Here is a 72,089-nt window from a genome sequence, read left to right on the forward strand (position 1 = left end):
GTTCGAGTAAGTCCTCTGATACACAATGGCCCTGGGTAGGTTGCTTACTCTCTCAGTACCCCCTAACTGTTTTTTAACATTTAAATGTTGCCAATCTATGTTGGCAGTGGCACTTACTTACCAAGTCTGCTTCATATCTTTGAAATCATCATTCTGGACCAACTGTATTTATATAGCCATATTCATAAGCATTTCTTATGTACAGCTATGCAACAGTTTTCAGGGCTCCTAGGTTTGCCCCAGGAGTAGTAAAAATAATAATAACACTTAACATTTATTAAGGTTTGAAAAATGTTTTGCAAATATATCATTTTATCATTTTATTCTCATTTTATGGGGGCTGGGGGGAGGGTTATATGCTATTTACTGTCACCATTTTGCAGATGAGGAAATTGAGAGAACAAGTGATTTTTCCAAGGTCATAGAACTAGAAAGTGTCTGAAGCAAGATTTTAACCCAGGTCTTCCTGACTCCAAGTCCATCCAGATCTCTATCCCCCTATGCCACCAAGGAGCCGGGGTCAGGATTTAAGGAATAAGCAAAGATGCACTGCAACTTGTAACCACTTTCATGGAATGATCCAGAATTGGATTAGCCAAAGTACTCTTTCAGTTACTAAGACCCGTGAAAGGCCTTATCTCAAAAGGCCAATGTCTCTCACTGCATACAGTGCCATCTCCAGCTGTCATGATCTATACCTTGCCACTGGACCCAGATGCCTCCAAAGAAAAGAGTGAGACAAGTGACTTTGCACTGACATTCCTCACTTAAATCCAATTCATCCATGATATCTGTCATGGTCCTCTTCCAGAATGAAGGACAAACAATGGCCAAAGTACAAAGGAGCTCTCAGTCAAGTGGATGAATTCCAAAAGTCTTCTGAAGTACTATAGTACTCTAAGATGGGATCGAAGGAGAAATCCATGGTTAAACCAAGAACCTTTTCTAGAAGGTCTCAGAAACCACAGAACCCTAGAACCTCATATATGGTCCTCCTAAACTAAAAGTTAATATGAATCTAAAAACGTTGTATCATCTCAACAGTGAGTTTCATATCTCCATAATTTGTTCCTAAACCTAATATTTGAACTCAGGGTTCAAAGAGACCCAGAATCGATGTCCAAATCTAAATTGCCAGTGATAAAGAAGGGAGGAGTGGAACTGATGGTCCTATGGGGTGCGGAGGGAATGGACAATTTATTCTTCCACTAAATCTTCCCTTGAATTGCAGTAACTCAAACAACATAAATTCAAATCTATAGAACTAATAAATCTAGCAACAAACTCTAGTTTATTAACTGAAAAAATGCAGATTTGGAGAACTCTTAAAATAACAGAGATTGGGTTCTTTCTGTGATTACTTCATATATGGAGACCAGTGAAATTTTGTGTAAACCAGAATATTGAGCATAAGTTAGAGCTTTGGTTGCTAACAGAAATGCATAATAAAGGCAGATATGTGAACCTGAGGGGTGAAGGGTGATAAACTTATATAAACTTCACCTAACTTTTGTTCTGCCCCCCAGTTTCATTTGCATGTCAATCAAAAAACATTTTATGAGCAAGTATAATCCTAGTGCTTCAGCCCACACATAGCTCCTGTAACATGGGGGGGAGGGGGAGGGCAAAGTTCCCCAAGAAGACCTTTTTTTTTTTTTTTTAGAATGCCGGCTCACAATCAGGGATTTCCCTAGAGATAAAGGAAATTCTCTAAACCACAAATTAGATTGATATCTAGAAACAAGGACTTTAAGTTTTCCCTAAAAGAACAGAAGTCAAAAATAAAGACAAATAATCTTATCTTGAGCATTTCTCCTGGCTATTGTTGGCTTCTTCAAGGCCAGGAATACATCTTCAGCTAGGCACCAAGTTTGTCTGTGGTTAAAGAATTAGCCTCCATACACTCAAAGTCCAGGAGAGTACTTTGATCCAATATAGCTTAGAAATAGGAAGCAGCAGATGAGCTCAAAGAGTTAAGTCTTAGCAGAGAGCTGCCCAGTGACAGGAGACCAGTGCAATTCCCTGACCAGGATAACTCAAAGGAGAGGTGCCCTGCAGAGAGCAGCAGAAAGCAAGCCAGTGTCATGCGCAGAGGACATTGGCATCCTTGAAGCTCTGTGTAAAGATTTGATTATTTTCCTGAATGTGTGCACTCTATACATGTTCTCTAATAACATTCTCTCTGGTGAGTTTTGTTCCTTGATGGTGGTATCATTACCTGTGGGAGAGTGTAACCCATGTGCATCATGTGTGCGTATGTTTAGGTGTATGTGTGTGTGTGTGTGTGTGTGTGTGTGTGTTAAGGGGTGGAGCATAGAAGAATTTTCCTGTCATTTTATTTGCTATGTCATTTTAATAAGTCTCTTTTGTTTTGAACAATTGTGTACTCTGACTGACTAGTAAAAGTAAATACTGTCCCTGGAATCTTGTGTGGCTTTGAGTGGATGCTGATCCATGGAATCCCACAGACTTAGGTTGGCTTTTGTGAGAAGCCCACAGGTATTGGAGCAATGGGTATCATAGTCTTTCCAAATGGATGAATCCAGCTTCTCAACACCATGACTTTGCCTTCAGGAAATTGTTTCCTGCTGATTCTCTACCAAGGTTTACACAGCTGCTTACTTATGCTACCACAGTCCCCAACTATATTAAACCCAGGAAAAACAGCCCAGATTGTCTCTTGCCTTTAGCTGCAGTTAGAGAATGAATACTAGTTAATGTCATCTTGTCCTCCTTTCTGGTGCTTCACTGTGTTCATTCATTTTGTTCACTCCCTTTGGAAAATAGAAATGAGGCACACACAGGAAGAACTCATCCTCATCACTCCAATACTAAAGTGACAAAAGGCCAGGTAAAGTAAGAGTGAGTAGTGGAAATGGTGTTGGTCTGGGAATCAGGAAATGTGAATATGGATTCCAATTTTTCTTTCTGTTCAAATGAACAAGTCATTTTACTCACTTTCGTCAACTGCAAAATGAGAAAAACAGTATTTTCATTTCCTATTTCACAATGTTCTTATGAAGAAAGTGCTATGCAATATGTGAGCTATGATTATTCAACAATTAAGGTGGAAAATCTGGATTTCTGGAAGGGCAACAGAGCCAAGAGAAACTGGGCTGTTTAGAAGAGGGATGGATTTGGGAACAAAGATAATGCATAGCTCCACAGAAGCTAATCTGAGAAACATTCCACACTTCATTAACCACCACTACTTACAAGTCAATTTTAGAGGAAAGTCTTTAGCTCTTTTCTCTTCTCTCTTAATTTTTCCCCTCTAACACTTCTCTCCAGTGTTGCCTTCTAACTCCAATACCTCTGGAAATCACTAATTTGTATCTGTGTTCCTGACCCTGTTCTCTCAGTCCTGCCCCTTTGATCCTGATATTTTCAAGAACCCATGAGAATGAAGTTCAGTGAGAATATGGAATTCTATGAAAGGCATTTTGCTTTATAATAAAGACAACAATTCCATATGGCTGGTTTCCTTTTGTTTTCTTCTTATTTTGATCAGAGCAGGAGCATATGGATTTTTAATTATGTGATTTCAACTTCTAGGTACTATTTCTGACTGCACAAATCATAATCTATCCATGCCTTCTCATCCTATGTGACTTTTTTGGGGTCTGCCTATAAATTTTCCCCAGGGCATCTACCCAATGTGTTATCTGTGTAGCCTCTTATAGATTTAGATGGTTGGGTTGTTTCAAGCTTATCCAGCAATACCTAGATTCCTGTCATATCTATTTTACCTTAAGTTTCAAACTTAGTAAATTTAGAAATGGGGTCTTGGGTCTTTGAAAATTAAAAAGCAAAACTTCTGGTTCATTGACTAAGAAAAACTGACCCCCAATCTGTTTTTTAAATATTAAACTCTTTTTTCTTAGGTAACAACTACAGTAAAACCATGATTAATCAGAGCCCTCAAAGCAATAAATTGAAAACATTTTTGTTTGGTTTTTAGACTGTTCTAACTTGAGTTTTATCAATCTGACAAAACCACTGCAGAGGTGGCCATTTCAGGCTCCCTTACCTGCTTTTTTTTCTGAAGAATTCTGGAATTAATTGAGTAACATGGAAAACACTGGCACAAGACCATCCAGCATTATGTGCTCTTATCAAAGAAGGTATTGTGTTCTAGAAGCAAATCAGAATTGAAGCAGTTCAAAAGAAATGTGAGAAATGCAAATTTAGAGAATCCACCCCAAATGTTCACATGGACTATTTGTGACTGACCTATGGTAGAACATTCTGAACTCATGTTGTTCTGATCAGCCAGAGTCAGACATGTTATAACTTTACTATATCATAGTGATGGCATTTTGGTTCTCTCCTAGAATGAAGGACAACAACTAACCAACCTTGTGAGCAAAGCTTGGCCACAGACACACAGCTGCATAAATTCATGGGAAGTGACCACCAGAAATGGGTGTCCTGCTACTGACCTCCATCTGTGTTCCCTTGTCATCCGCCAGAATGTGAATCAGAAACCAGGTGGTGAAGTCTTCATCTGTACGCAACCCAGTATGGTAACCAGTGCTATAGATAGCCAGAGCAATGCTGCCCCTGAAAAATGTCTCTGTTTGGTATTCAAAGCCTCCTTCACTACAAGGTTCTCCTGGCCTCCATTACCATCAACTTTGATTCATGACCTTCCTGACATTTACTGTTCTCTTATCCCCCTAATCCAATCAAATTAGTACTCTGACCAATTGGTATTTCTCTTGTTTTATGGTGACAGATTACTATCACCTATTTGCCTTTCTTTGGTTTAGAGTCAAAGTCTACTAAGGATTTCCCTACTACCTCTCCCTAAACTCTAGTTCCTTTCCATTCAGTATCTCCCCTCACTTTCCATTGCAATCTCTTAAACCATCTCCTCTCACTCCATAATTAAGGATTCCTCATTACCCCAGATCTTCTCCCCTCTAATTTCTCTTCCCTTTTCCCATGCTCATTAAAAATTGGCTTTCTCAGAGCATCTCATCTCTCCATCCTCTGAAATGCTAGTTGTTCTTTCACTGACAATACTGATAAACTGGGATAGGAGGAAGAGACATATTTTATACCCTAATAATACATCTAGATGTTCTTGCTGCTCTTTCCATTCCACATCTCATCCTCTGAAATTCACTCCACATGTCTATACCATATTGTTGGGATCTTGATTCTTGTCTTCTACCAAACTCTAATTTCTCAAAGAGTTTAATTTTTAAACTTTAATATCTCAAGGAATCATTTTAAGGGGCAATATATTACTCAATAGCTATTGTGTTTCAATAAAATAAATATAATAATGCTACACAGAAAATAAAAGGACAATTAGAATTTTTCCTTATGACCAGACTGTTCATTTTTACCATTTTGGATCAATAATCATACCAGCTTGGTTCTGCTATTGCTGAACCTCATTTTTCATATTCTTGCTTATTTTCCTGGTACAGCTGAGCAGCCTGGCTATTTGCTGGACTGTTGGGATTAGATTCATTCAATAAAGACTATAGGGAAGTCAAAATGGAAGAAACATCGCAGCTTGGACTTCAGTGATTCTGAAGTATTTTCAGGCATCTACTACCACCTGCATTGACATTTGGATGAAATGCTTTGGAAACAAATCTTCTCCACCTGACCTAACCTCTATGCTTGGTTACTTCATTATGCATACTGACTCATTTCTTTTGCACCACAAAATACCCTTCAAATACTTCAGTCATATGGTTCCTCTATAGAATCAGTTTCTATTATCTATATGTCTATTATTCTATGATTTAGCAGGTAGGTGGCACAATGGATCAAGAAATGAGTATGGAGTCAGAAAGATCTGTGTTCAAATTTGGCATCTGATATTAAATGCTTATTATCCTACTTGCTCAACAAAACCTCTATTCTCTCCTTTCATACTTTTCCATTCTGTTAGTCCATCACCCATGCTCAGTCCACTCTTTCTGAGTTGTTCTGAAGCTCAAATGAGATAATATTTGTGAGCTGCTTACACATATTCAGACACTTAATAAGCACAATAAAAATATTTATCTTCCTACCTCATCACAGACTTAACATTATAATTGACCAATAAAATAAGACACAGTCCTTGACCCTTGAATGCTTAGTTTGCTTGTCTTTAGTGCTTGATAATCCTCAATTTTTGTATCATATCCACCATTCATCTTCATTGCTTATTTTTCCAAAGTATCGAACACTTTAGAAGAAGTCACAAAACGATCCCAAGTGATTTTATACTAATAAAAAGCAACAGGTCCTCACTACTGCATGACAATTCTTTGCTTCTTTTCTGGCTGATTCTCATAATAATGCACTGTCTAATATATACTTCCAAATTTTCTTCTCTCCCCTCCAGCCTTCAATATTCTTTCCACCTCCTTCTCTCTTAAAGATCTTACTTCAATGGCCTCAAGGAAAAAATGATAAATTATATCCCCAACCCATAAGGTAACTTAGGAAATGTATAAGTGATTAAAAAAAGGAACATATACAAAGGAATTTATTGGGGATAGAAGTGATAGGAAGGGAAAACTAATTAGAGATGAGATATAAGAGAGAGAAGGAAGAATCAAATCACTATACCTGAGTGATTAGAACAAGGGATTATTTGTTCCTATTCCTTTTCCAAGGAGGACCAATGACATCACAGGGTGATGACTTGTAAATGAATGTGTGTGTTTATATATATATATATACATACATACATACATATACATATATATATGCATATATATATGCATATATATGCATATATATGTATATATATATACATATGTGTGTGTGTGTGTGTATTCCCTTCACTTCTCAATCCTTTGCAATATGGTTAGTTTTTTATCCCACAATTATACTGAACCTACTCTCTCCAGTTGCATTTTACAGGCAACTCCTGATTACTACAAATCATGAATCCCCTAAGGTGGTCCCATTTTTTAAAATATTCAAATTTTCACTATATTTTCCATTTGACTTGGACCAGTTACCACTTATAATTTTGGATAATGCAAACTGGAAGACATGTGGCCACTTTAGGAGATTAATTATTTGCATTTATCAGGACCTACCTATCTCCTGACCTTATCTTAATCCTTATTTTCTTTACACTAATTTTCCTTTCAAAATTGTTAATCACTCATTGTCTTGGCTATTCCCTCTTCCCTTGAATTCTCTGACATTTCTCTTTTCTCTGTTCTTCTATCTATATAACTGCTCCTTTTCAATATCTTCAAATGAATAATAATTTATCTCCTATCCCCTATGGATTTGTCCCACAAGGCTTAATCTTATGTCTTTTCTCTATACACTTTCTCCTCTGGTGAGTTTATTAGCTCTCATGAGCTAATAAACCCTTCTGGTTCTAGATGAAATGTCAATCTACATATATAATATCTAAGATAAAAGCTCAGTCTCCCATACCTACAATTCTAACACCTAGAATGGATGCCTCATTGTCACCTCTAATTGAAATGCTCAAAATGTTCCTATCTTTCTGGACTTCAATATCATGTCCCTTCAACTGCTGGCTCATCATAGAACTTCCCTAGGTGTGTAGGGCTTCCTCTCCCTAGAATAGCCTATTCCTGCAGCCTGCTTCCCCTGGAATTTCCTTGTGAAAGGCCTGGCCTTTCACATACTTCTCCCATGAGAGTTTCTCCTAGAGCCTCCATTTTGTGAAAAGGCCCAAGGTGGCCTCTCTTCATTCTCTCTCTACCTCTGGTCCTCACTTTTTAGACTTCAAACTCCTGTCCCTCCAAAAGATACTTTAATCAGCCCCACTTACAATGCCCACCCCTGTCACTTTTTGTCTGCCTTTTGTGTTTTGTCCTCCCAATTTGAAGGTGGGGATTGTCTTCATTTTTTGCTTGTGCTTGTATCACAAGTGCTTAGTACAGTGCCTAATACATACTAAGTGCTTAATAGAGACTTGTTTCTATCCTCATTCCTTTCTTCCTTCCTTCACAAACTTCCACCTCCAAACTTTCCCATTTTTATTGATGGAACTGCCATTTTAGAAATATATCAGGATCATAACTATTGTTTCATCTTGGATGCTTCTCTCTTCTTCATCCATTATACTCTATCAGTTACTGTCTTATGGATTCTATATTTACAATGCCTCACATATCATTTTATTTCTCTACACTAACATGACTACTATCTTAATTGCAGTCTTTATCATCACTTAAAAAATTGCAGCAGTCCCCTACTTGGTTTCTGTTCTTTCTGTCCCTGTCCTTTTAATGAACAGTCTTCATAGCTGCCTCGAACAGAGAAATGACTTACTCAAAGTCACACAGGTAGTGCGACTTGTTCTGCCTCTTACTCTCTAGGTGACCCTGGGCCAATCACTTAATCTCTGTCTGCCTCATTTTCCTCATATGTAAATTGTAGATAATAACAGGGTTAGAGTTGTTGTGAGAATTAAATGGGGCACTATTTATAAAACACTTCCCAAACTTTAAAGCAGTAAATAAATGCTAGCTACTTTTTATTATTATCATAACATAAAAGTGGTATTCTCATCTTTGGCCCTTATGGTATTAGTTACTATTTACAATGTTTATATAATACTTTGTTGATCTGTATTCCCAGCATATTAAAAGTCTGCTCACCAATATAACAAATGTGCAGCACAAGCCATTTCTATTGATAAACAATATAAATAAGTTTATGCTAATCGATTAACAAAAAAATTGCAGCAATTTCAGGAAAATTCTTTATAAATGACTGTAGTTTGAACTATTCAACTAAATCCTAAAATCCATCAGAGGTCCTTCGTCCTGCTGAGAGTCTCTTTCTATGATCTCAGACAGTCACTCAAAGGACACAACAGCATAAAGGATGATGATTTTGTATTTCCAAAAGCCTTTGCTACCTCAAGACAAAAGGCTGGGTCATATAGAGCTAGCTCTCCTCTTCTTCAATGCACAAACTAGGAATACATTTTCCACCTTGGTTTACAGTGAGTATGGCTAAACTTATCCACATACTCCCAGTGGACAAACTAGCTAAACAAAATGTGAGATCAGAATGTCATTATGTCCATTATCTCCATGTAGATTGAGTCCTGTATTGGTAACTATACAATGTCCCCCAGGATAAACCCCCACTGATGGAAATTTCCCTGATGCTATGTCCTCTCCAGCACTTGAAATAAATGCATCATTTGATATCTCTGGGCAACACAATTCAATATTCATTGAAATCTGCCTGAATCATATACAAATCTTTTCAGAGGAGACTCACTTCCCATCTTAGAGAACATCCCCCTAGGAGAAAGGAACTACATAGGGTTATTTGACATGTAAATCTAACTCTACCTCACTCCTTCCTTATTGTCATGGAGTATGATTTGTGAGGTGATACCACTTTCCTTCCCTGAAGGCCAAATCTCCTAATTTTGATGAATTCAATGGGAACATGAAATATCTTGTCTAGGTTTTCTGTACAAAGCTATCAAAATTAGTAGAAACCTGAGACAACTCAGAACTCATAAGGGTGGGGTCCCATCATGACCCTATGTCCAGAGTACCCCATGGGAATGCATACCCTTAAAACTGTAGGTCATGAGCCCCAACTCATGTTTACCTAAAATGGTCAGCCAAAGCACACAAAGAAAATGTGTTTAATGAAATGACATAGTAAGAAAGTAGCAACAAAACACTTCTCTCATACACCTGGAACAAATATTTGCTATAGGGCATGAATGGAAAGAATAGACATATGTAGGCAAAATACATGGAAGGGTACCTGTGTAGAGAACATGTATCCAAGAACATGAGAAACAACATGCCTGTAGAAGTTGGATGCTGCTGATATCTTCTAATCATATCATCCTGTTGCTCTTGACTGCTGCTTGGCTGATCATTGTCTCATGATATCTTTGGTCTTTCCTGCCTGTAATTGAGCTCTTGGATGATACTGAGCACATCATGTCCAATAGATGCTACTGTCCTGAACTCATTGTACTTGTTGCTAGGCATTGCTATCATAAGTCTACAGTCTATGTCCTAGACTCATAGCCATAAGGGACTGCTCCCAGGTTTTTTTTAGAAAGGACAAAAAATAAACAAATCTCAAAATGAACACCAACAGAAGGTTAATGAAGTCTGTTGCATCAGAGTCTTAGCTACTGAGGACTTTCATCTTTCTGGCCATATATTTTTATCCAGAAGTTCTCTTTAGAAAAAAAAAAAGCATAGGGGCAGCTAGGTGGCACAGGGGATAAAGCACTGGCCCTGGATGCAAGAGGACCTGAGTTCAAATCCAGCCTCAGACACTTGACACTTGCTAGCTGCATGACCCTGGGCAAGTCACTTAACCTTCAGTGCCCTGCCCCCCCCAAAAAAACATAAAATAATAGTCCCAGCTAGCTTAATTCTTTTCTTTGAACTCAACTTTATGATATAGGAGTAAGGCCACATCAGAAACTTCATATAGTTTATGATGGGTTCTCCATATCTATACATATACTTCCCAATTTCATATTCTTGAAAAACTAATCTATAAGCCAAATAATGGTTATTTTTCCTAATAATTATTAAAAAGTTTTTAGGTTTTAGACCTCTAGTTTTCCAACCCTAGTACTCTTTTGTTCTCCCATGTAAATCAGTAGATGGAAAAAAAGCAGAGAGACTATTAAACTCATTGCCCTTCCCCTGAAAACTTAAATGATATCTATATGCACTGATACATATATCCCCAATAAAATAAAAGCTTCTTCAGTTTAAAATTAATTTTTTTTCTTTGTATCCCCATCACCTAGTATAGTGTCTGGCACATAGTATGTTTTAATAAAGACATGTTTATATAAATGCTACATTTGGGGTCAGAGAACATAGCTTCAAATACTGACTTTTCTTCTTACTACCTACAAAACATAGGACTTCCTTATCTACAAAATGAGAAGGTTAGACAAAATGACTTCTCATTTCCTTTATTTTTCAGTGATCTTACAGGAATGATTCAGTATCAGTGACTCTATGATAACTAAGGCCACGTGATTCTATGATAGGTTAATTGCCAAACCAATTTCTAGGCTTAAAGTCAGCCAGAACTCATGTGATCTTTGGGGCACTCTTTCCATTATTTATTTACCACTGTGCTGCCTAAAATATTATATTCAAGTATAGGTTTTCTCTAAAAAAAGACCTCTCATGCTAATTTGTTGTTTGATAAATCCAATGTTTCCTCCAATTTCAGTATGTATTTAATTGGCAGATTTAGAATTTTCCTAAGGTGCCTCCTTCAGATTAGGAAGTTGAGGCTCAGTTCTAAAACAAAGTTAAGTTTATAAACCCTACCAAATAGGAACTTTTCCAGTATAAGCTCTTCAACAGACCATGTATGGGTACTGTTCAAGACTCAGCCTAGCTAAATTGGGATAAGGGAAGCTAGGTGGCACAATTTAGAAAGTGCTGGGCCTGAAGTCAGGAAGATTCATTTTCCTAAGTTCAAATCTAGTCTCAGACAATTATTAGTTTTGTGATCTGGGAAAGTCACTTAATCTTGTTTGCCTCAGTTCCTCATCTGTAAAATGAGCATAAGAAAGAAATGGTAAATCACTTTAGCGACTTTTCCAAGGAAACTCCAAATGTGGTCACAAAGAGTTGGGCATGACTGAAGCAACTGAACAACAAGAAATTAGGGGGGATTCATCACCAGACTAGCCACAAGGTGATGAAGTTTCAAGCCACATCAAACCAGCACACAACCTACTAAGACATCAAAGGCTGTGTTCTACATCAAGGAAGATAGAACTCATACTGACAGTATCTAAGCTACTGAAGGAACTGAAGTAAGAAGTATTTTAAGCACTTTCAAGAAACCATTGGAGTCACAGGAATCAACAAGTTCATTAAGTTACATTTTCACTAAATAAATTCAATCCTAGAATTTTATATGAAAGTCTGAAATTCAGTCACTGAAATAATAGGATATGGTTTTAAGATTAATAAAGAGAACCAAAGTTAATAAAATGAACTCAATGCATGCCAATCTTTCCATGTAAAGTTTCAGGGTTTCAGCTAATATAAAGAATGAAATACTCTTTAGATTTTAAAATTACCTTTTTTTTTTTGTTTTAAAGAAAACCTATCATCCTGGTTTAAAAAAAAAAACAGGCAATTCACATTGGCCTACTGAGGAGATCTTTGGGAAATAATTTTGGAATCCAATATTACAATCAATATATTGCTGAATAAATTATATTGCATAGAATTATAAAAAATATAAGCTTAATTGTGAATGCCTTTCAGTCTTCTGAAATTCTAGCTCCCCACATATATGTTCCCATGGCTTCAGGTGAAATAAGAATTAAAGATACGTCCTTGTTGGCTTGGTAGAACTCCCTGGTCTCCCAGAATTATCTCTCAAACCACAGAATACTATATATAAAGGCTTAATACTACTGGTATTTCAGGAAGCAACTGATGGCATTACCTTTTATTATTCACTACATAAAATTCACATATAAATGAAGCATCTATATGCCTTGAGTTTAGAATGTCTATCACTTGAAGGTAGTCATCAGTTATAGGTTATGTCTAATAGTCAAAATCATGTAGAGAGCATTCTATTTAGCTGCTGAATATCCAAGTTATTTTAATGTAAGAAGCTTTTTACAATATAATGCAACATGTCATTGTACACTTAGTGCTACAGAGCAATTTATGTCCTTTAATCAAGTGACTTCACAAGCCTCTAAGGGAGAATTGACCTATCTATGTAAAATTTTTCATAGTAGCATTATGGTAAGCCAGTCCATAGTTACAATGAAAAACAATTTTGCTTTACTAATTGTATTTTTACTCTCATCTTTCTTTATCAAATTGTGATTTAACTCAGAATGGCATGATTTTTGCTTTGTTCAGGGTCCATGATAATCTTTGGCCCTGGCTCTTGTATCTCTTTACTGAAACTGACTGTTTAGATTACAGCTTCTCTCATGCTGATTCAGCATGGTCCTTTATGATAGATGCACATAACTTATCTGTTCATCTAGACCACAGGTACAATGAGAAAAACTTCAGTTATTTCTTCACTGTGCTTTATCAGATGATCATCAGCTCTAGTCCCTTGACTCCCAGTTACCCCTAGTGGAATGATTTTCTATGCTGTGACATCTTTCCTTAGAGTTTTTATAAGTTATTTTTACTTGAGTATGAGCAACCACAAGTAGTATCTTGCTTGGTTTTGTGGTGTACATGTGAAAAGACAGTCACAGAACTAAAATGAAATTAACTTTCACAAGTTAAAGCATGTTTTCCTGTTTAGACATTACATTCAAACCATTGTGATATTTGTAACAACTGATCAAAATCTGGCTATTTTTGCCTGGTAATCAGCATCCAAGTACTTTCCCAACTCCTATTGAATTAGGAATGTTAGAAGAGTTTATAATCTCAATTAAGAAGGAAGGAAGGAAGGAACCCACAAAAGTTTTATGTTTCTTTAAACATCATTTAGTGATTTCTCCATATATACCCAAATTATCAAAGTATCTTCCAAACAATTTTCAATAGCTTTAACCGTTAGGTCAATTGGCATTCTCTTAGCTAAGGATTCTGTGTATCTGTCTCTATTTGCATTACAAGGCACTAGTGCTCTAGGGAAGCAATATCCATTGTTCATACATGTGATGGATGCAGTAAATCATAGATATTAATATTTAAGTATTCAAACAAAAGTTATATTGCAGTAATTTATGTGATTTGTAATGGAAACATTCTAGAAATTCACATTCTAAATTATCAAAAAGGAAAAAAAAAGGTTATTTTTCCCCCATAGTGGACCCTTTTATAACTAAGATAACCAGGAAAGAATACAAAATGGAGAATCTCTTCAGCGGAATCATATCAAGGCAAAGAAACCCCACAAAGTAGTAGGAGTGTGGGTTGATTCTTCTCTTCCCTACTCTCTGCTCCACTTCCACCCAAATTATCATAACTTATAATGACATTAGCAAGTTGAAAATTTACAAGACAATGTTTGCAACTGCTATTTTTTTTTTCTCTCAGGGTTCTGGAAATAACCCTAATATGCATGACTACTGTCCTATTACTCTGAATACTGATTCCCTCCTGAAATGCTTCCTATATTAAACATTACCATGCTTATTCCATTAATACATAATCAAAACATTTTAAAATAAAAGGTAAAGTAAGAATAAATATAAGAATATATTCCACTGATAAACCTGGTGTACACTCTCATACCATGTCTGTGGGAGAGAATGAACACAGATTTTAAGTTCTACTTTAATGATACACATGTGTAAAGAGCCCATGAATCCAATGTGATTCACAACTCTCTTTTGAAGGCTTTGATATTCTTTCTTTTTCTCAGGAACAGTACACATAACATTCAGTGGATGGAATGTTGTTGTTGGCTGTATGGCTGTGCTGCTAAGTTGGGACATTTGCTGCTGGGGGAATTGCTTCTCTGCTGTGTATTCTGTCCCTGCCATGGGTTGGGCTACTCTTGTCCCCTCTGCCAAGGTAGCACTATGCTCTTTCAGAAAGGGAAAAGTGGTCTTTAAGGTTTGATTTGTTGAAATTTTCCTTTTCTGCCCCCCTCAACCAAGAAGTGAGGGGTTTCTTCTTCCCAAGCATCAGCTAGCAGTAGAGAAAATGTAATAAGCCTTTTTTGTTATTGGTCAAATCTTCCAGACAGGTGACTGCAGAGAAAGGTTATAAAGCCTTTCTTGTGGATAGTCAGCAATTCTGGGCATCAGGTGATAGTGCAGGGAAATGCAATTCTTTCCTTCTACAATCAACTCTAAAGACTTCTTATTACCTTTTTCTTTTTCAAAGCAGGTTCCCTTAGATGAAAAATACACTTTTATGGTAAAAAAAATCTTCATTTCTCTTAGATAAACAATAAATCAACAATATACATTTGTCTAATGATCACCACAAAACATTGCTGGAGTTTAGATCTTCCCACCTATCAATTCCAGAGGCCTCCTATCAATCATATGAAAATTAGATGTTCGGAAACAAGACATTGTAGGCATAATTACCTTAAGTGCCTTATCTCTGCTAGGTGCTTTCTTAACCGTATTCAACTATACAATCCTCACATTTGTTTTTGTTTTTGCTTCTTTTCAATTAGCCAAATTGTCAAAATCCAAAAGAAGAATACTGTTACATTTATAGTAACCTCCTCCTAAAAATCCAAACTAGAATTATGTGTCCAGTATTCATGGAATGACTGAACAAACTGTGCTATATGAATGCAGTGGAATAAAATAAGAAATGACAATGTTGAAGAATATAAAAATAAATATAGAAAGCTATATGAAGGGATGTAGAGTGAGGAAAGCAGAATTACAAAAACAATATGCACACTCAGAGGCATAACTAGCCAAAATTCAGATTCTGGTAAGTAGTGTTGAAGAGAGAAGACACAGGGACATAGACAACAGTCTGTAGGGAAGGAAAATATAGTCTGACAAGAGTAAAGCGGGGAGGAGGAGCAAGGAATGGTGCAAAAGATAATCAGGATGGTGATGGAGGTTTGCAATAGAATGTAATCATTACTTTCATTCATATTTTTGAATTTTAATATTTTTGAATTTACTATTTTTTGTTTTTGAATTCAATATCATTGAAATAGCGAATCTAGATAACTCAGGTAAAGGTAAAATTGTTTAAATAAATTATTAGCTTTAAGTTTTCCATTTTAAGAATGACTACAAACTTCTACTATAAACATAAGATATAGAAACAATTCCTTTCTTATACAAACTATCTGACATGGAAACTTTGAAAGACAGAGCTACTGTTACTTTATAAATCATTTAACTCTCTTGAGGGGCAACATAGCATAGTAGAAAAGTAGCTAGTTTCAGAATGAGGAAGGCTTAGGTTCTAGCACTGCCCCTGATAAATTCTAACTTTGTGAACCTGGGAAAGTCACATAACTTCTCAAAGTGCCAGCCAATTCTCAAAAAACTATAAATTACAGTAGCTTTTCTCTTCTGCGTTGGAAGAAGTGGCTTCCGTACTGGGCAGGATTCACAGTGATGAAATCACATTTCTACATTTTTTTTCAAAAGAGTTTATTTTACATTCCCAACTTAATGGAATATCATTATTTAATATTCTTTAAAGGTCAAACCTTGGGTGAAGCTAGGTGGCACAGTAGATAGAATGACAGACCTAAAGTCAGAAGACTCATCTTGAGTTCAAATCTGGCCTCAGATACTTACTAGCTTACTATATGTGTGTGTATGTGTGTATATTTATACATTTGTATATATGTATATGTGTGTATATTTATACATTTGTATATATGTATATGTGTGTATATATATATATATATATATATATATATATATATATATATATAATGAGCTAGCAAAGAAAATGGCAAAACATTCCAGTATCTTTGCCAAGAAAACCCCAAATGGGCTCACAAAGAGTCAGACATGACTGAAATGACTGGAAAAGAACAACCAAAGCTCAATCTTTACTCCACAGCCTTCTCTAAGGAAGATGCCAGCTCTCACCTTGGAAGGGTAAATATGGGTTGAAATAAAAGGTAGCTTCCATCTGATATGGAGAAATAAATACTTCCTGACAACCTACTTCAGTTTTCTTTATGGCTGTTCTTATTGATGTGTATAATCATGTGTAGTGCATCCTCCATGGTTCACAATAATTACTATATGATACAGTCTAAAAGCAATGCAAAATCAGATGGAGCATAATATCAATACAACAGGTACACATCAATCTACTTAATATTGAACCATTATTTTGGGCAAAACTCCAACCTGGAACATAATTGCAGCATATGCCTCAACTTAAGAGGGAAAGAAAAGAAAAGAAAAATATAAAATATTCAAACTCCACAAACATTTGTATGATTATTGAAAATCAGTAAGAAAACATCATGACATTGGGCTGCTGGGTGGTGCAATGGATAAAGCACTGGCCCGGGATTCAGGAAGACCTGAGTTCAAATCTGGCCTCAGACACTTGACACTTACTAGCTATGTGATCCTGGACAAGTCACTTAACCCTCACTGCCCCACAAAAAAAAAATAGAACACCATGACATCCTGTACCATAGCCACCCTGCTTATTAATATGATAGTCTAAATAGCAAATGAGGACCAAAGGACAATAACAAGTGATAATAAAATAGTATTTTAGATACATTGTTATTATTATTATTATTATTATTCCTATTTTTTCAATGAGGACAGATGAAACTCAGGGAGCTTACTTGATTTGCCCATGATCACACAAACAATGTTAGAGGCCTCTACTGACTCCAAAACTAGTGTTCTTTCCACCAAGTGACATTTCTTCTAGTAGTGGTGGCCAGAGTCAAATGATCATAGAATCACAACATCCACCAAGAGTTGGAAGGTCCCTCAAAGGGCAACGAGTCCAACCCAAATTCAAACATTAGTACAATGTATTAGTTCCTTCACTTTGTTTGATGAAGCCTCAAGAAAATGTAACCAAAATATTAATGCTATATGGTTATAAAAAGGAGAGTTCTAATTCCACTATTGTCAAATAATGCTCAGGGACACTGATAAGTGATCAAAAAATAATTAGTTTATTTCCACTCTAAAACTTTAGCACAGATACTTGTTTATAGGAAACTTAACCTTTTTAGGTCTCAATTCTTTCAATAAAATAAGGGAATTGGATGGACTAATTGACCTTTAAGGTCCCTCCTAACACTAAATTTGTGATACTGTGATAGTTTCTATATTGTTCCACTGATTTGTGTTTTTCTTTTAAACAAATCAAATATCTTTGATTAATACTGCTTTATAATATAGTTTGGCATAGGATATTGCTTTGTCTAATTCATTAGAATGTTTCTCATTTCCCTTATAATTCTGGAATTTTTGTTCTTCCAGGTGAATGGTTACTGTTTTCTTTTGCTATATAAAATATCCCCTTGGTTAGTTGTCTACTATGTGCTGAATCTATAAACTAATTTAGATAATATCATTTTCTTTATGTTAGCATGGTCCAACCATGGACACTTATTATCTCTACAATTATTTAAGCCTTTCCTTTGCTTTATAATTACTGCTTCATGGTTGTATAAACCTTTCATGTGTCTTGGTAGGTTTACTCACAGATATTTTATACATATGTGATTATTTTGAATAGAATTTGTCTAATCAGTTATTTCTGCTTTTTATTAATATTGGATATAAATTATGATGATTTAGGGAAAATTTTTTTTATTCTACCATTTTTTGCAGTAATAATAGATCCTAATCAGTTTGTTTGTGAATTCTCTGATATTTTTTAAGTACACTGTCATGTTATCTATAAATAGCAATAAATTTGGTCTTATTTTTTCAAATTTGTATGCTCTGATTTTATTCTTTTATATTATTGCTATAGCTAATATAGAGCTATGACAAATAGTAATGGTGTAAGGGAGCTTCTTTTTTAATCTTGTTTGTTTTAGGAATACTTCAAGTATTGCTAGATTGCAAATAATCCTAGTTCTTAGTTTTATTTTTTTATTATTATTACTTTTTAATTATTTTGAATTTTCCACAAGGTACGTGTAAAAACAAATTTTCACATCAATTTTTTTAAACTTTGTATTCACAATTTGCTTCCTTGCTCCCTCCTTACCCCTCTTTAAGAACTCAAGCAATTCAATATGTTATACATATGCAGTCATACAAAACATTTCTACATTAGAACTAACAACAAATTATACTTCAATCTATATTCAGATACCATCATTTAATTCTCTGTAGATGAATTGCATTTTTCATAAGTCCTTCTGATAGCATCCTGTTCATCATTTCTTACAATATTGTTCCATCATAATTTCACCCCACAATTTGTTCAGCCATTCCACAATTGATGGGCATCACCCCAATTTTGAATTCAACTTTTTAAAAAAGTCTCTTTTAGGATACCAACCTAGTAGTAGTATTGCCAAGTCAAAGAGTATTCATGGTTTTATAGTCCTTTGGCCCTAGTTCCAAATAGCTCTAAAGAATGTTTGAATCAGTTTACAACTTTACCAAGACTATATTAATGTCTCCTTTTCCCTATATCTCCCACAACATTTGTCATTTTCCACTGCTGTCCTATTATCCAATCCAATAGGTGTGAGGTAGTACGGAGAATTGTTTTGATCTGAATCTCTCCAATCAATGGTGAGTTAGAACATTTTTTTTCATATGGCTATAGGTGGCTTTTATTATTTCATCTGAAAACTTAATATATTTTGATCATCCATCACTTGGGGAATGGCTCTTTTTAACAAATTTGACTCAGTTCTTTATGAGTTTGAGAACTGAGGCCTATTGTACAAACTTACTTCAAATCATTTTTTTCACAGTTACTCTTGATAACTATATTTTACTTCATCCTATTCCCTCCCCTTGACATTTACTCTATTTTCTATCTTCTTTCACCTCATCTCTCCTCAAAAGTGTTTTGCTTCTTACTGCCCCTCCCCCAATCTGCCCTCCCTTCCTTAACCCCTAACCCTTTATCCCTTTCCCCTCCCACTTTCCCACAAAGCAAGATATATTACTATATGTTATTCCCTCTTTAAGCCAATTCTGATGAGATTCAGGATTCCTTACTCCACCATTCTTCCCCCATCTACCCCTCTACTCCATAAGCTTTTTCTTGTTTCTTTTATATGAGATACTTTACCCCACTCCACCTTTCCCTTTCCCTTTCTTGAAGTGCATTCCTCTCACCCCTTAATTTTATTTTAAAGGTGTCATCATGGGACAGCTAGGTGACACAGTAGAAAAAGCACAAGGCCTGGAACTAGGAGGATCAGAGCCCAAATCAGCTTCATACATAAGATATCTACCACCTCTGCAACCCTAGGCAAACCCCCCAACCCTGACTGCCGCATAAAAAGCCGCAATAAACAAAAAAAATTATTTAAAGATATCATCCCTTCATATTCAATTGACATGCCTGTGCCCTCTGTCTAAATATATTCCATTCAGCTTCCCTAATACTGAAAATGTTCTTATGAGTTAGAAGTATCATCTTCCCATGTAAGTTTAACCTTTTAACATCCCTCATGATTTCATTTTCCTGTTTACCTTTTTAGGCTTCTCTAGGGTCTTGGATTTGAAAATCACATTTTCTCTTTAGTTCAGGTCTTTTCATCAAAAATGTCTGAAAGTCTTCTTTTTCATTGAAGACCCATTTTTTTTTCTCTGAAAGATTATACACAGTTTTGCTGGGTAGGTGATTCTTGGTTGTAATCCCATTTCCTTTGCTCTCTGGAATATCATATTCCATGCCCTCTGAGCCTTTAATGTAGAAGCTGGTAAATCTTTTGCTCTTCTGTCTGTGGTTCCACAGTACATAAATTGTTTCTTTCTGACTGCTTGCATTATTTTCTCCATGTCCTGGGGGTTCTGAAATTTGGCTATAATATTCCTGGAAATTTTCACTTTGGGATCTCTTTCAGGAGCTGATCAGTGGATTCTTTAAATTTCTATTTTGCCTTCTACTTCTAGAATATCAGGGCAATTTTCCCTGACAATTTTTTGGAAGATGATGTCTAAGCTCTTTTTTTGATCATGGTTTTCATGTAATCCCATAATATTCAAATGATCTCTCCTGGATCTATTTTCCAGGCCAGCTATTTTTCCAAGGAGATATTTCACATCACACTCTATTTTTTTCATTAATTTGGATTTGCATTATTGTATCTTAATTTCTCATAAAGTCATTAACTTCCATTTGCTCGATCCAAATTCTTTTTTATTTATTATTTTCAGGCACAAGGACCCTGCCCATGCAGTGGAGGACAGGAGCATTTATTGTTGACATGGACCAGGATCAGAGGTTGGACTTCACCACTCACTCCAGCTCGTCCTACTTCTTCATGGTGTAGTAGTTTGAAGAGCCCTTGGCAGTATTGATGAGCTCATCATGCAGACACTCGGGGATGGTCTTAATGTTGCGGAAGGCAGCCTCTCAGGCACCAATGCACAGGAGCCACATGGCCTGGTTGACCTGCCTCAGGGGGTATATGTCCACTGCCTGGTGCCTCATAGTCCCTGCCCACCTGACCGTGGTGGAATCCTCATGAGGACTGCTGTTGATGATGGCATTCACGAGAACCTGCAGTTGGTTCTCCCCGGTGAGCAGGTGGATGATATCAAAGGCATGCTTGACGATGTGCACGGTCATGAGCTTCTTGCCATTGTTATGCCTGTGCATCATCATGGAGTTGGTGAGGCACTCCATAATGGGGCACTGTGCCATGGGGAAGTGCTTGGCGTCATAGCGGCCTACCCTGTGGGGCAGGTAATTGGCGTACTTCTCCTTGACGGTGATGTAATCCTGTAGGGAAATGTCATTGATCTGCATGTCGTCCGTGCTCCACTTGCCAAAGAGCTTGATATCCGGGGTTTCGGCCACGGCCAGAGCTGCTGTCTCCCACTCAGTCATGTCGGTTCAGTCCTCGCTCAGCCCTTAGGGTGTGGGGAAAGGGTCTCCAGACACATGCAGAGTCATGACTGCATTCCCTCCACACGCCTCATTCAGGCACTGGAACAGGAAAGAGCTCGACCCTAATTCTTAAGCAATTATTTTCTTTAGATACCATTTGTATCTCCTTTTCAAATTGGCCTTTCAAGGTGTTGACTTTTTTTTTTCATGATTTTCCTGAATAACTCTCATTTCTCTTTCCATTTTTTCCTTTACCCATCTTACTTTATTTTCAGAGTCCTTTATGAGTGCTTCTATGGTCTGAAACCAATTCATATTTTTCTTGGAAGCTTTGGATGTAGGAACTTTGACTTTGTTATCTTCTTCTGAAGGTATACCCTCAGATATCCCTTTCCACCAAAAAAACTTTCTATGGTTCTTTTTTTTTTTTTTTTTGGTCTCTCTGTCCATTTCTGTGGACCAATTTTTTTTACTTTTGAGTCCTCTTAAATTGGGGCATTGCTTCCAGGGTGCACTGTCCCAAACTTTAGGGGGTCCAAGGTGTTATGATTTGAGTAGAGGCATGTTCTACACTTCCCTGGCCCTGGCTCTGATCTGTAAGTTTCCTCAGGCCTGCTTGCCCTTTAACCTGGGAATGGAAATCTGGTTCACAGTGGTTGCAAGCTTGGACTTGCCTATACCCCTTGCCCACCTGTGCCACCATCACTCAAGACTGCTTCCTGGTTCTGAGCATGGGAACACAACAGAGTTCCACTTCAGCACCACCAGAAACCCCTTCTATCTACCCCTGGCCAACCACTAAACCCCCTCACTGGTTCATGAACTGAGTTCCAGAATTAGCCTCCTGCTGCATCTAGCATGGCCACCTGGGGCTGGATCTGGGCATAACCTGGGGCTGAATCTATGTGGCATGACTGCCAACTGGATCCACATAGTGTGAACATGGGGCTGGGCTCCACTCTTAACTGGTACAACAGACATTTCCTGCTGCAAGGGGCTAAAATTCTAGGTAGTCTGTCTAAAATATCTAATGAGTGGTCACCAATAAATTATAAGCTTTATCAAGAGTTAAACTTTTAAGCATTTATTAAGGAAAATAAAAATTTGGTGAAGAGAGAGAGAAAGGCCTAGATTCATCTATCTATCTAGGGAAGCTACAGTTCTGCTCTGTTCTCCACAAGAGTCCTGGTGAAATAGAGTGAGAGCACTAGCCTCACCCCCTCTTCCTCCTACAAGCAAACATCACTTCCTGACGCCAAAGAGCCTCATGTCTTGCCTTCATATGCCTTCTCCTCATGGTGGAGCCCTCCCACAGTAAGTCTCCAGGAGGTGGCATCATTCCAATCATTACAGTCCCCCCCTTTGTTTCTTCAAGAAACACAGGGTGTTTCCTTGATGAAACAGTCAAAAATAACAGAATATAATGCCCTACGCTAGCAAACAATATGGTAATAACAATATAGAAAAGGGAGAAAGGGGAAATTTTGTCCAGAGGTTTGGTCCCTCATGAATCAGTGCTTTGACACTGGCCTGCAGAGGGAAAGCCTCTGCAGAGAATACATATTACAAATGGTGTACATAACAACAGAAGGGAGTAAAATCAACAAAACAAAACTGTTCATTTTAAGTCTTTGAAAGCCTTTTCTCAGATAATTCTTGGGATTTCCTCTGGGTGTAGTCATGGAATGGAAGTCTTTTAAGGGGTTGATGTGTGGATGCTGGTAATCAGGAAAAATTTCCTACAAAATTGAGCTTAACACAACTTTAAAATAGCTCTGTCAATAATCAAATTAAACAATGAAAGTTCTTTAAAAACATGTCTAAGGGAATTCAGATTCTTAGTTGTTACACATGAAACATATAATAAAACAAAAATTGAAACATTCTCTAAAACTTAATATTACTATCATCACCCCTTTTGGATGGCAAATTGAGAAGACAATTGCTGTGATATTAATTTTTTTAAATAATTTTTATCTTTGTTTCATCACTTTTTATATCATCTGCCTAATTATCCTTATGCCATTATGAAAAATTAAAGAATCTATTATAATTGGTGACAGATGTCAAGGCCAAATCCAACACTGTATTTATCATGACAGTTGAGATAATTATGGGGGTTACCATAAAAGAACAGAGAAATGATGGGATATAAAAATTCCTACACTTGAGCAATATATACTGCTCATGCAGTATGCTTGTCTTAAAATAGGTGGATGGGATATATGTCCATACCACCAAACATATTGGATGGAAACTGAGTCAGACTTAATCAGATGCATGGGATTGAGACATCCATGGCATCAGGCATATAGGAAGGGGCATAGAAGCCAGGTGTAGAATGAGATGGGTGGGATGAAAACTTCCAGCCATCTGTACAATATTGTGGGGGAAAATGCATGCCTCCAGGCATGCAAAATTAGAACAACATTTAGTGTTAGAATTTGCAAAAGCTGCAGAAGTCAGAGGTTTCTCCAAAAAGGTATGGCTGGGAAAGGGGGGGATATTTATATTCCCTTGTGTGGGCACCCTGCTTGCTCTTCTAACAAAAATAAAAATAAAAATAGAAAATCCACAAAAACAAAGCACTAACATGATCTTATACCCCATTTGTCTGGTTAAACAGACTAAAATCAGAAATAGGGTACTTAAGGAGTTGAAAAAGCCCATTTGAAAATTTAAAAGGAAAACAGCAAGTACGTAACAGTTTGAAGGGACAGGGTAGGGAAAATTTCTTACCCAACCAGAATATCACAAGGCTGAGGTTCAGCTTTCCTCTTCATGGTCAGCCATCTGTAAGGGGCTAAAATTCTAGCTAGTCTGTCTAAAATATCTAATGAGTGTTCACCAATAAATTATAAGCTTTAGCAAGAGTTAGACTTTTAAGCATTTATTAAGAAGAATAATAATCTGGTGAAGAGACAGAGAGAAAGGCCTAGATTCATCTATCTATCTTGGGGAGCTACAGTTCTGCTCTGCTCTCTATGAGAGTCCTGGTGAAAGGGAGTGAGAGTGCCAGCCTCATCTTCTCTTCCTCCCACAAGCAAACATCACTACCTGAAGCCAAGGAGTCTCATGTCTTTCCCTCAGATGCCTTCTCCTCATGGCGGAGCCCTCTCACAGTAAGTCTCCAGCAGGTGGCATCATTCTAATCATTACACTGCCAACCTTCTAATCTGTCTTTGGAAAATGATCTCACCCCATCCTTTTGTGGGTTTTGCTGCTCCAGGAATTGTCTGTGGCATTATTTGAAGCTATTTAGAGGGATCATGTGGGGAGCTCTGTGAATTTTCTGCCTTTCCTTTGCCATCTTGGCTCTACCCCTCATATTTCTAGTTCTTAGTTTTAGACATGCTTTTGTATGGAGGCTCCAAAGGGGTAAATTTAGGTTATGTTATTAAAAACTAGTAATTAAGGTTTCCTTTCCCTGAAAGTCTTCAAAAAACTGCTATAGAACCATTTGTAGTTTATGTTATGTTGAAGATTCCTGTTGTGTATGGGTTGGACAGGAAGACTCCTCAGCTCCTTTCTAATTCTTAAATGATGTGATCCTTTGGAGTTTTTTTTTTAGTATGTTAATCAGGAATCACAGAATTCTAGATGTGTCAAAGACCTCAATGGCCATGTAATTTAACTCATATTCAAAAAGAAATTTCCCTTTATGATAGTTTTCATATATACACTGATTGAGGCAGGGAAGTCAATATTTCCAAAAGTAGCCCATTCAATTTTTGGAAAAAAACCTAATTCTTAGGAAATAACCCCCTACCCCAGCCATTAAGATTAAGTTTCCATCTTTGCATTTTCTAACCATTGCTCCTATTTATGTTCTAGAATTAAATGGAAGATATCTAATAAGACTTTTGTCCACATAACAATGCTTAAAATACTTGAAGACAGTTATCATGTACCAAATAAGTTTTCTCTTAAAGCTAAGTATCTCCATTTCTTTCAGTCAATCCTCAAGACCTCAAGGTTCTTTAGAAGACTGGTTATATTCTTCTGTATACTTTTCAGCTTATCAATGTCTTTCCTAAACTGTAGTGCCCAGAAATAAACAATACTCCAGATAAAGTTGGACAAAGATAGAATTATTTAACCCTATCCACTTCTTTATTCCTAGATTTTATGGCTCTAAATGAAAACAAAAATCAAAGTAACCTCTTTTTTTGGCCACCATATCACATTATTAATATATTGAACTTGCAGTCCACTAAAATCCTGGATGTTTAGCAAACTTCTATCTAATCATTCCTCCTGTAATTTTGTTCATAAGATAGGTTTTTGAGGGGCCAAGATGGCAGAGAGGAAGCAGCAAGCTACCTGAGCTCTCCTTCTGTTCCCTCAAAAAGAACATTAAATCAAGCCTCTGGACAGATTCTGAAACTACAGAACCTGCAAAGGGACAGAGAGACACAGTCTTCCAACCAGAGATCATTTAGAAGACTTCAGGAAAAGGTCGGTCTGACCCGGGAAAAAGGGAGGCCCAGTGCAGGGCGGCAACCCAGCGCCGAGGGGGTCGGGGCAAGTCAGCAGGAGCTGTGGGCCAGAGCCGAACAACTGAGGCCCCTGAAACCTGGCTCAAAAATCTGGTGGCCAAGAATGACAGTGGAAAAACCTATCTGCACCAGCCGGGAGGGCCACAAATGGGGCAGGCAGGATCAGACGCCGGAATCGGGTGCCTGGCTGAGTGGACTCAGACAGGAAGTGCAGGGGGCCAAACTGCACACTCTATAAAGGCTTCAGAGTAAAAAGCCGGTCACACAGCACCTATAGCCCTGCACAAGAAGCCCAAAACAGGGACCCTGGTGCCCCCAGAGCAGAACTCAATTCAACTTAAAAAATAAATAAATAAGCTGCAATAATGAGTAAGAAGCAAAAAAGAGCCCTCTCCATTGAGAGTTTCTGTATCAATAGGGAAGAAGCCAACTCAAACTCAGATGAGGACAATACCCTCAAATTGCTTACATCTGAAGCCTCATGAGGAAAGGTGAATTGGTCTCAAGAACAAAAAGCCTTCCTGGAAGAGCTCAAAAAGGATTTTAAAAATCAATTGAGAGAGGTAGAAGAAAAAATGGGGAGGGAAATGAAAGCAAAATAAGAAAACCATGAAAAAAAGAATCAGCAGCTTGGAAAAGGAAGCACAAAGATTGACTGGCCAAATGGAAAAATAAAAGTGCATAATTTCACTGAAGAAAACAATGCCTTAAAAATTCAGTTGGCCAAATGGAAAAAAAGGTGCATAATCTCATTGAAGAAAACAATGCCTTAAAAAATTCACTTGGCCAAATGGAAAAAAAGGTACATAATCTTACTGAAGAAAACAATGCCTTAAAAATTAAAATTGGACAGTTGGAAGATAAGGAATCCTTGAGACACCAGGAATCAGTCAAGCAGAATCAAAAGAATGAAAAAATAGAAGAAAATGTGAAATACCTCATTGGAAAGATAACTGATCTGGAAAACAGATCCAGGAGAGACAATTTGAGAATCATTGGACTGCCTGAAAGCCATGACCAGAAAAAGAATCTAGACACCATACTCCAGGAAATTATTAAGGAGAACGGCCCTGATATCATAGAATCAGAGGATAAAATCATCATTGAAAGAATCTACCGATCACCTCCTAAAAGAGACCCCAAAAGGAAAACTCCAAGGAATGTTGTAGCCAAATTCCAGAATTATCAGGTGAAGGAGAAAATACTCCAAGCAGCCAGAAAGAAGCAATTTAAATGTCATGGAGCCACAGTCAGGATTGCTGAGGACCTGGCAGCTTCAACATTAAAGCACCACAAGGCTGGGAATATGATATTACAGAAGGCAAAGGAGCTTGGATTGCAGGCAAGAATCTATTACCCAGCAAAAATGTGCATTTTCTTTCAGGGGAAAAGATGGACATTTAATGGCATTGGGGACTTTCAATCTTTCCTGGTGAAAAGACCAGAACTGAATAGAAAATTTGATCTCAACATACAAGACTCAAGAGAAGTTTAAAAAGGTAAACAGAGGGCGGGGGAAGGTTACCCTATTAGGTTAAACTGTTTATATCTCTACACTGGAAGATAATACTCATAACTCTTAAGAATTGTAAATGTATTTGGGCAGAGAGAAGGACTTTACACAGAGGGTATAAATATAAATTGTCTTTGAGGTGATGATACAAAAAAGAATTAAGGGGTTAAAAAGAGAAGCTATGGAGAGGACAGGAAAGGGGAGGTGGAATGGGATGAATTATATAATATGAAGAGGTGAAAAAAAACCTATTATAATAGAGGGAAAGAAAGGAGGGGTGAACATTGTTTCAACCCTATTCTCATTAGATTTGATTTAAAGAGGGAATAACATATACGTTCATTGGGATAAAGAAACTTAACTCATTCTTTAGGGAAGCAAAAGGGGAAGGGAAAGGGGGGAACTGATAGAAGGGAGGACAAAAGCAAGGGAGAAAAGGGTAAAGAAAAGAGAGGGGGTGATAAAAAGGGAGGGCAGATTGGGGGAGGCAGGGGTAAGAAGTAAAATGTCAGTGAGGAAGAATAGGGTGAAAGAAGGGGGGAAAGTATAAAGGGGGTAAACAGAATGGAGGAGAATAGACAACAATAATAAATGTGAATGTGAATGGGATGAACTCTGCTATAAAACGGAAGCGAATTGCAGAGTGGATTAAAAACCAGAATCCTACAATATGCTGTTTACAAGAAACACATTTGAAGCAGAGAGATACACACAGAGTAAAGGTAAAAGGCTGGAGCAGAATATATTATGCCTCAGCTAAAGTAAAAAAGGCAGGGGTAGCAATCCTTATCTCAGACAAAGTGCAGGCAAAAATAGATCTCATTAAAAGAGATAAGGAAGGAAATTACATCTTACTTAAAGGTACTATAGATAATGAAGTAATGTCAATATTAAATATGTATGCGCCAAGTGGTATAGCATCCAAGTTCTTAGAGGAGAAGTTAAATGAGTTACAAGAGGAATTAGACAGTAATACTATACTAGTGGGGGATCTGAATCTCCCCCTCTCAGAATTAGATAAATCTAGCCAAAAAATAAATAAGAAAGAAGTGAAGGTTGTGAATAGATTACTAGAAAAGTTAGACATGATAGATGTCTGGAGAAAATTGAATGGGGATAGAAGGGAATATACCTTTTTCTCAGCAGTACATGGCACATTTTCAAAAATTGACCATGTATTAGGGCACAAAAACATCATAGTTAAATGTAGAAAGGCAGAAATAGTAAATGCATTCTTTTCAGATCATGATGCAATAAAAATTACATGTAAGAAAGAGCCAGGGAAAAGTAGAATGAAAATCAATTGGAAACTAAATAATTTCATTCTAAAGAATGAATGGGCCAAACAACAAATCATAGAAACGATCAATAACTATATCCAAGAGAATGACAATAATGATACAACATACCAAAATCTATGGGATGCAGCCAAAGCAGTGCTTAGGGGAAAATTTGTAGCTCTAAATGCTTACATGAATAAAAAAGAGAAAGAGGAGATTAATGAATTGGGCATGCCACTTAAAAAGCTAGAAAAAGAACAAATTAGAAATCCCCAATTAGATACTAAATTAGAGATTCTGAAAATTAAAGGAGAAATTCATAAGATTGAAAGCAAAAAAAAAACACTATAGAATTAATCAATAAAACTAAGAGCTGGTTTTATGAAAAAAACAATAAAGTAGATAAAATATTGGTTAATTTGATTAAAAAAAAGAAAGAAGAAAACCAATTTACCAGTATCAAAAATGAAAAAGGTGATGTTACCACCAATGAAGTGGAAATTAAATCAATAATTAGAAATACTTTGCCCAACTGTATGCCAATAAATTTGACAGTCTAAATGAAATGGATGAATATTTACAAAAATACAAACTGCCCAGGTTAAGTGAAGAGGAAATAAAATCCTTAAATAAACCCATATTAGAAAAAAAAAATTGAACAAGCCATTAATGAACTCCCTAAGAAAAAATCCCCAGGGCCAGATGGATTTACGGGTAAATTTTACCAAACATTTAAATAACAATTAATTCCAATTTTATACAAATTATTTGGAAAAATAGGTGAAGAAGGAGTTCTACCAAATTTGTTTTATGACACAAATATGATGGTGATACCAAAACCAGGCAAAGCAAAAACAGAGAAAGAAAATTATACACCAATTTCCCTAATGAATATTGATGCTAAAATCTTAAATAAGATAATAGCAAGGAGATTACAGCAAGTGATCACCAGGATAATATACTATGACCAGGTGGGATTTATACCAGGAATGCAGGGCTGGTTCAACATTAGGAAAACTATTAACATAATCAACCACATCAATAAGAAAACCAACCAAAATCATATGATTATCTCAATAGATGCAGAGAAAGCTTTTGACAAAGTACAGCACCCATTCCTAATAAAAACACTGGAGAGTTTAGGAATAGGGGGAGCTTTCCTTAAAATAATAAACAGTACCTACCTAAAGCCATCAGCAAGTATTATATGCAATGGAGATAAATTAGAGGCCTTCCCAATAAGATCAGGGGTGAAACAGGGATGTCCATTATCACCCTATTATTTAATATTGTCCTAGAAATGTTAGCTTTAGCAATCAGAGAAGAGAAAGGAATTAAAGGAATTGGAATAGGCAAGGAGGAAACAAAACGATCACTCTTTGCAGATGATATGATGGTATACTTAAGGAATCCTCGAGAATCAAGTCAAAAATTACTTGAAACAATTAACAACTTTAGCAAAGTAGCAGGATATAAAATAAATCCACATAAATCATCAGCATTTCTATACATGACCAACAAAGTCCAGCAGCAAGAGATAGAAAGAGAAATTCCATTTAAATTAACGGTAGATAATATAAAATACTTGGGATTCTACTTGCCAAGACAAACCCTCTATGTATACAACTACCAAATACTCTTCACACAAATCAAATCAGATCTAAATAATTGAAAAGCTATCAATTGCTCATGGATAAGCAGAGCTAATATAGTAAAAATGACAATACTGCCTAAATTAATTTACTTATTAAGTGCCTTACCAATCAGCCTACCTAAAAATTATTTTATAGAGCTAGAAAAAATAATAACAAAATTCATCTGGAAAAACAAAAATTCAAGAATATCCAGGGAAATAATGAAAAAAAATATTCACAGGAAGGTGGGTTAGCGGTACCAAACCTGGAGCTTTACTATAAAGTGGCAGTCATCAAAACTATCTTTTACTGGCTAAAAAATAGAGTGGTAGATCAATGGAATAGGCTAGGCTCAGGAAATATAGCAGTAAATGACACTAGTAATGTAGTGTTTGACAAACCCAAAGACTCCAGCTTCTGGGATAGGAACTCAGTATTTGACAAAAACTGCTAGGAAAACTGGGAGATAGTATGGCAGAAATTAGGCATAGACCAACATCTTACACCTTATACTAAAATAAGGTCAAAATGGATACATGATTTAGACATAAGAGGTGATACCATAGGTAAATTAGGAGAGAAAGGAATAGTCTACCTATCAGATCTTTGGAAAGGAAAACAGTTTATGACCAAACAAAAGATAGAATATATTATAAAATGCAAAATGGATGATTTTGATTATATTAAATTAAAAATACCCCACTTTTGGTTCCTTGATTTCCTCACATCGCTGCCTTGTGAAACAAGGATAGTTGGGAATCTTATTGTGGAATGTTTGGACACCAAAGGACATTGAGGAATAAAATTTACTTGTTTTCAGATGCTTCTTCAAGATAGTGACTAATCTTTAGTCACTTCTTATTTAGAATAGCTTTGAATGTTAGCCTTCTAACTTAGAATAATAAAGTTGGCTTACTGATTTTCTATAATATCCCTCAAATTTTCAATTTGAAGGACAGATCTCTTCAAGTTGTGGGGTAGAGTTGCAATTCAATTGCTTATTGATTGTGAGGGGTGTATGGTGTGTTCAGAGAAGACTAACATCTCTGATGTGAGGCATGCTGAGCCCTTTTCCAGGCTCCAAGAAGTTATAGCACATGCAGCAGCCACATCCCAGTAAAACCATCTCAGCTGATGGGCTAAACCAGGTTGACAGTAACTGCCAGGCTTCAAACCTATTGGTGAGTTAGGGGGATGTCAATCCTAAGCATGTTAACACTTTCTCTGGCAGAATGAACAAATGAGAACAATTTGATACAACAGCCAGGAAAGCAGGTGAAGCAAGCATTGTAGCATGCTTAGAGCTTGGTCAGGCATTGAAGATGCCAAGGTCATCCACTCCCTCATAGGCCATCTCCAGTTGTTATTTTTGTTTTATCACTAGACTTTGATGACTGGAAGAGAAGGTGAAGCTTATGACTGTGCAACTCTGTTTACCTTTGATACAATTCCAATATGAGTCAAAACATCAACCCATGATGTCATTGGTCCTCTTCAAAAAGGAATCACTAACAACAACAATACTGTATTTGAAAAAGAGAAGTCCGTCATAGGAATATGTTAGTTTAAGGGCCACTGAGTTTGTAATCATAGATCTTGGGATCTACCATTTACTACCTGCATGAGTCACTTAACATTTTTTCTAAAATACTGTGACTGGAATATATGGCCTCTAACGTCCCTCCTTATTTAAAATTTTTTTCTTATGATCCCATCCCATCCATAACTGTGGAATCAGATATCAGCAATAGTCTTCAAAGGATTGTCCATTCATTACTGCATCAGTAATCTAGGCAAAGCCTCCTGCTAGGAAGTATGCTAGCATGGAACTCCATACTAACCAATCAGTTAAAAAAAAAAAAACCTTCATAAGAATACAGATATTAATGGCTCACCACAGTGCCTCCTTGGCAGAGAAAACATCAGAGACAGAAGAGAAGATCTCATCATTGATGCAATCAGTGCCATTGGTTGAACAGTATGGAGTAGTTTTATAGAAAAACCAGACTATGCATTACACACTTGAGAATATATTATTTCTCTGTTTCAGACTCCCAATTACCTTCTAATTAATTCTTCTCTTTCCTTATTCATCCAAGAGTTATAGAAAGGAAGGAAAGACTTGAAGATGCCAAAAGATGAAGGGGAAGTGGTCCATAGAGTGCTAGCTCTGTAGTCGGGAAGATCAGAATTAAACTATACCCTCAGACACTTACTACTTCTGTGACCCTGGGTAAGTCAACTACTGTCTGCCTCACTTTCCTCATTTATACAATAGGGATAATAATAGTAACTACCCCCCATGGTGGTTGAGAGGATCAAATGAAATGATATTTATGAAGCTCTTAGCATTTTTTTTTTAGTGAGGCAATTGGGGTTAAGTGACTTGCCCAGGGTCACACAGCTAGTAAGTGTTAAGTGCCTGAGGCCAGATTTGAACCCAGGTACTCCTGACTCCAGGGCCCGTGCTCTATCCACTGCGCCACCTAGCTGCCCCTCTTAGCATTTTTAATAACTGCTTGTTTCCTTCCTTCAAAAAGCAAAAAAGGAACACAAAGAAGCAAATTCTCATAGCATAAATACATGATTTACATTTATAAGGGTACTTAATATTTCCAAAGCAGGTCCCATCCCTCATCTCACCTGAAGCTCCTAATTCTACTATGAGTCATGTAGTAGAAATATATTAACCTAATTTCATAGATAAGGAAATGTATGCTGAAAGATGTTAACTTTCTTAATTTCAGCAAAGGTCACAGGAAACAAGTAGAAGAGTTGAGATTTTAACTCACCTTTTCTTCATGGCTCCTAGTGTTGAACTGAAGGCTTAAGCCACAGTATACCACCTGATTGATCTCATGGTATAGACCCTAATTCAAAGTGTCCAGTGTTTCTCATCTGGCATTTTTCAGAAGCACTATTCATTTCAACCCCAAAATGTTCATGTCTACCTACGGAAACACTAGTGTTATGCTCAGAGTAGCACTTTGATTGTAATGTTCATTATCATGATAATCACCACACCAGCTCTTCTTATTGTTTGTTTATTCTGTCATTTTCAGTTGTGTTCAACTTTCATGACCTCATTTGGGGTTTTCTTGGCAAAGATACTGGAGTGGCTTGCCATTTCCTTCTCTAGCTAAATGAGCAATATAAAATGTATAGATGAGGAACCAAGGCAAACAGGATTAACTGCCTTGTTCAGGGTCACATAGCTACTAAGTGTTTGATGCTAGATTTGAATCAGGAAGATTAGTCTCCCTGACTCCAGGCCTGGTACTCTCTCCACTACACCAACTAGCTGTCCCAAACAACTCTGCGTATTGTCATATTTACAGGTGAGAAAAGAAAGCTTAGATGAGGTTAACTAATTGACTAACATGTTCACACAGTTAGGAAGTGGTAGCATTGAGATTTCAACGCTGGCCTCCTGAATTCTGTATCCAGCAGCTCTTCAAACTGACTATATTTCCACATTGTATACACTGTTTCTGATGTCCCCTTACTGAGGGGGAGTGCCCCCTTTAGTTTTTCTGCTTGTGATGTCTACCTGCTAATAGGGGAGTGCCCCCTTTAAGCCTTTGTCAATGCATCACTCAATTTCTTTTTCTCTCGTTTCATTCCCTTTACTTAGTTAGTCATAAGCATCTGTAATGTTATTGCTTCATGTGAGGAAACTATGTTTCTTCACCTGAAGAACAGGGAGGACTGTGAGAGTTGGAATACTGCCCCCTGTTGGGAGGAATATATTGTGAGCTCTGGCCTGAGGACAAGCCATGTGGCCTTGGTGTCAGGAAGTGATGTTTGGTTGTGGGTACTATTGATCAAAGCTACCAGCCAATTAGCTTGGAGCTATGTGTGTGTGTGTAGACGGCCCTGTTTCTGTTTTAGCGGGAGGCGTCTGGGACAAAGAAGTGGCCAGGGGCTCTCTCTTTTGCCAGGACCTTGGTTTGAGTGGAGCTGAGATGCTGGCTCCCTTAGATAGATAGATGAAGGAACCTTGGCCTTTTTCTCTCTCCTCACCAAATTCTTATGCTCCTTAATAAATACTTAAAAGCCTAAACTCTTGCTAAAGCTTATAATTTATGGTGACCACTCATTAGATTTTTAGACAATCTAGCTAGAATTTTAGCCCATTATAGATAGCAACTTTACACCACCTTGTCTCTGGATCCCATGTTACCTCTCTAGCTTATCAGTCTCAACAAGTCTCCTAGAATTAACCTGGACTCAAGCTTGGTATCCAAGTTCTCAGCCCTAGAGCAGATTTCACTCCACATATTCTTGAAATCTCCAAAACACTGAGTTAGAGCAGTGTTAAGTATAACACTCAAGGCTAAATAAAAATAATAAAAACCGCCTTTCATCTTGGCTTGGAATCTAAGAAACAGACTGTCAAATATTCCCTGGCTAAAAAATAAATATCCTAAGTGTCTGAACATCAAATGAAAAAGCTTTGACAGAAAACCATTCTGATGTATTCTAAGAGTGCTTAACAGGGCCTTAGTGGAGCAGTTGGGGAGGGGGGAGGGCTATCAACAGGTCCTGGAGGTAGCAAAAAGCCAGACCACAGAGAGCTTTAAAAAGTGAGTGATAACATTTTGAAATCACTATAGGGCTTTCCTGGGAGGCAATGTAAATTTTTCCATGAAGATGAACTATGCAGATTGAGCTCACTTCTAAATGGGAAGAAAAGGTACAGAATTGCATACAGTTTGGAGGCTAAATTTGCCCATTGGGGAAACCAGTTAAAGGGGAATTACAATCGTTTTGGTGTGGAAAAAATAAGTGCATAAATCAAAACACTCATATCTAGAGCAGATGCTACTAGGTGTACTGTTGCTGTATTTTTCTGGTGAAATAAAAATCATTATTTTTAAATGCAATATTACTATGATTCATATATAAAAATGCATGGACCCCAGGTGTTTTAATCTGAATCTGATGCTACAGCATTTATAGTTTCCCAATGAAGCAGAAGGGTGCTACCATACAAGGTAACAAAATGCAGATATAAATAATAGCAACTTATTTGTGTTCTGATCATCTGAACTCATTTTTCTCCCCATATGAATTTTGAAAAAAGAAGAAATGGATCTAGTCAAAGTATAGTTTCAATGTTGAATACTTCATTAAAAAATAAAATTAGGAAATTTTATTCTACTTTTTAAAAGCTCTGCTTAGTAGATATTGAATAACTCAGGAGAATTAGTGAATAGGTTATGGAATACCTTCATTATCAGATCAAGTATACCCCAGGAACAATATGGCTTTTTACCTGATGGCTTTTCAATGTAGGAAATGTATTGGTGGCTTCAATAGATTTCACAGTAGGTGTTACATGAAAAATAACTCTGTCACAATTGGCACCTTTGTGTTTGATGTGGGCCAAGGGTTATAATTAGGCCTTGAGTATGGTGCAGGGGTGGGGGTAGTCCAAATGTAGGTCAGGCTTTCATAATTAAAACACAATTTTTTTTTCTTTTATTCCTTTAGAATATGAATGCAGCCTGAAATTTTGGGAAGAACACTGAATTTGGACTCTGAGAACCTGGGTTCAAATACTGTCTCTGCTATTGAACTATCTGTGTGATTTTATTCATCTTTTAATTTCTCCCATGTAAAATGAATTTGAACCAAATAATATCTAGTATAGCTTCCAATTTTCAAATTTATGATCTTGTGAATGGTTTCTTCACAGTAAAATAAGGAAAGAATCTTAAAAATCAAATTAGAGGGGCAGCTAGGTGTCACAGTAGATAAAGCACTAGCCCTGGATTCAGGAGGACCTGAGTTAAATTTTGGCCTCAGACACTTGACACTTACCAGCTGTGTGACCCTTGGCAAGTCACTTAACCCTCATTGCCCCACCAAAACAAAAATCAAATTAGGAAGTTATCTCTTTCACATTGAGCCCTTCTGAATGTAGACCAGATATCATATCTGCAAATATGTTTCTCCTAAGTAGAAAAATCATGTGTCAAAATACTAAACAGTATCAGAATTAGAGGGAACAGGCCTTGCAAGATTTAAGGAACATCATTTTAAATATTCTGACCAAGCCCCATTTCTCTACACTCAGACATAGGGGGATCAGTACAGAGTCCATATAAGGGAGAGTGATGGCAACGGTAACCTCTCTTTCAATAATACTGGCAGCTTCACTAAATTCAAATCACCCAATAAACCAGTTAGCTCCTCTTCCCAACTGACTGTCATGACCCTGCCAGAGCTAATGCTAAATCTCCATGTTGTAACGATTGGAATGACGCCACCTGCTGGAGACTTACTGTAGAAGAGTTCCACCCATGAAGTGAAGGTCTTTGAGGGCAAGACCAGGAGTCTTTTCTTTTTTTTGTTTTGTTTTGTTTTGTTTGGTTTGGTTTTGTTTTGTTTTGTTTTGTTTTGTTTTTAGTGAGGCAATTGGGGTTAAGTGACTTGCCTAGGGTCACACAGCTAGTAAGTGTTAAGTGTCTGAGGCCAGATTTGAACTCAGGTACTCCTGACTCCAGGGCCGGTGCTCTATCCACTGCTCCATCTAGCTGCCCCCAGGAGTCGTTTCATTGGCATCAGAAAGTGACGTTGGGTAGTGGGAGGAAGAAGGAAGAGAGTAGCGCTCGGTCTGACACTCTTTCCTTTGGACTCTGGTGGAGAGCGGAGCTAGAAATGTGCTCTCCCTTTAATAGATAGGAATCTAGGCCTTTTTCTCTCTCTTTACCAAATTCTTATTCTCCTTAATAAATGCTTAAAAGTCTAACTCTTGCTAAAGCTTATAATTTATTGGCGACCACTCATTAGATATTTTAGACAGTTTAGCTAGAATTTTAGCCCTTAACAGATGGCAACCACGAAGAGGAAAGCTAAACCTCAGTCTTCTGATCTTCTGGTTGGGTAAGAAATTTCCCCTACCCTAACCCTTTAAATCAGAAGTACTGCTGAATTGCCCTGTGTTTTCCCTTTAAATTTTTTCAAATGGACCTTTTAAACTCTCTAATTACCCTATTTTTAATTTTAATCTGTTTAACCAGACGAATGGGAGATAAGATCATGTTAATGCTTTGTTTTTGTGGATTTTCTATTTTTCTTTTTTCTTTTTGTTAGAAGAGCCAGCAACATACTCACACAAGGAAATATCTCCCCCTCTCCCAACCATGCTTTTTCAGAGAAACCTGAAGAGATTCCTGCAGCTTTTCCCAGTTCTAACACTAATTGTTGCTTTAATTTTGCATGCCTGGAGGCAATGACCCACCCTCTAGAAGCTTTTAATCTCCTAGCACCTGGAGGCAAAGTGGGGGAAGAGGAATCCAGGCCTGAGTTCAAAATCAAGTCTGATTCAAATTGCTCTGGTCCCTCCCCTCCTCTCCAGACCCCACCCTCTACTCCTCCTATGGCCAAGCCCATTGCTTCCCCTGCCTGGGAAGTCCAGAGATCTAATGGTCATGTGCAACTTTCTCTAACTACATTTGCAGCTTCAGGCTCAGCCCTTCCCCAGCCTGGCTGTGCTTCTGAGACAACCTTAGAAAACCCTTTAAATTCCAGATATGCTTGATTTGTTCATAATGTTGCTAACCTGCTTTTGTCTTTAATTAGTAATCTTATAAAGCATTTGTATGGTGAAAAGACTGACAGACAATATAGAGGGGTTAAAGAAGAAAAACTTAAGCTGAATAAGAATGACCATAGTTCAAGACTCCGCTTCTTTTGCCATGGAAGGGTACATATTTTACAGAAATGTAGAAGTAAGCAGCAAGGTATTGATATGAGTATTGGGGATTTTAGAGATCAAAATCAAAAGTGTTCTAACTTCACTCAGATTATTAATGTGAGGTCAGAGGTTACATAGGATTTCTATGCTATTACATCTATATTTTGAAATTAATGGTATGGGTTTATTTTTATAGAGATTTTCATGCTTTTGAGATTGTATTTTATACTTAGTTTTTAAAACAAGGAGAATATTTGTAAAAGCTTTTTAGTCATGTGATCAAGTTTATATTTTATAATACTCTTATTAATATTAAGTTCATGTTCATTTAGATTTCCTTAGTTTGAATTTCACTGTCTTTTATTGTTCCATGTGTATTTTCTTCTATTCATTTCTCTAATTTTAAAAAATTGCAAGATGGTTTTGATTTCATAATACAATGTTAATTCTAGGAGTATCGTGCTCCCATATTCTGAGTTGTTTGTTTTTGTTATTTTTTCTCAATTGATTATTTGATCAAATTCTTTAAAGCATTTCCCTGGCAAATTGGTTGCCATGGCAAGTGTAAATTGATTCCAGAAGTATTATTTTTGATAAGCATATTCAAAAAAAAAAAAAGAGAGGGGAACGTTTGTAAAAGTTTTCTTTTTTCAAAAAAAAAAGTTTTCTTTGAGATTCTGTTGTGCTTTAACTTGTATTTAAATATGTTCTGATTTTTCACAAAAGTAATTGTATACTAAGTAAAAAAAGGGGTATTATTTGAAATTGTTGCATAATTATATATTGTATTCTGAGTCAAGATGTATTCACATTTTTTGCAATCATTTATTATCCTCAATTTTTAAATCCATATGAGACTTGGATTATGGGAACTTATCATTTAAGACATTAATTGCCTTTATTCTGAGTTATCAGATACCAGTTGGCCAAGATGCCATCCAATCACAAAATGAGAAATACATGTAAGAGCAGACACTGAACTGTCACATGAGGGGAGACATGCATGAAGTCAAGGTATGGCCGAGGGAACGGCTTTTGACAAATGTTGAGGTTGGATTCTCTTGGTTTAATATTTTATTTTATTTTTCCCTACAATATTGTACAGATGGCTAGAAGTATTGATCCCACCCATCTCACTTCTACACCTGGCTTCTATGTTCCCTCCTATGTGCCTGATGCCATGGACCATCTCAATCCCATGCATCATATTAAGTCTGACTCAGTTTCCTCCAATATGTTCGGTGGCATGGGCATATATTCCATCCACCTATTTTAAGCCTGGCATACTGCATGGGCAGTATATATTGCTCAAGTGTGGGAATGCTCATATCCCATCATTTCTCTGTTCTTTTATGGTAACCCCCATAATTATCTCAGGTGTCATGATAAATAACAGTGTTGAATTTAGCCTTGACACCTGTTACCAATTATATTAGATTTTTAAATTTCTCATAGTGGCATGAGGATAATTAGGCAGATGATGCAAAAAAGTGATGAAACAGATAAAAATTATTTTTAAAAATTAATATCCCAGCAATTGTCTTCTCAATTACCCTCCATAAGGGGGGGACTATAGTAATATTATATAATATATAATAGTAATATTATAATTTTAAAGAATGTTTCAATTTTTGTTTTATTATATGTTTCATGTAACAACCAAGATTCTGAATTCCCTTAGACATGTTTTTGAGAACTTTCATTGTTTGATTTGATTATTGACAAAGCTATTTTAAAGTTGTGTTAAGCTCAATTTTGTAGGAAATTTTCCTGGCTTATTACCAGCATCCACACATCAACCCCTGAAAAGACTTCCATTCCATGACTACACCTAGAGGACATCTGAAAAAAGACTTTCAGAGACTTTAAATGAAAAGCTTTGTTTTTGTTGTTTTTTCCTTTTTCTCTTTCTGTTATTATATACACCATCTGTAACATGTACTCTCTGCAGAGGCCCTCCCTTTGCAAGACCAATGTCAAAGTGTCGGTTTATGAGGACAAAAAATCACCTCTCTGGACAAAAACTTTCCTCTCTTCCTTTTCTATATAGTTATTAACATATTGTTAGTTAGCATAGGTTATTATATTCTGTTATTTTTGACTGTTTCATCAAGGAAACGTCCCGTTTCTTGAGGAAACAAAGCGGGGAACTGTAACGATTGGAATGACGCCACCTGCTGGAGACTTACTGTAGAAGAGTTCCACCCATGAAGTGAAGGTCTTTGAGGGCAAGACCAGGAGTCTTTTCTTTGGCATCAGGAAGTGACGTTGGGTAGTGGGAGGAAGAAGGAAGAGAGTAGCGCTCGGTCTGACACTCTTTCCTTTGGACTCTGGTGGAGAGCGGAGCTAGAAATGTGCTCTCCCTTTAATAGATAGGAATCTAGGCCTTTTTCTCTCTCTTTACCAAATTCTTATTCTCCTTAATAAATGCTTAAAAGTCTAACTCTTGCTAAAGCTTATAATTTATTGGCGACCACTCATTAGATATTTTAGACAGTTTAGCTAGAATTTTAGCCCTTAACAATGTACTAGAGATGTGGAATCAGCAAAATGTAGCAGGCTGGCCTCTGGGTCATCAATCACACGTCACAAAACCTGTCTAGTCAGCCCCCTTCCCCATGGTAGAATGGAAACTTGGACTAATGGAAGGGAGCCTGAGGCAGTATCAAAGTTTTTTTGTGGAGTAGTAGTATCCCTGAAACTGATCCATGTAGAATGGCATGAAGGAGTGGCAGAACAACCAACTGACATTAGGGAATTTGGTGCTAGAGACTTCCATATCCTCTTACTTCCTCAGATCTCCATCTCTTTCACCCACATGGGTTCTTTATGAATAAAGTCAGGAGATAGGGACAAGGTACTTAGGAAGGAAGGGGGTGAAAATTCATGTCCCACATAGATCTAACAGACTGTTGAAAATATATTGCCTTGGGGCAGTTTGGTGGCCCAGTGGATAAAGCACCAGCCCTGGATTCAGGAGGCCCTGAGTTCAAATCCAGTCTCAGAAACTTAACTCTTACTAGCTTTGTGACCTTGTGCAAGTCACTTAACCCCCCCCCCCAAAAAAAAAGAAAATATATAGCCTTCTGCCACCATTTAATGTCATAAAATGCAAGGAAGTCCAACAGACACATTTTCTTCACCTGAGTCAGGAAAATATTGCTCTCAATATAAGATCCCACTCTCACTGCCTAAGTGCCTTAGTGGAAGGTAACAACCTTCTCACACACAAATATCCATGTGCCTACTCTAGGGTTAGGTACAAACTATTATCACAAGACCAAAGTCCAGCTTTCCAGACCAGAGTCGAGCTGTCCATACCAGAGTCTAGTTTCTTTTTTTCTGGTGACCACTCCAAGAAGACAAGATTTCAAAGACTTTGAACGAACAGTTTCGTTTAGTTATTTTTCTTTTATACCATCTGTAACATGTACTCTTTGCAGAAATCCTCCCTCTGCAGGTCAGTGTCAAAGCACCAGTTCATGAGGGACCTGCCTCTCTGGACCAATTTCCTCTCTCCCTTTTCTATATTGTTTTTTTTTGTTTGTTTGTTTTTGTTTTTTGTTTTTTGTTTTTTGTTTTTTTGCGGGGCAATGGGGGTTAAGTGACTTGCCCAGGGTCACATAGCTAGTAAGTGTCAAGTGTCTGAGGCCAGATTTGAACTCAGGTACTCCTGAATCCAAGGCTGGTACTTTACCACTGCGCCATCTAGCTGCCCCCTATATTGTTGTTAACATATTGTTTGTTAGCCTAGGGTATTATATTATTTTTGAGTGTTTCATCAAGGAAACACCCCATGTTTCTTGAAGAAACAAAGGGGGACTGTAACAATTGGAATGATGGCACCTGCTGGAGACTTACTGTAGCAAAACTCTGCCATGAGGAGAAGGCATCTGAGGGCAAGACATCCAACTCTTTGGCATCAGGAAGTGATGTTTGCTTGTGGGAGGAAGAGGGAGTGAGGCTGGTGCTCTTGCTCTCTCTTTCCTCAGGACTCTGGTGGGGAAAGGAGTTAAGAATGCTCTCTCCCTTTAATAGATAGATGAATCTAGACCTTTCTCTCTCTCTTCAACAAATTCTCATTCTCCTTAATAAATGCTTAAATGTCTAACTCTTGCTAAAGCTTATTTTAGACAGACTAGCTAGAATTTTAGCCCCTTACAACAGTTTGTAATTGTCACAAGCAGATTCAAACCTAGATCTTCTAACTTTTCCACCTCAGCTAGATGACTTCATGATGTTCACTTGCTGGGTACCTTTCCCCAACTCTCCCCCTATTCAGCTTCTTTTGTGGATCAATGAGGGTCAAGTGACTTGCCCAGGACCACACAGCTAGTAAGCAACAAGTCTCTGGGTCGGATTTGAACTCAGGTCCTCCTGAATCCAGGGCCAGTGCTTTATCCACTGCACCACATAGCTGCCCCTCAGCTTCTTTTTATTTGTTGTGTTCCTTAGATTGTGAAGTCCTAAAGGGAAGGAAGTATCTTAATGGCTCTTTTTGTATCCCCAGGACTTAGCACAGTACAGGCTACACAATAGGTACTTAATAAATATTTTTACTCTGATTCTGTTTCTATTTCTTAGTTCAAGGCTATCAGTTACACACCAGACTGCCTCTCACAAGGAATATTCCCCAGTGTCCCATTCAGTATTTGTTGGGGAGAGGGGGAAGGCAAGGGAAAGAACTTACAGATAACATTGCTATAATGGTGCCTATTATCACTGAGGCTTTGTAGACATTGAGAGAGGTGTCCCAAGATTATAGGTAAGGCAAACCAACTCCTGATTTTAATAAAAGGGCAGTGGGATTCTGTAAACTAGAAAGAGATTTTACAAGTAAAATTATAAAACAAATCGTGAAACAGATTGATTTTGAGTCCTATGAAAGAGAGTCCATGAGTTACCTTGGGTCTACTAAGAAGAAATCGTACCAGAATATACTTGTTTCCTTTCTTGACCATGTTACAAGACAGGTAGATCAAGGAAACATCATCACTCTCTTCATATTCTTGAAGGCAAATGTGTGGGTGAGGAATAGGATTATTTTCTGAAATAACTAAAGGAAACATTATGAAGTTACAGAAAGTCAGATTTTCTCAATGTAAGGTAGAATTTTCTAACTCTAAAAGCAGTTCATAAAAAGGGGTACAGTAACCTCATAGAGCACTACAGGTCTCTTGTACTCCCAAATCACAGTTGTTTTCCACCAATAAGCTCAGGTCTCACTGGTACCTCTAGAGGTTTCAAGCTGTCACCACCCCTTCCAAATTTTTTAGTTTGATAAAAATCAAACTTTTTGGAGGGGGAGATTCTAGGGATTTTCTTGCCCTCCACTATTCAATACAATTGAGGATAACAAAAAGCAAAAGTAAAAGATGAAAAAGGTCATAAATAATCAGAGAAACTCAGAGATGGAAGGGAACTTAGTAAAGATCAGCTAGCCTAGTAACTGAGTAGGAATTCTCTTTACAATATCCAAGACCAGGACATCCATTTGAAGATCAACAATGATGGTCACTAATCCCCACTGAGTTCCTGTCTACTTTTAGATAGATTTGTCAGCAAGGCTTTCTCTTGTAGTCTCTAAATGTGCCTCTTCAAATTCCAAACATTGCTTTTAACTTTATGTGGGACCAAACTAGAAGTCGAATCCCTTTTCTGCATGACATTGATTTTTATTTAATTCAGTTGCCTTTTTTAACTGATCTGTTGTAATATGGTTGGCTAGTTTTTCTTGTTATTTTGATTTGAGGAAGTCCAACTGTATATCACAATGAGGTCATAGAGTAGGAACTGGTTGGATGAATGATTTAATAAATGGATGAATCAATGAATAATATTGTCAAGGGATTCCATGTTTCAGGTAAGAGGTTGAACTGGATACATACTCAAATTTCATATGTAGATACAAAAACATACTTGAATCTCTGGGTTGATGTATCTGCTATGGAGAGGTACACTGAAATAACCTACTGTTAGTCTGACATTGCCTTCTCCATAGCCCTTATCTATGTTCTAGATTTGCTTCTTCCACGAGTGCCAAACTGCCCTTCGTAAGTAAATTTTCCTTCCTTTGGTCCTTTTTGTTGTGGTGGTTCAGATATTTTAGTTGTGTCTGATTCTTTATGACACTATTTGGGGTTTTTCTTGCCAAAGGTACTGGAATAGTTTGCTATTTCCTCCTCCAGCTTATTTTACAAATGAAGAACTGAAGCAAACAAGAAGGAAGTGATGGGCCAAGGATGACACAGCTAGTAAGTGCATGAAGTCAGATTTGAACTCAGGAAGATTCATCTTCCTGACTACAGGACTTGTCCTCTATTAACTGTGCCACCAAGACAACCCTATTGTTAAGGCTAAAATTCTAGCTAAACTGTCTAAAATATCTAATGAGTGGTCGCCAATAAATTATAAGCTTTAGCAAGAGTTAGACTTTTAAGCATTTATTAAGGAGAATAAGAATTTGGTAAAGAGAGAGAGAAAGGCCTAGATTCCTATCTATTAAAGGGAGAGCACATTTCTAGCTCCCCTCTCCACTAGCGTCCTCCGGAAAGAGCGCGAGACCGAGCGCCAGTCTCTTCCTTCCTCCTCCCACTAGTCCGCGTCACTTCCTGATGCCAAAGAAAAGACTCCTGGTCTTGCCCTCAAAGACCTTCGCTTCATGGGCAGAACTCTTCTACAGTAAGTCTCCAGCAGGTGGCGTTATTCCAATCGTTACACTATAGTACTGATGTTTGTTGTTTGGGGGTTTTTTTACCCCATTTTAGTCACTGAGAACTCTGTGTCCATCTCCTGAATCCTGATCATCTAAACCTATCTGTGGTATCAAAAGATCTCCAGAAACTGCTGAATATTTTACAAGAGGATTTTTAAACTTTTCTGGATCAATTCAGCAAATAGTTCTTTCATTTTTAGACTTCTTTTTTTTGGGGGGGGAGGGCGAGACAAACAGGGTTAAGTGATTTGCCTAGCGTCACACAGCTAGCACACAGGCTGTATTTGAACTGAGTTCCTCCTGACTCCAAGGCTGGTGCTCTATCCACTGCTCCATCTAGCTGCATATTTTATACTTTCAGCAAAATCACTTTCTTTCCATTAGGATGTCACAACAGTAATTATTAGTCCATTATAGCTAGGCCAACTGACCACCCTCAGGCAGATTCTTAGTCTCCTCAGAAAGTGAATAGGTTTATGTAAGGTGGCAGTAGGTTGTGTTGTCCTACTTTTGACCCTTCCAATGAACATAATTGCACTTTATTAGAGATCAGCCATATCTTAACTCAAAAGAAGCATAAGCAAAGTAGGCTTATGAGGAAGATGCTTTAATAGAGACTCCAGGAGCCAGAGAGGGAAAGAAATAGGAAAGTGGGGAAAGGCTACTCATTCTACAAACTGCTTATTAAAGTATATATTGCATGCAAGGCACACTGCAAGGCCCTGAGGGAAATACAAAGATAAATGGGACAAGTCCCTGCTTTCTTGGAGTTTATAGTATTGTAGGGGAACTGAACATGGGATACAAATACAAGAATTTCAATACAAAATAAGCATGATAAGTTCATCAAGGACACCCAAGTCATGCTATCTATGAAAGGTTCAAGAAAAGAAAGATTATTTCTGTATTTCTGAATGTAGAAATTACAGAGCAGACATTTGACCTGGCTCTGGCAGGATAGTTAGAATATCAACAATTAAAAAGAAGTGTTGAAGAATGGTTCTGTGCTAGTAAGCAAAGGGAAATGGTGTAGCCCAATTCTTCAAACCCATTCTTTGTGAGGAAAATTGATTTGAAGTACTCATAGCATAATGGATTTATAAATTTAAAGCTGAAAGGGATCTTAGAGGTCTTAATCCCATTTTTTTCCAGATGAGTAAGCCGAGACCTAGAAAAGTTAAAGTTACTTGTTCTGGGTCATACAATGAGTAAACATTTCAAGCAGAATTCAAATTAAAATCTTCCAAATCTAGCATTCTTCCTCCCATAGTACTCAATTAGAAAGGAGGCAGCTAGTCAGATGTATCTATGGTAAAAAAAAAATATGCTAATTTAATACACAGATAAAATATATATTAATATCCCTTATGATATGGTATATGTAAAACATGACAATGTTATGAACAGTATTATCTCACAACTGAAAAAATACAGAATGGTGACATAGATTTGAAAAAAAAGATTCATTTTATACTTTGCCTATACTGTTTTCTAAAAATACTATTTTGTGTTAACATGTAACTATTAATATTATTTCTCTCTGGGGTTTCTAGGATAATTTAGTTTGACCTTTAGTTAAAGACCACCTTAGTCAGAGGATTGATTTTATCTGGTCCCAACGGTGAATACACACAACCACAGCTTTCTTTCCAGCTTTCCTTCAAGATGAATATAATATTCTTGGAAAAATTTAAGGTGACAAGAAACTTTGAAAAAATCATCAATGGCATTTAAGACATTAACTATTTTTACCATTTGGTGAATGGAACTTATATCCTTCTATTACTTGGTAGGATAATCAATCTACCTCAGGGTCTTCTCTTCACTCAAAATTGACGTTTCTTTCATCCAGTGAAATATGGTAGCCTGTGTTCATAGACTTGCTTTGGGTTGTTACAGGTTATGCCAGGACCCTTCCCTATTCACCTCTGGCTATGTTTGACAGACATGTATGTAGGTATGTCTGGATATTGAATCCACCTAGTGGCTATTTGTATTTTTCCCATAAAGTTAAAAAAAAACTTATCTAATTCATCAAACTGTTAATCAATTTATATATATATATATATATATGTGTGTGTGTGTGTGTGTGTATGTGTATGTATGTATGTATATAAATATACTAAATATACACACATGTATATATGTGTAATATATACATTCATGAATACATGCACGTACACAAATCTCATGTGTTTCTATATCCATGCACACCTACATGTATGTATTCATGTACATGTGTACATACATACACATGAGTCCAATTTGGTGAAATCACAACAATTTGGAAGTGTGTCATTAAATGGATCTTTGCTCTTTATTATACTTACTCAGAGACGGGCAAGTAGCTGTCTTTGTTTGGCAAGAACACCTGACATGAAAGAGGGGAAGGATTCTAGAGACTCATCTTACTACATATTAGTTGAAAGAATAATAGATTTGGTGTCAGAAGAGTTAGGTTTAATTCAGGCTTTGCCCGTAATGTGAGACCCTGATCAAATAACTTAATTCTCTGAACTTCAATGTCTATCTATACAGCTATGATCATAATACTTCCTTGCAAGGTTGTTATTTGAACTAAATGAAAAAAATGCACATAAAATGCTTTTTAACCTTAAAGTCCTATACAGTTAGGATTGAAAATATGGGCTGACTCTTAATAAAGATCATATCTCTAAAATAAAACATTTTGAATAGAAAAAGTATGAGGTACAAACTCTAAATCATATTATACTTATGCACATGCCATATTTCCCTTCACAGATAACATTGTAATCTACTTGGAAGAAGGAAGCGTGTCAGCTTTTATTTTGTATCCTTTATCCCTAGCAATTAGCACAGAACCTGTATGCTATCATTAATGGTGTTTAATAAAAGTTGAAATTAATTTGTTGGATTTTCACCTTATAATGTTGACAAGGCTATCAGCTATGGCTTCTGGCCTTAAAAGTATGGTATGTTTACACTGCCACTTGACTCTAGTCTACTTGACATATTGATACCCTCCTTCACTTCCTTGTTCTTAAAGTATCCCTTATTGCCCCCTGAGAAGATAGTACCTTTTTACTATCTGAGAAGTAAAATTTCCATCACTGTCCATATTTCAGAGTACCTGCTTTAGTAAAAATAACATATTAAAGTTCTAAATTTTAAAAATGACCAAATGACCATACAAATTATGATTGTCCCTTTCATAATAAACTGCATAGGGATCAAGACTCACAGACTTAGGTTTTAATGCTGCTTTTGAAATTGGGTTAAAAAAAGGAAGGATAAAAGAAATCTCTTTTTTACTCCTTAATCATTATATGCCTAACTACATCCATATCCATAAACACAAACATACACGTGAAAATATTTTGATCTTTCCCTAGGCTGATAGCTTAAATAGAAAGAGATATATTGAAATAGAGAGATATGTCTATATAGAAAAACATATGGTTGTCTGTATCTGTCTATCATCTATCTCTCTACCTATCTATCTAACCTATTTTTCACTCCCCTCTCTCCTGTCCCCTTACTGGCTAATCTATCATGGCAAATACTAATATAAGGTAACTTTATATAGAAAGAGTTCTTTCATAGTCCCCAACTTAAAAAGAAAGAAAACAGATACATTCACCGGAGTGCAAGTTATGGGGCAGCTAGGTTTTGTAGTGGATGAAGCACTGGCCCTGGATTCAGAAGGACCTGGGTTCAAAGCCAGCCTCCGACATTTGAAACTTACTAGCTGTGTGACCCTGGGCAAGTCACTTAACCCCCATTGCCCTACAAAAAAAAAAAAAAAAGAGGAATGAGCTAATAGTGGGTCTGAATTTTTCTTCTTTTTGCCCCTCCCACATTTCCTTCCAGCATCTCCTTAGTAGGATAAGCAAAAATTCAGACATCCAAATGAAATCCTTTAAAGTAGACTATGGACTAATGCATCAGTGAGATTCCATATCATTATCCATATTTTATAGTTCATTCCTCAAGAATGGCTCAAATTTGTTTATTAACACTGCATCAATAGGGACAGTCTGTTTACACCAGTAAAATGACTTCTCCAATCTCGATATCCTTCTGATCCTTATGCTTTAGGCAGAAGGATGAAGTTGATGATGTAGTTCTATTCTGCTGAAACTTGACAAAACAATTAACTCATTTCATATCATTGGCTAACAAAATGTAATTTCATTTCCATAGAACAACGGTTGTTAATTCTTTTTTGTGTCCTAGACCCAGTTGACATTCTGGTGAAGCCTATTGACCAATTTTATGGACCCATAAAATACATAGGATTATAAGGGAAACCAATTATATTGAAATACAGATATGAAAACAATTTTTAAAAAGGATATGGACCCCAGGCTTACAAATCTCAGCCATACAATGTAAGGGTGCAGGAACTATTTCGTTTTTTATGTTGTGTCCCCTGTGATTAACACATACTAGGCATTTGTTAATTAAATGATAGATTGATAAAATAACACAATTACTAATATGGCAGATATATTTTGAAATCTTTCTCAATCATTCCCTTTTGAATTGAAACTTTTTTTCTAAAAATAGATATTGGGTTAAATATTTATTCTTATGTTTTAATTTTAACTTTCTCATGTGATATGAAGCCAAAGTTAATTGAAGAAAAGGCTGATGGCTAATGACAAAGATTAAGACAAAAATCAGTGTTTGCTAACCACACTCTTACCTTATTCCATAGAGAAATTCAGTTTGCACTTAGAATATGAAGAATAGAATTAAAACCATATTAAATTTTGTCCTTATTTAAACAAGCCCCACAGTGTCCATTGATCTGCATTTAGACAAGATCTGAATTTCGAAAAGGGCCAGCATCTGGGCGGAAATGAAAAATCATGAAACAGTAAATTATATTCCCAAATTGCATAACCTCTATTCCTCTGGGTGCTCAAAGAATACAATGAGCAATTACATGCCCATCAGATGTTCATGATAATGGTAGTTTACAAGAAATCAGAGAGATTGACTATTTTGTTGACTAAGACTAGACACAAAAATTCATAAATGAGGAAGGATAAAGATCAAGTCCTCCAAAGAATAAAAAGATATTTCAGAAAGTCCAAGTATTTCAAATATTTACCAGTTTTAGCAAGGCCTACTAACATCTCAAGGTCATTTGTGACAAAAAACTAAAATAACAAACCTAGATCTTCCATTTAATGGCTGTGCAGTTTTTTTTTTAAAGTGGAATTTATAAGAACCAACCACTAATAGAGAGATGGAGAGTTATCACATCAAAGCCCCATATTAAGGAGCAGCAAGAAAGTTATCAGTGAAGTTCTAAGTCTCTGAATTAAAGGCTTGATTCTCACACTATTCAGCAACTCTTGGGACCCTAAGTTGAATTAATGAGAATAAGACTGTGACCCTATGGAAAAATATAAAAATCATCTCTTTGTGTAACACTAACACAGAGGGAAGGGATTAAACCTTCCTGCAAGTCAGGATACATAATTATTACAAACTGAATTTCTCAGTCCTCTCTGTGTCCCATTGTGATTACTTTCTAAACAGCATGGCACCTACACATGCTTTGATTGCCAGATCTATTATACTTTATTTCTTATGTTCCCTTAGGTTGATGAATGCTCTTTTCTCATACTTTGTCCTATTTCTATTCTCTGTAAGTTATTTCAGAAGCCAGAGCCAATAGTGACTTTACAGTGACTGATGTGACAGAAGGTATAAGTGCATGGTCCTTTGGGGCATTCCTGAAGAGTTACCTACTCATGGTTATCTTATAATTAAAGGGAAATAAAATTGCCAACACTCTGTATGAAAACATATTAAAGATTTCAAGAGAAAAAATAATCCAAATATTCCATATTCCAGGACCCTAGAGACCAACTAACCTCCTCCCTTTCTGGCTATTATCAATCAACTATGTTAACATTTATTGGAAAAAATTGACAATTCTGGAATTGCTACATCCATCTCATTGCTGATAGATGAATGAGTGATTCAGAAAAATCTAGCAGAGAGAAATTATCTTGCATGGGAAAAAATTGATTCAGCTGTAAAGAGCTAGAACCAAGAAGTGTAAACTGAGTCTTGTAAAGAAGTGGGAAGGAGGAAGGAGATTAAATCACTTAATGTGTAAAATAAAGGTACAGCTGATGAACACAGGCATGTCTACCCAGCATGAATAGAAAAACCCATAGCACCACAACCTGCTTTAAAGCACTATTTTTAAAATGGCTTTTCTGACCACATCTAATCTGTGGAATATTCAGTTAGCAGAAACCATGTCTTCTGTAAGTATCCATGGTAGCAGGGTCAATCACAAGCAATGTTTATGTCTGATATCTCATGTGATATTGTGACTAAACTCAGGCAGTCCTGTTCACCTGAGCTAGATATTTCCACAGCCTAATCACTTCTTTGGGGGCTGAGGATAAAAAAGTTTCTGATAAGAATCTCAATCCAGTGTCTTGGCTTTTATCATATGAAAATTTGTTACTTTGTTATGATGCTTTATATTTAATTTTTGAAAGTTAAGATTTGTTCTAAGTACAAAGCAAAGTATTTCTAGTTTCTATATGCCTAGAACTTGGGTATTATTGATGGAGCTATACAACTTTTCTAATCGGTGACTATAATATAAACAGTACAAACAGGGGGCAGCTAGGTGGTACAGTGGATAAAGCACCTGCCTTAGATTCAGGAGCACCTGAGTTCAAATCCAGCATCAGACACTTGACACATACTAGCTGTGTGACCCTGGGCAAATCACTTAACCCTCATTGCCCCACAGAAACAAAAATAAAACAAACAAACAAAAATAAATAGTACAAAGTAGATAAGTAAGACTACATGTGACCTAATTGGGAAAAAAAAGATTATTCTCTTTAAACATTCCTTTAGTTCTCCTTGATCATGTCTGGATTTTAAAAAGAGAGAGAGAGATAGGTCAGTATCATAACATAATTGAAAGGCCATATTTAAAAAGCATTTTTAAGAGAAAACAAAATTTTAAATGGAAAAAAAAATAAAGGTTTGCTTAGAACAATTTTTTTTCCAAACCCATCTGGGCCCAGAACGCTTTTGAGCTTAAAATGTCTCGGTGGAGCTCATGTATGTTGGTATATGGGCTTAGAAAATAAGAAAGAACAATTTTTAAAAGGAGGGAAGAAGTAGGAAAATTTTGGAGTAAAATGGAGAGAATTAAAAATACAGGAATGTGGATTTAGAGCTAGGAGGGACCTTAGAGGCTCTCTAGTACAACTCCTTCATTTTACACATGAGGACATGACAACCCAGGGAAGTGAAAAGATGATATTCTTATTCAAAATCACTAAATATGTCATTAATACACTCATAATTTCATACTTAAGATTTTAGAGAGGAAAATATCCCTAGCATTGGGATTTTTCATGTAATTCAAACATACACACACATATATATGGTAGAACTTAATGTATAAGTATGCATGCATGCATGTATATGCACATATATACATGTATGTACACATAAGCTCCAAGATCATGTTTTGCAATTTATGTTTTCAAAACTCTGTTCTATGGTGTCAATCATGCACAGAACACAGTTTTGAAAATATTCACTGAAAAATAATCTATCATGGGAACTATCTCCAAAAGGCACACTTTTGTCTTTGAATACTATGATTGAAAGTTTGTTGTTGTTCAGCTTTGTTCATTCGTGTCTGGCTCTTTGTAACACCATTTGGAGTTTTCTTGGCAGAGATACTGGAGTGGTTTGCCATTTCCTTCCCCAGCGAATTTTATAGATGAGGAACTGAAGCAAACAAGGTTAAGTGACTTAGGGTTAAACAAGTGGCAAGTGTCTGAGGCCAGATTTGAATTCAGGAAAATGAGTTTTCCTAACTTCAGGCTTGGTACTCTATTCCCTGTACCACCCAGCTGATTGAAACTTCAAATTCATTTATATAAAAGGGCGTTTTCAAATGGTAGAAAGTTTTTACAAGATTTAAGTCCATTCTGGTTCTAGATGCTTAATCACTAAGTGATTCACATCTGTGAGCCTCAGTTTTCATCAGCTATAAAATGGGAACAGCAATACATAGGCTATTCAGTTCACAAGATGACTATAATAAAGGTACTTTGCAAACCTTAAAGGACTATGTAAATGTAAGTGGTCCTTAACCAGGTCATATCTTCATACCATCTGGGGTAGTGAATTTACAAGTCAGATCCACAATTAAAGAGGAAGAAGTAAGAAGGCTGGCTTGCCTCTAGGAAATTGCAACATTTCTTTAAGGACCTCAAGCTTTTCCTGAACCAAAGATCAACTTTTTTCAAATGCATATTCTACTAATGGGGTCACAGGGCTATAAGTCACGAAAAACCAACAGTCTCTAAAATTTTGAAAATGAATCTGACACAGAGGGCACTGGAGTGATATGTGGTCAATGTGTCTACAACATACAAGTAATTGTGAACAATGAAAGAAAACAAGATTAAAAGATGACATCAGTTGATTGATGGATTATTTGATGGATTGATGGACTAATTGAATTATGGATTGGTGATGATTGGATGAAGATGAGGATTGATTGATGATGATTATAAAACGTATGATACTTAATTTGCTGGGCTATTGTGAATAAAATTATTTGTCAGGTTTAAGGTACTATAGAAATGTTATCTATTACTGTTATTGCAGTAATCAACCTCATGGGTTTATTGTAAGGAAATCATTTTAAAGTACTATATAAATGTAGTTTACTATAAAAATATGATGAGTAGCATGCTATCAAAAAACCTTTAAATACCTACATGACCTGATGCGGAGTAAAATGTTCTGTATACAAAATAACAGCAGTATTGTAGGATGATATGTTCTGAATGACTTGGTTATTTTCAGCAGTGCAATGATCCAAGAAAATTCTGAAGGACTTATGAAAAATGCAATCCATCTACAGAGAAAGAACTGATGGTATCTGAATAGAGATTGAAGCATTCTTTTTGTTAGTTCCTTTATCTGAAGTTTTGTTTTAGTCTGTTGTGTTTATTTCTTTGGTTTTTCACAACCTGGCTAATGTGGAAATGTTTTGCATGACTACTCGTGTATAACTTATATTGATTTTCTTGAGTCCTTGATGGGGAGGGAGGGATGAAGAGAATTTGATATGCAAAGTTGTTGGGTTTTTTTTAATTGACATCAAAATTTGTTTTTACATATAACTTGGGAAAATATAAATTCTAAATTTTTTTTTGTGGGACAATGAGTGTGAAGTGACTTACCCAGGGTCACACAGCTAGTAAGTATCAAGTGTCTGAGGTTCAGATTTTGAACTCAGGTCTTCCTAAATCCAGGGCTGTTGCTTTATCTACTGCACTACCTAGCTGCCCCTAAATTCGAAATTTTAAAAAAACAGAAGTCATCAGGCAAAAGAGTGGTAGGATAAAAAGCTGAAGAGCTAGTTACCTTGCTAGGGAAAAAATGACAAAAGAACATTCAGAATGTTTGCTCCCCTGCTATACTCACATTCTCAAGTGTAATTCAGGAATGCCATGCTGGGTGGAACCCCTGTGCTGAACTTAAAAGGAAAAATAAACAATGCTAAAATGGGAGGAGCAAGAATAGATAGGCAAAAAGGAAAGCCACATTCATGAGGCAACAGATTCATTATCATTGAGTTTTGGGGTAGTGTGGGGGAATGGTTGTAACCTTGGTTGGAGAAATGAAATGTATTTGGCTGTTGCTATACACACATGTATATGGATGCATGCATGCATGTGTATATGCACATATACATATGCATATATACACATATGCAATATATGCTAGAATGTATGTGCATGTATATGCATATAAACATTGTTATTTATAGTTTTTGGTTCTATTTTTTATCCCTCCTTCCCTATCTCCCTCCCCTCTCACCTCCCTGAGACAGTAAGCAACCAGATATAGGTTCTATATGTATAATTATGTAACACATTACCACATTAGTCATTTAATATAAGAAAACTTGAATAAAAGAACAAACATGAATGAAAGTAAAAAATAGCTCAATCTTTTCTGGTCCAGATTCAGGATTGTTGTGGGCTATGTGTTTGACGCTTTTGCTCTAGAGTGCTCTCAGAGACTATAAATAGCAGAGAAAGTCCCTATCTGAAATAAAAGAGGGAGTCCCCTCATCTGGACCCTTCCTATAAAAATGTAGCAGTGCGTCTAGTCCAAGTTTCTCTCCTCAAACTCAGTGATACTTTGCAGAAGAAAATACCTCTGGGAGATTTTAAAGCAAGACAAGACTTGTTAAAGAGAAAAAGTACATAGGACCTACTAATTATTTTCCAAAAATTAGACTAAGAAGTTTCCTGGACATCAGAAAGCAGTAAGGCATCCATGCTCTAAAATCATTTTAGTTTAAGTAGAGTAGCCTTAAGAAGGTAGCTAGATAGAGTAGCTAGTGTGTTAAACTCAAGTTAAAATTGAACTAGAATATTATTTGGGTGTCCATGACCAAACCACTTAACCCTTTGGAATCTCAGTCTCTATAACTATTTAAAAGGTATAAGAACCAAACCTATTTCCCAATATTACTGTGAGACTCAAAGGGGACAATGTATAAAAAATCTTTACAAATTTAAAGTATTACATAAATACAATTATCTATGTTTTTATAAATCTATATATTTATAGGTAGCTAAGTGGTACAATAAATAGAGCTCAGGGCATGGAGTCAGAAAGACTTCAGTTCAAATCCAGCCTCAGATACTTACTAGCTGTAAACCTGGACAAGTCACTTACCCCTGTTTGCCTCAGTTTCCTCATCTGTAAAATGAACTGGAGAAGGAAATCATAAACTACTCCAGTATCATTGCCAAGAAAACCCAAAATAGCTTCACAAAGAGTTGAATGTGACTAAAATAACCAAAAAATAACAAAATATATTATAATTATATGTCCAACAAAATGAATGTCCACATTGGCCATCCTGGAAAAATGTATATCTCTCTGCACTTTAAGCTTATCATCTCTCTGGCAAGAAGTGAGTGATATATTTCACCTTCAATCTTCTGGACTTATGGTTTATTACTACATTGATCAGATTTCTTAGGTCCTGTAAAGTAGTTTTATTCTGAAATGTTATTATTGTATGAATTGTTCTCTTAGTTCTGCTCACTTCTGTGTATCCTTTCACAGAGGTTTTCTGAGTTTCCTTTGAAATTGTCCATCTCATCATTTCCTATAGCACAATAATATCCCATTATATTCACATAGCATAATTTATTTGTCAGTTTTCCAATAGAAAAATACTCCTTTGCTAACTATGAAAGGAGATCTTACAAATATTATATACAGATAGGTTCTTTTCCTAATGTTTTTTCTCTTAGCTGGTACTGTCCTAGTAGTGATATAGCAGGGTTAAATGGTATAGGGATGAGAGTTCTCAGTTCCTTTTCAGAATGGCTGGGCCAGTTCATAGCTCAACTAATATTGTATTAATGCATCTCTTCTCTCCTACAGACACATGCACATGCAGTTCCTCCAATATTTTTCAATTTTCTCTTTTATCATTTCTTTCCAGTCTGATGGGTATGAGGTAAAGAAACAAAGTTGTTTTAATTGGCATTTCTCGAATTATTAATACTTGGGGCCATTTGTTTTACAAGGTTGTTCATAGGTTTGATTTCAATTCATATCAATTGGACATTTATCTTTTGGGGAATGTCTTATAAATTTGAAACAGTTGCCTAGGAATATTGAAAAGGAGACTGAGGCAGCTAGGCATCATGGTATATAGGGCACTGGACCTGGAGGCGAGAAAACCTGAGTTCAAAGCCAGCCTCATATATTTACTAACTATCTAACCCTGGGCAAATGACTTTGCCTCAGTTTACTTGAAAGCTATTATTATAGCATGTATCTTCTAGGGTTGGTGTTAGGCCCAAATGAGATATTTGTAAAGTCTTTAGCACAGTGTCTGGTACATAGCAGGTACTTAACAAAAGCTTATTTCCTTCCTTTATCAGAGAAATTTACTACACAAATTTTCTACCATTTATCTGTTTATCTTCTAACTTTAACTACATTATATTTGTTTGAATAATTTTGTTTTAATTTGTATATAATCAAAAGCATTGTGTCTTCTGTAATCCTCTCTATTCCTTGTTTCAAGAACTTTTATCTAAAAAATTAAAATAAAATGTCTTCCTTACTCCTCTACTTTTTTTATTATGTGACTTTTCATATCTAGGTCATGTATGCATTTTGAGCTCATCTTTATCTATGGTATGAAGTATTGGTCTAAACCTAATTTCTACTAAGCTTATCTAGTTGCCCCAGTACATTTGCTGAATAATAAGTGATTCCTCCAGTAACTGGGTTCTTTGGGTTTCTCAAATACTATTACTATATTTGTTTCCTTTATTATGTTGTATGCATAATATGTTCTAGTGATCAATCTCTCACTTATTAAAACCAATACCAAATTGTTTTAAAAAGTAATGCATTGTAGTATATTTGAAATGTCGTACTCATAAATCACTTCTTCCCAATTTTATTCATTTGCCACAAGATTCATGAGCTTTTTTTCTTTTTTTTTGGTGGGGCAATGAGGGTTAAGTGACTTGCCCAGGGTCACACAGCTACTTAAGTGTTAAATGTCTGAGGCTGGATTTGAACTCAGATACTCCTAAATCCAGGGCCAGTGCTTTATCCACTGAGCCACCTAGCTGCCCCTCCCATGAGCTTTTTTCTTTCATATGTTTCATTACAATTTTCTAGTCCTATAAAATATTCCTTTGAAAAATTTGATATATACAGCATAGGATAATTAAATTAATGTAATTAGCATTGTCATTTTTAATACATTGTCATGACCTACCCCTATTTCTCCAATGATTTAGCTCTGTCTTTATTTCTGCAAAGAATATTTTACAGTTGGGTTTAAATAGTTTCTTTGTGCATTTTAGAAGATACATTTCTACATACTTTATAACATATACAAATATATATGTACACATAAATGTGTGTGCACACAGGTATTACATGCATGCACACATACATGCATGAACATACATGCATGCACATATACATGCATGAACATGTATAAAATATACATAAATACATGAAAGACATTTTCTTTCTAGCATTTCCTGGTGAATTGTCTTGGTAACATGCAAAAATTTGTGGATTTATTTTATATCCTGCATCTTGGCTGAATTTGTTGTTTCAATTATTTATATCAAAAAGACTAAAGATTCACCAAAGTTAGGTAAGCTAACTTAATTTATAAATTTGGTTATAAATTTATAAATTTGGTTAAAAAACACACGTCCCAGGAAAACATTACTTACACTATAATGGCACTGTGAAGTGAAAATATATGTAAGCTATTGATAAGCATCTATTAAGTACCGACTCTGTCCTAAGCAGTTGCGACACAAATTTTTAAAAGTGAGACAAACACTGCCCCAAGAAACCTTCTACACTCACAAATTAGCAGTAGCTACTACAAATTAGTAGTTGCTAAAAGCATTTTTGAAGAAATAAAGTAGTATAATGAAGATATCTGAATTACACACCTGGGTACTATGAATGATTCCAGGTGTATGAGGTAAAATCAGTGAACTAACTAAGGAAAGAAGGAAAGTAGATAGAAAAGGCTTCTAATCATCAATTAGCCATTTCTTAGTTTCAAATATGGCTGTTCTTGAATATTGTTTAACTAAATTATTTAAAAGTTCTTCCACAAAAGACCTATTGCCGTTCGTGTTCATACCACAGATGTGATATGGTTCTTGAGTACCTGGCAAGTGAACTCAAACTCTGACAAGCTGGAAAAATATGAGTATGATGAAGGTAATGTTGATAACCAACTGTATCTGCCATCTGAGGATCAGACTAGCTAAGAATTGAGAGGTTACCCATTGCATGATATTTTTTTGGCCACAGAGTCCCATATTGATAGTGGGAGAGAAGGGGAAAGGGTAAAATCTGGTAAGAATCACATCATTTTTAGACCACCTCCAAACATTTCATTAACTAATGGCACTTTTTAAGAGATTCGTGGCCAATGACCAAAGACACAATTATTAAAAGAATCAAACCACATCCTTTCCACTATCAGAAAAACTAGAGGATATAAAGAAATTACAGCTAAATAGATGGTTTATAGTTTTGCTTTATTTTTCCGTAAGGGAAACAAAATGAAGAATTTTTCAGTGTGGTTGTGTCTTCCCTAAAGTAACAAAGACATTATTTCATTTGATCCTAGATCACCCTGCCTTACAATGCTCACATGTGTGTGTGTGTGTGTATACATATATATATATATATATATATATATATATATATATATGTATATGTATATATATATAAATACAAAACCACTGTTAAGAAGATAACTATATGTTTTCAGAAAGTAAAAAAATAAGAAAAAATATGAACAACTTAATCAGCACTGTGAAACAATTAAATCACTGTACACCTTGGTAGTAGGCAACAAAAATAAAAAGTATTCTTTGAGGAAGACACCAAAAACTGTATTAGAAAAAGATCAAATGTTTGTAGATTGATCAGTAGAAACACACCTTACTTCAATAAACATTTTCTAAGAAGTACAAAAGGCACTAAGACTTGACCAAAACCAAATGACATATTTTTAAAAATTAAAATCTACTATGTAATTTTTGTTTGTTTTATACCTGTAGTGTGATTGTTATAGGAAATTCACACTAAGGATATAATTTTAATTCAATCAACTAACATCTAGAACCAAGAAAAGCCTCTTATAGTAGGCCATGCTGAGTCCTAAAGGAAGTCAGGTATTCTAAACGCCAGAGGTATGGAGGAAGGGTATTTAGGAATGGAGGCTAGCCATTGAAAAGGCAAAGAGAAAGGAAATGAAGATGTATGAGAAACATCAAATAAGCTGGCATGGTTGGACTATATGGGATAGCATCTAGCCATAGTTTCCACGTGGAAGGGAATGATCTATAAGAATACTGGAAAAACTGATTGCTTTACATTGTAAAGAGTTTTAAGTGGCAAACAGAGGAGTTTATCTTTGATCTTGGAGATAAAATAGATTAATTAGAATTTATTGAGTAGAATATGACATGATCAGACCTCTGCTTTAGGAAAATCCCTGGCAGCTCTGTTGAGAAATGATTGAAGTGGGAAGTAACCTGAAGCAGAAAACCCAATTTAGAATGTTTATAGCAGTAGATGAAGGCTAACCAAACTAACCTGGCGGCTATGTGAATGGAAACATGGGGATGTATAAAAAAAAGAAAGAGACAGAGATGACAAAATTTGGCAAGTGATTTGATATGTGGAATGGCTGAGAGTTAGGAGTTGAGATCAAAATTCAGTTCTCAGCTAAGGTTTTGAATCTGGGTAATGGTAAGAATGGTGGTGCTATGAATATAATAATAGGGAAGTTTGAAAGAATTTGGAGGCAAAAAATAATAATTTCTGTTTTGAGTTTGAGATATATATCACATAGGCATATGCTCATATATGTGTCTAGGCTCCCAAGTCTCTCCTCTCTCTCTCTGTCTGTCTCAGAATTTCTCTCTCTCTCTCTCTCCCCCCTCCCTCCCTCCCTCCCTCTGAGAATTATTTTTTTGATGTTGTTTAGTCATTTTAGTCATGTCCCACAGTTCATGACCCCATTTTGGGGTTTTCTTGGCCAAGATACTGAAGTGGTTTTCTATTTCCTTCTCCAGCTCATTTTACATATAAGGAAACTGAGGTGAATAGAGTTAACTGACTTGTCCAGTGTCATGCAGCTAGTAAGGGTCTGAGGCCAGAATTTGAACTCAAGTCTCCCTAACTCCAGGTCCACTCTATCCACTGTATCACATGGCTGCCCCAACTTGTCTTTGCATGAACTAAATATATCTTTGAAGGAAACAGGAATAGGTTAAGTTTAGTAGATAATTTTCTATTGCATGACACATTTTTGTGGCCATGTGAGTGACTGAGATATGAAAAGAATATAAAATTCTGCAATCTTTATTATTCTTTAATTTAAAAAAAATGAGCAATAGAACAAAATAGGTCTTGCAGTATTTCTGCCAAATTTTCTAGGAAAGCAGTTATGGGCATGCAGAAGAATTCCATAGGTTAAAAAGGCATAAAGAGTCTGCATTATATGCTGGTGGAGAAAGCATCCACACTAATAAGAATACAGATCTATCTAATTAGTAAGAAATTTCTATAAAAAGGTTAACAACAAAATACATTTTTTTTGTTATAAGTGGCACATCCATTGACTTAACAAACTTATCTTTAAAAGTACCCCTCAGGCTAAAAACTACTCACCACATGATCTAGTGGCAGTTCAGCATAATGGAGCTGGGCAGTTAACCAGTGACCTAAGATACTACATACATGACCCATGGGTATTAGGCAAAGAAACTGTACATCAAATGTGTGAAAATATTTTATTACAATGGAAATAATATGGCATGAATGCCATGAGTGTTCTGTAAGACATGCAGATTATAAATAGTATTTGACAAAATATTCAAATGATTGGGCCATTTGTTTTTCCTACAATCTTCATGAACAAACAGATCTTTTTCAGACAATCTTCATGAATAAAGAGAAGAGCTAACATTTTTATTTAATTAATTCTGCTTCTCAGTTACTTAATTTCAATACCACTAGATCAAAGCATGTATTTTGCCCAAATCAAACAGGTAAATATATCAAATCCTTACTTCACTTTCCATGAGTTGCAAGAGTTCCTTTGGTATAGATGATGATGATCACGACCAGGTGATCTGCAAATGACATAGGTACTAGATGGAATTGTATTTGGTGTAGCTTCAACCCAAACTTGTACTGACATGTAAAAATAAAGATAAATTGTCCCAGAATTCATGCACTAAAAGCTACTTGAAAATTCCACCTTAGCACTGGAAATTTTCTGCTTTAGATTCAAATTTCTGATTAACACAGCTTTAGAGATCATTACTGTAAACTTTAATAGGCAATTATGATGTGACTGAGACCTCTGATTCTAGCAATTCTCAAAAAAAAAAAAAGAAGGAAGTTGGAATGATAAAAATGTAAATTACTGAAATCCACTTATCTAGGGATTGATTTTTACAGATTACTTCATGGTTGCTGTACTAAAGCATGCCAGGAATTGGAGTTGAATCAAAGCAATATTATTGAAATTTGCTGAGAAACTACTCAAAAAATCTAGCCATTCCATATTTTTTTCTTGAAAAGATATCTATATAATCCAAACTAACAATAAACACTGGAAAGTATTATACCTATATAACATCAAATATCAAGATGTAAATAAAAATTTAACCAATACCATGTAATCCCAAATATCTTTATATTACAAAACATCTAGAGGATTGAGTATGGGTTTCTTTTTTCATTTTTCATCTGAAATTGTGTTATTATATACCTATAATCTAACTTTTAAAGAAACCCATAACTTTTTAAATGAATAATTACCTTTATTGGCTACTCCTTTGCTGAAATTTAACTTATTTATTGTTTACACAAAGACACAGATGAACTCATATGCATGGACAGTGACAGGGAGTAGAATTGCATCCAGCCATTCCACTCTGGGCTGAAGAACAGACTGAATAAATGGGAGGGGGGGGAGGAGGACAAATCTCTGGGCAGACAGGAATTTTCTTAGTAGTGTTGCAACAGTTTATATTCACCCATTCAGATTTTTTTTTTTTAAATGTGGACGAGCATAGTGCTGTACACATACCAGGAGCTTAATGCATTTTAGATAAGCTGGTGAATTAAAACCATTAAAAAAGGGTAATGAAGCTGATGGCCAGCTCACAGAGGAATATTCTCCAAACCGTATTAAAGCCAAAATCATTTGTTTGCATAGGTACTTGCCAAATACTATACTCAACTTTGGGGAATATATGCATACATACATATGCACATTTTAAATGTATATATATGCTTATGCATAGAGATCTGTGTATATGGACATTCATATATCTATTTCTACACATGTGCATATAAGTAAGTTTACATATATGTGCCTACACATGTATGTGTGTATAGTATAGTCTCTGCCTTCAAGGCACTTAAAAATTAGTTGAAGAGATAAGACACATAAAGATTCCTAGGAACTAGGAGCTTTCCTATTTCCAGGAAAATCCCAGGTGAGGAAACTCACTCTACCACATGATGTTTGCACTTCCTCTGTCACATAAAGTCTTAAAACCTTGACCAGAATATTACAAAGTTAAAAGACTTGCCCAGCGTCACACAGTCACTATGGACCATAGGTCAGAGTGGAGGCCCTCTACCTATAATACTATATACTTCCTCTCAAAGAAAAGAGAGAAATATATAAAAAAGTTAAGAATATTATACACAAGAGGATAGCACACAAATGTTTATAATAAATGTTAAATGTACTCAGTAGTGCATATAATAGGACTCTTAAAATATATAATGAATACAGTTAATATCTGCCTGAAGATTCACAGAGAAAGTGTTATTTGAGTTGGGTAGACTGCAGATCAGTAGGCAAAAGAAGGAAAGGTATCTGAGGTAGGAGAATCTCATGATACAAGACCAGAAAATGAGTGACATGTGTTCTCCTTTCTAAAACAGAATGAGTGAGAGGGGGAACAAAGTGATGATTAGCTTTCATCCATATCTCTGTGATATTCATCATTACAGAAGGGAGAACCTGAAAGAGAAATTGGAAGAAATCTAAAAATTTCTATCTTTAGAATTAATTTTATTCCTAAATTATGTTCCATAAGAAGATTGTAAGCTCATCATTAACAGAATTCCAATTCATTCATCCTCCAAAAGTAAGTAGGCATGAAGGAATGAATGCTGCATGTTTGAACTCAGGTCCTCCTGATTCCAGGGCTGGTGCTCTATCCACTGTGCCAACTAGCTGCCCCTCATGTTTGTCTTTTCAACACAGATTTGCTTCTGGGATGTTTTGGGTTGGAGGGACAAAGGAACCTAGTTTTTGTTTTGTTTTGGTTTTTTTATTGCCAATAAAGTATGAATACAAGTTTCTGTTGACTATCACATTTCATTTGGAGGACTCACAAATTGATCCTCATGCTAGAATATGTACTATAAAAAGTTATTCCACTACAACTGTCACCAAAAACATATGATTTTTTAAAAAACATCTGGTCAAACTTTCATGTCAACTACTTAAATATATTGTAATGTGTACAATTGTTTTCCAAATAACATTCCAAAAATTCAGATCTATCAATAGACATGCACTCTTCCTTGTTAACTCTAGACTACCTCATATGCCCACATTCCCAAAGGGGCATGAGACAGAAAGAATCCTAGAGATTATTGGTCCAACACCCTTGCTTTTTTTTAAATGCAATTCAAACAGAAATCTAATATGTTGGCATTGGTAACACTCAGGGTAAAAATATATGTTTTCTTCAATTAAGAACACTTCCTCAATGATTACCAATTTAGCCACTGACACTGTCCAACATTTTTAACATCTTTCAGTAATTGAGTCATTCACACACATATAAAAGTAAAATCTTTTATTAACATACTTTGCTTTTTCTATCAACATTTTTAAAGCTTTCTGAAAATCATCAAATCCTTTAAACAAATAGAAAAAAACTTCCTCCCTTAAAAAAAAAAAAACTTGGCATAAAATATTTGATTCAAATATTTTTAACAAAATATTTGAATCAAAACTGGTGAGAAACTTAACTTGTGAAAATCAATCACAATTGTGAGTTGAATTTTTAAGTGAAATAGATAAATTAATGTGCTGAAAACCAACCAGGGAAATCTAGCCGACACTGGATCTAATGATTCATTTCCATTTCCAAAAAGGACATTGTAAAATAGACAATATAAGGACTGTTTTCCAGATGTCTTATGTAAAGGTGAACACAAAATAATCAAATATTCATTAACAAAATATTTATCAAGTGCCTACTGAGTACAAGGTATTCTGGGGAGCCTTGATATGCATGAAGATTCCTACCCTCAATGACTTATGATCAGAACAAAAAAAAAAACTATCATACACAAAAAGTTAAATAATACAAGAGATAAATAATAGTTCGACACAAGAGATAAATAACAGTTCAATAGAAGAGTTTACCAGGCTGGAGAGATGTGATTTGACTAATGATAGATGGCTAGGTTTTGAATAGGAGTAATGGATCAAGAAGGCCAGCTCTCTCACTTTAAAGATACGGAAACTGAGGCTTGAAAAAGTGATTCCAAAGGTCACATAGGTAAAAACTGCAGATATAACATTCAAACCCCATGTTACCTAACTCTAAATCCAAAACTCTGCATTGCACTAGATTATCCTATTGGGTATTTATCATGACCTCTCCTGTTAGCTGGTTCCTTCCTGCCTTCCAGTTTGATGAAATCCTTTCTTCCCTCTCCAGCTCCAAAATCCAAACCTTTGAGTTATAAAAATGAAGTACATTCATAGACATTTTTAAAGTTTCTTTCTAAAATACAGTAAAACTTACTGATCATGTGATTTTCCCCCCAGAAGATTGATTTTTTCCATTATATATGGGGAAACATAAAACAGGGGTGATGGGGCAAAGCTTCTCTATTCTGGTTAATCAGTTGAAGAGCATCTCTTAGGAGAGAGCCCTAAACACAAATGGTTCTTCTGATTAGCCACCTCTTTAAATGTGCCTACCTTGATCTCATACAAATAATGATACTTGAAGCCTCATGGCTCAGGAGGTTAAGCAACAGACTGGAAACTCCAGAGCTATTATTTCTAATTCTGGTACTAAAATGCTGTAACCCGGTGCAAGTCATATGACCTTCTTCTGCTTCTGTTTCCTCATCTGTGAAACAGGGTGAACAATCTTATACCATCTCCATGAATTGCTCTGAGGAATCACTAATAAAGGTGATTTCAAAGAGTTCTCTTGGTATGGAAACTTAAACTAATGCTAAGAAAGCACAAGCCACTGTTTAAAAGCCCAGTGCATCTGAAATAGCCCTCTGGCCAAGTTATTATGACTTCTCACTTTTGCAAGACCCAAAAAACTGATATGGGTGTTGTTTCTCTGAAATGATAGAAATAGTTAACGGTGTGCATTTACCAATTAACTCTCCCTCCCCAGGATACATATTAATTACATTTTAATTTATATTACATATGAATTACATTTTAAAGTTTAATCTAAATAATTAACATTTTTCTCCATCATTTTGTCAAGTCTAGATAATCAACAAAATAATAAATCAAGCGCTAATTGGGAGTGTTTGCTGATTTCTGAGTTGTAGATGCTCACATTGAAAATTTAACAGTCAGCTCCCATGAGCTGGTATAACTTGGCTTTAGCACGCTGCTGGAAGTAGTCAACCACATGCATCAGAGCTGAAAGGGATCTTAGAGACTGGCTAGTCCAAACTGCTTATTTTGCACAGGAGAAAACTGAGGTCCAGAGAAAAGAATTGGTTTAGACAAGGCCACAGTGCTTTATTTTAATCTCAAAAGATAGGAAGATCCCATTTGGTATATATAACATTGATACTACCTGAATGCTATTATTTAGCTCTAAATTATTGAGAAAATAAAATTAGTTCACAAAAGTTTATTGAACTTAAGTACCATTTTCTTAGGATTTTGCCAATCATGTGATTTTGCTTCATGGTTAAAACAAAACAAAACATTGGATGTTAGAACAGGGAGGAACCTTAACACAATCTATTCCAATCCCCCTGTTTTACAGAGTAGGAAAGTCACTTTTCCCAATTCACATGGTTGGTTAGTGGCTGCTCTGAGACCACAATGAACTCCAGTCCCCATGTCTAGATAGAGCTTTTTGCATTGCACAAAAAATGTCTTGTAGCAACTTGGCACATTCTACTCCCAAAATACTTTTTTAAAAAGTCATTAGACATAAAACAGCAAGATTTTCATTATTTTTATTTTGAAATATATTCAGTCATAATTGTTCAATTGTTTGTAGGTAGCAATCAATTTTGTAAAAAGTTTTTTGGAGATAGGAAATAAGATGCTCATGATACCATATGATATATACTCAGAAAGGAACCTAGAAGTCATTAATCCAATCTTCTTCATTTTAGAGATAAGAAAGTGAGACCCAAAAAGATTAAATTACTTGCCTAAGAACACAGAGATTCTAATATGACTAGAAACCCACTTTCCATATCTAGGCCACCATTCTTTCTACAGACTCAACTATCTAAGAATGGGATATTCTGTTCCCAAATGTGTTCTCATAAAATACAATTGCGTTCAATTCAGTTAACATTTATTAAATGTGTACTATGCTTCTTACACTGTGCTAAGTGTTGGAGATACATAAAAGGCAAAAGGGAACCCCTGCCCTCAAAGAGCTTACAATCTAACTGGGGAGAAAAATGCAAACAAATATACACAAAGCGTGTTATATACAGAATAAATAGGAAATAATTTTCCAAAAGGTAAAGCAATGGAATTAAGAGGGATTGTAAAAGGTGTCCTGTAGGAGGTGGGATTTTAGTTGGATCTTAAAGGAAACCAGGGAGGTGAGCAATTGAAATGTAGGAGAGAGAGCATTATGGGCATAGGTGAGAGCCAGCAAAAATATCCAGAGATGAGAGATGAAGTATCTTGTTCTTAGAATATCCAGGAGGCCAGTGTCACTGAATTGAAGAGTGCCTTTGCAGAAGTAAGGTGTAAGAAGTATGGAAAGGTAGGAGGGAGCTAAAACAGAGCATTTTACATTTACTCCTGGAGGCAAAAAGAAGCCACTGGAGTTTATTAAGAGATGACAGGATCATACCTGCATTTTAGAAAAAACAAATTAGAGGCTGAATGGAGGATGGATTATAGTGAGGAAAGACTTGAGGCATGTAGACTCACCAGCAGTTATTGCAATAACCTAGGTCTGAGGTCATGAGGGCCTGTACCAGGGTGGGGGCAATGTCAGAGGAGAGAAGCAGGTTTATTCAAGAAATGTTACAAAGGTGAGATCAACAGACATTAGACAACAGCTTGGATATGGAGGCAGGTATAAGATAAAGTGAGGAATCCAGGATTATTCCTAGGTTGAGAACCTTAAATACTTGGAGCATGGTATTGTCCTCTACAGTAATAGGGAGGTGGAGAGTGGAGGAGGATTAAGAGGAAAAATAATGAGATCTCTTTTGAGTATGTGAAATTTAAGATATCCACTGGGAACCCAGTTCAAGATATCTGAAAGGTAGTTGGAAAGTTAAGATCAGAGGTAAACAGAAAATGGGGCAGGAAAGGTAGATTTGATAAGGAACAGCATACAGATGGTAAAGGAATCATTGGGGACTGATGAGATCACCAAGCAAAGTATTATAGAAGGAAAAGAGAAGAGGGCCCAGGACAGAACCCTGAGGGACATCTATAGTTAAAGGACACAACATGGCAGAGGATCTGGCAAGGGAGACACAGAAGGGTGGCCAGTTAGGTAGGAAGAAAACTAGGAGTGCTGTCCTAAAAACCTACAGAGAAGAAATTATCAAGATCAATACTGTCAAAGGCTGCAGAAAGGTGAAGGAGAATGAGGACTGAGAAAAGGCCATTGGATTTGATAGAGATCATTAGTAACTTTTGAGAAATCAATTTTGGTGGAATGAAAAGGTAGGAAGCCAGATGGTAAGGTGTTAAGAAGAGAATAAGGAAAGTGGAGGTGCCTATTGTAGATAGAGAATTAACCTAAAAAGAACATAAGGAAAATTGGATACTAGCAGAATTGAAGGATGAAGTGAGAGTTTTTTGTAGATAAGTAAGACATGGGCATGCTTATAAGCAGTAGAAAATGAGGTAGTAGTAGATGGTGGAGGAAAGTCAGTGAGCTTTCAACCTTATGACACTACTGCTCCAAAAAGCCTCCAAATAATGTCATAGAACAATTCCTGGAGCAGGAAAATCCGCAGAAGAACATGCTGAAATAATTTTCCAACCAAGGACAGTTTGGAAGGTCAGAAGGAGGGAGGTGCTCTGCTGAGACAGGAGTGGATCCCAACCACACAGTCATTCTGACACAGATCCAGTCCCAGGAAGGCCTCATCAGAGAAAGAGACCCCCCAGAATCTCTGAATCAGCTGCAGTGCCAGTGTTGTCTGAAACTAAGTTCACTGTCTGGTAAGAGGGCTGAGCCCTTGGCAGGGGGAAGATTACAGGGGACTCTGCTGGTGCTGAGGCAGAACTTGGGTTTTTTACCCCTGCTGAGAATCAGAAAGTAGGCTTGAATAGGAATGGCCCAGGTGGGGGAAGGGAACAGGCTCATTGAAGCTGACAACCACAGCACAAAAAGTTTTGCTCTCTGGTTGATTAGCAATATGGGCTGGGGTTAACTATGGACCAAGAAACAGGCCAGGTGAGTGAAGAAACTGCCCCCCCTTAAATCATACCACCTGGGACCCCCTGAGGCTTGGGACAGTGCAGCCTGGAAACAGTGTCCCACTTTAAGGAGCTAAAAATCAAGTAAAAGAAAGGCAAGTTGAGCAGACAGAGAAAGGTGAGGACCATAGAAAGTTTCTTTAGTGACAAGGAAGATCAACATGCACCCTTAGAGGAGGATGTCAATGTCAGGGAAGCTATATCTAAAGCTTCCAAGAAATATACAAGTTGGTCTCAGACTATAGAGGCACTCAAAAAGGACTTTAAAGATAAAGTTAGAGAGGTGGACGAAAAATGGAAAGAGAAATGAGGGTGATGCAGGAAAGACATGAGAAAAAAGTCAACAGCTTGAAAAATCAAATGGAAAAGTAGATACAAAAACTCTCTGATGAAAATAATTGCCTAAGAATTAGGATTGAACAAATGGAAGCTAGTTACTTTATTTGATACCAATACACAATGAAACAAATCGAAATGAATTTTAAAAAGTAGAGTGCAATGTGAAATATCTTCTGGGAAACACTGCTGACCTGGAAAATATATCCAGGAGAGATAATGTGAAAATTATTGGTCTACATGAAAACCATGATCAAGGAAAGAGTTTAGACATCATCTTCCAAGAAATTGTCAAGGAAAATTGCCCTGATATTCTTGAAGTAAAAGGTAAAATAGAAATTGAAAGAATCCACTGATCACCTCCTTGAAAGAGATCCCAAAAGGAAAACTCCCAGGAATGTTATAGCCAAATTCCAGAGCTCCCAGGTCAAGGAGAAAATATTGCAAACTGCCAAAAAGAAAGAATTCAAGTATTGTGGAGCCCCAATAAGATTAGCCCAAGATCTAGCAGCTTCTAAATTAAAAGATCAGAGGGCATGGAATATGATATTCCAGAGGGCAAAGCAATTGGTATTGCAACCAAGAATTACCTATCAAGCAAAACACTATATAATCTTTCAGAGGAAAAAAATGGGACTTCAATGAAAAAGAGGACTTTCAGTTATTTGTGATTAAAAGACTTTAATTGAATGGAAAATTTGATTTTCAAATACAAGACCCTAGAGAACCATAAAAAGTTGGAGTTAGGTGACATGCCTGGAGTTGTGCAGTAGGTGAGTGTCTTGTGTCTGAGGCTAGATTTAGGCTGGGGTCCTCCTGAGTCAAGAGGCAATCTTTTGTCCACTGTGTCACCTAGCTGCTCCATGATGACATATTTAGGGTAAAATTGAGGGGTGAGAGAAATGCACTTGGGGAAGCATAAGGGGAGGGTTAGCATGGGGGTGAAATCCCACATGAAAGAAACAGGGAGTAGCTTATGGGGTTGGGGAAGATATGGGGGAGGAACAGGGCAGCAAATGAACTTTACACTCATGAGAATGGACCCAAAATCATTAATCTCATGAGAGTTGGCTCAAGGAAGGATTAATACACACCCAATTGGGTAGAATAATCTATTTAAACTGGGCAGTAAATGAGCCTAACACTCATCAGAATTGGCTCAAAGCCCTTATATTCCTTATTCAAGGAAGGAATAACATACACATTGAATTGTGTGGAATAATCTATCTAACCCTGAAGGAAAATAGGAGGGGAAGGGGATAAAGAGAGAGGGGCAAAAGAAGGGAGGGCAGATTGGGGGGAGCAGTCAGAAGCAAATCCCTTTTGAAGAGGGTGAAATAATATTGATAATAGAGTAAATATCATGAGGAAGGGAATAGGATGGAGGGAACCAGTTAACAGTAACTGTGAAAAAGAAAAAAATGGGGAGGGGGGAAATGTACAAGAAGTATTTATAGCAACTCTTTTTGGTGGCTAAGAACTGGAAGTCAAAAGAATGTCCATCAATTGAGGAATGACTGAAGAAGCTATGGTATATGAATATAATAGAATATTATTGTGCTATAAGAAATGACAAGCAGGATGATTCCAAAAAAAACCTGGAAAGACTCATATGAACTGATGTATAATGAAGTGAGGAGAACTGGGAGGTCATTGTGCACAGTGATAGCAGTATTGTTCTATGAGCAATTGTGAATGACTTAATGACTCTCAGCAATATAATTATCCAAGACAATCCCAAGGGACTAATGGTGAAGCATACAATCCACTCCCAGAAAAAGAACTGATATTGATTGTACACAGACTAAAAAAACACAAACAAACAAAAAAAAACACTTGTAGATTACACATATATAACCTATATCAGATTGGTTACTGTCTTGTGGAGGGGGGAGGAATGGGAGGGAGGGAGAAAAATTTAGAACTCTAAATCTTATGAAAATGAATGTTGAAAACTGCCTTTACATATAAATGGAAAAACAAAAGTTTGTTCCAAAAAAAAAAAAGAAACAAAGAAAAAAACAAAGAAAGAAACAAAGAAAAGAAAATGTGTTAGTAGAGAAGTAGTGATTGAAAATAAATGAAAAAAAAAAAAGAAAAAGAAAAGGGGCGGCTAGGTGGCGCAGTGGATAAAGCACCTGCCCTGGATTCAGGAGTTCCTGAGTTCAAATCCGGCCTCAGACACTTGACACTTACTAGCTGTGTGACCCTGGTATTAGTTTGAGAAGCAGAAATATTGCTACTAATTTAGATTAGATTAGATTAACCTAAGCATTTGTTTAACTCTTACTATCTGCCAGGCTTTGTGCTAAATAGCTAGAGAATCCAAATACAAGCAAAAAGAAAGATTGTTCCTGCCCTCAGGGTGCTCACATCCTAAGGGGAGAGAATGACACATAGAAAACAACTGAAAGAAAGGGCAAGGGTGTAGGAAGAAGATACCTGAAAGTGACAAAATTCTCCAGAAAGTTAGAGACTGGGGATAGGCGGCTCAGGTCACTCAACTGTTGGTCAAGATGAAAGAAATCTAGACCCCATCCAAGTTGATGGAGGCAAAATTATTTCCACCCAGAACTTGTACTGCAAGGCAAATCTTATCAGAAAAGTCCTTCAGCTATCTGGACAAA

General features: G+C 36.4%; 1 pseudogene; it reads right to left on the bottom strand.

Annotated features, from left to right (window-relative positions):
• Positions 1–20,843: 20,843 nt before the first annotated feature.
• LOC122735353 lies at positions 20,844–21,437 on the bottom strand (annotated as a pseudogene).
• Between the last annotated feature and the right edge of the window lie 50,652 nt (positions 21,438–72,089).

The sequence above is a fragment of the Dromiciops gliroides genome, chromosome 1 (genome assembly GCF_019393635.1).
Source record: "Dromiciops gliroides isolate mDroGli1 chromosome 1, mDroGli1.pri, whole genome shotgun sequence".
NCBI classification, from domain to species: Eukaryota; Metazoa; Chordata; class Mammalia; order Microbiotheria; family Microbiotheriidae; genus Dromiciops; species Dromiciops gliroides.